This window comes from Ailuropoda melanoleuca, chromosome 4 (genome assembly GCF_002007445.2).
Source record: "Ailuropoda melanoleuca isolate Jingjing chromosome 4, ASM200744v2, whole genome shotgun sequence".
NCBI classification, from domain to species: Eukaryota; Metazoa; Chordata; class Mammalia; order Carnivora; family Ursidae; genus Ailuropoda; species Ailuropoda melanoleuca.
In genome coordinates this window covers 91,846,223-91,918,311 of record NC_048221.1, presented here as the reverse complement: position 1 = coordinate 91,918,311, position 72,089 = coordinate 91,846,223, and the positions used below count along the sequence as shown (strand labels likewise).

Here is a 72,089-nt window from a genome sequence, read left to right as displayed (position 1 = left end):
CCAGGTGGGGCAGACTCACTCGGCCACCCTGCAGGTTCAGAGCCCAGGGACCTCACCACAGACGGAGAGTCCCATAAAGGACAGAAGGTGGACTACAGAACAGGAAGCAGGGTTAATTGCCAGTGTGGTACCTTTTTTTTTCTTAAAAGATTTTATTTATTTATTTGAGAGAGAGAGACAGAGATAGTCACAGAGAGCATGAGTGGGGAGGAGAAGGAGAAGCAGGCACCCCACTGAGCAGGGAGCCAGACTCAGGGCTCGATCCCAGGACCCTGGGGTCCTGGGCAGCATGAGAAAGAAGAGGACCTAAAACCCCAAAACAATGGGCTTCTAATGGTGGGATGGTGATGAAGCTTTCGGTCAGGTGAGAGTATCTACCGACCATCAATCCCACAGAGGAGAGGGCTGTCCTTGACCTTCCAGGAAAGCTAAGTTAATTCTGCCTCTTGGTCTCAGTGAGCCCTGGTGTCAGGAAGTCATCTCTACCACCAGAGAGATATATATCCCAAGCTACATAATTTTTATACCCCATAGCAAAGATGTGGAACAGACCAGAAAATGTTCATTAGAATTTGCCAATGACCTAAAAATCACACTGCATTTTTTGTCTCACCCATAGCCTTGGCTTTCTAGTCAAGTTATTAACACACCTTCGTTCTGCTACTGGGGAAAGTAGGTGGACACCTCTTGGCACATGTCCTTGATGGACATTCCACACTGGCTAAGTTCGTGGCTGAACAGTGCATACAGTGTAGGTCAGGCCACAAGTGGAGGGATAATGCTTTAAAACCTGGAAGAAGTGGCATTTCAAAATGGCAAGACAGTATATAGAAGTGGTACAGAAAGGAGGAAAATAGAGAAACATATTCCAGGGCACCGGGAGGATGCCCTTTACAAAAATTGCTGTGAACTCAAACTTGGCCCTCCTTTCGCCTCTAGCCGCAATATCCAATCTGGCCATAAGGTGACGACCTTACTCTAGAAAAAAAATCTGTGCCTGCGCTTCAGTGTCCTTGTGACTCAGGCTATGTTCCTTTTACCCTTAATTTCTCAACTTTTCTAGCCTCCAACGCTTTTCTCATCTCTAATGATAACATAGAATGGGTTTGAATTGTTTTTGCACTTATATTATGTTTTTATTTGCTATAAATCAGAAGAGTGGAATAGTTTTGTTTTGTTTTTTTTTTAGGTAACCTTAAACGCTTCACTACAAAACCACCATTTTAGAAATGACAAAACAATTCTACAAAAGATTTTTTAAATGTGACCTGAAGTGCATTTTTTTTCTCGAGAATCAGTAACTCTCCTGCTACGGACGTTAGCAAATGTGCTGACCCAGTTACTTTAACAAATGACAGCAGATTTCAGTGATTTGCCAAGGACTTCCTATTGATGTTTAATTCATTTGACCATCCTTGTCATTCAAGAGATGGAGAGGGAAAGAGCTTCAGCAGTCCTGGGCTTATTTTCAACCAACGATAATATGTGTGTGTATGTTTGGAGAGTGTGCAGGGGGGGAGAGATGACACGGGGATGCGAATACTCTATTAGTTCACTCCAGTATTTAGATTTAACATCTTATGCTCACTAACATGGAGTTCACACCCTTTTGGGGTACATCAAAACGATGTCTTCCCATGGAATTCTCATCGATCCAATTACAGTTTGACTTAAATGAATCAAGGGCCTTCGCACAACGGTGGGATTTCGTGGGCATTAGGAACCAAGCATACGCTGACGTCCCCCCATGTGTCCAGCACCCTGCTAGCAGGTCGGGAGGCAGCGTTGCAGAGCACCAAACAAGGAGGGGGCCACAGTGAGCCGATGGTTCAGAGCCTCGTCGGCCAAAGTTGGGAAGGCAGCCTCGTCCCTCTTGGCCAGGACACAGGCTGTCCTGCCAAAGATCTTAGCCGCCAACAGGGCCTCAAAGCAAAACAGCAGATCCATGTCACTGCCTCAGTCACAGTACTAGTGGGCTCCCACTCGCCATCAGTGCTGGCACATGGCTGTTCTGTAGACTGTTTCCCGGAGCCCCGGGCAGAGCGTGGCCCCGCGCCCCCAGCAGAGGGCCAGCGGCAGGAGTAGAACACACAGCTCCCTGCTGCTCCTGGGGCCCAGGGCCTTGTCCACCTGCTGCAGGACTGGAGGGTGTGTGGGGGGTGGTCTGCACCTGTTCTGCCGCTGAGCAGCCTTTGTGCTTGTCAGCCGTCTCCATGAGCTTCTGTTTCTCCAGCTGTAAAGCGGGAATTTGGGGCCCTCTCCTACGGGCTGGTCGTGAGAATGAGGGCATCCCTCTGTTCATCCCGGAACCTGGGATCTGTCCTTCTAGGACACTGACTGCTCAGGCCCCACTCTGCTCCTGTTACCGCTTCCCTGGCTGCCTCCGTTTCCCTGGAGGTTGTCTTTGTCCTTTCTTTTGTTTTCCCTGGACCCCAGACCCAGGTATTTTCTCCAAAGCAGGCACTTCTGGGCCTACATTACCTGTGCAGATACGACCTTCTAGCAAATATTATCTTGCTACCTCTTGTATCCACCCTGAGCTTACCTTTACCCAAGTCTGCTCAACATGTGGTGGCTTAATTGCTCCCACTTCTTCCTAAAATTCATTCCAGGGCAATTGGCAGCTAGGATCCCCGTGCTCCCTCTCTTGATAGGCATCTTTTACAAAGTTAATTTTTACAACTGATCTTTTCTTAAAGCAAGAGTTTTTGTCTAGGCCTACTATTTGTGGATTATTCTAAAATGGTTTCCTGAAATTTCATGTAAAACTTTATTTGTGGGTAAAGTTTGTTTCTCCCCAGGGAGAAACCTATCATCAAAATTTTTCAAGGGTCTTATCTTAAAAACTTTAAGAACCACTGCCTCAAAGATCCTCTTTTCCCCGCAGAAAATAGATATTTATCTTTTCTTCTTTAATTTATTTTCTCATTTCCTACTTACCTTCACTTGGGAAAACTTCAGAAGGGGAGAATAATAAGGAAGAATGATTTTAGCTGGCAAAACCATTTTGGGGAAGTAGAGATACTATGGTTTCACCCATTTCATAGATTTGGAAATGAAACTCAGAGATGTAAAGCGAATGCCTGATCTAGGGTCATACAGCAAATTAGTGACAGCACTGGGACCTGTCCAATTTGCTGCTGGCCCCAGGTCCTTTCCAGAGGCCTCCCATCCTCCTTCCAGACTCTGTATTATCCCAGGTGGGAATTTCCCTTCTTTTTAACCCAGGGCCTATGCCAGACCAACAATGGTGCATCTTCTTGCAGATTCCTGGGCCAAAGTCACTCATTCCTGCAAGATATTCTTTTCAAGGATCTCAAATCTGGGGCCTTGAGCTTTAGAAAAACAAACTAAAGAATGCAGAAGGCTTGCTCTCCCTGGAGGAGCAGCCTGGAGCCAATCACCTATGACTTCTCTGGGCCTCACTGTGGTCCCTCTTAGTCTTCCTTCCTTCCTTCCTTCCTTCCTTCCTTCCTTCCTTCCTCCTTCCCTCCTTCTCCTTCCTTCCTTCCTTCTTTCCTTCCTTTCTTCCGTCTTCCTTCCTTCCTTCCTTCCTTCCTTCCTTCCTTCCTTCCTTCCTTCCTAGATTTTATTTATTTATTTGAGAAAGAGAGGAGAAGGAGAAGGAGGAGGCAGGGAGAGGAAACAGGAAGGGAAGAGAGGAGAGTGAGTTTTGGGGAAAGCATGAAATCCGGACCTGTACATCCTCGTGATACCCAGATGATAACCGTAACCTCGCACTATTGTCATGCGCATTTGCTTGAAAAGGAACTGTTAGAGGAAGAGAAAATTAAATCTATTCAAAGCAACCCCAACCGCCTTATTCTCTAGAATATTCTCTTGTATTGTTATTGTGCACCTAACTTTGCACTTTTATCTTGAACTTTTCAGAAGACCCTACGGAGTATTGGAAAAAGCACCAAATCAAAAGTCCAGGGTTTTAGTCTTCCACAGTCCACATTTGTAGGCTGTCCTCTGTTCACCAAAAGATGAGGGGTTGGACATTTGGCTGACACCTTGGGTGGCTACTGAAATCTAGCTCAGGTGTCAGGAAGCAGTAGGAACCAATTTTATCAGTATCTACTAACTTTTCGTCAACCAACTGACGGTGGGGGATCACTTTTGGAAATATATATATATATTTTTAAAGATTTTATTTATTTATTTGACAGAGAGAGAGACAGCCAGGGAGAGAGGGAACACAAGCAGGGGGAGTGGGAAAGGAAGAAGCAGGTTCTCAGCAGAGGAGCTTGACGTGGGGCTCGATCCCAGAGCTCTGGGACCACGCCCTGAGCCAAAGGCAGACGCTTAACGACTGCGCCACCCAGGCGCCCCTGGAAATATATTTATTCTGTCTCGGGGTAGAGCGGGTAAGAGGAGTGAATTTGCTGACGTTCTGTGCGAGCGCACGCACTTATATATGTCATGCTTGCTTTTTGTGATCTCTCGCAAGCAGCGGCTTGAGCAAGAGACTAGCAGAGGTCAAAATGCTGGGCAAGACTGAATTAGTTGGCTGCTCTTATTACCAAATTCTTTAGTCAAGTAAAAGCCTCAAACAGCCTGACCATTTTTTCTTCCCAGATGACGAGTGACCAGCATTTGCCTCACTTGCCTTCACGAATATGTTCAAAGAGTATTACACCTAAGATTTTGATACAATTGTATCGCTCTGTCTAACTTTCAGGAACGCATGGATCAGCAGATCTGATTTATGAGATGACACAACCAAGCCTGCTGATCTGCTGGAGTGTCTTTTGGATTCAAAGAGCTGTAACTTTGGCAAAGTTGTCATTTTTGAGAAAACAAGGGAGCGGCCTTGGTCTTGGGCAGCAGGGCAGGCCTAGGAGGGACTGGGGAGTCGGTGTGCTCACGTGTAATGAAAGGAAACTGGGAAACAAGGGAGGGGGCAAGACATTCATCTCTGGTTCCCTTACAACACGCTCACTATGCTGTAACGAGTCAGTCAGTGTCTCCTTATCAGAGATCAAGAGTCCAATTACTTAGGAGAGACTTCCCTCAAAAAATTTTGGGTTCCCAGAAAAATGTTGCAAGGTGCAATTTTTCATCATAACACATGTACGTGATGTAATTTGTGCACATACTCAGGCATGATCTATACAGTTTGCCACATAAATGTTATTCACATGCAGTGTTTCCCATGTTTTCCCAAAGCTGCCTTCTGTTGTCCACTTTTGGTGGTCAAGTTCAGGCTGAGTGGGTGATGCATTAATTCATTACTACCCTTTATGTATGATAGAAGGAGTGTGGCAACCAGCCTTCCACATGGCCCCCAACAATCTTTACTTCTTGGTATTCAAGCCTTTGTATAGATCCCTCCCACACCAAATAAGGCTGACCTGTGCCCGACCAATGCCATGTTGTGGAAATAATGGCGTGGGACTGTGGAGGCTAGGTCATAAAAGACATTGTAACTTCTGGGGCACCTGGGTGGCTCAGCCTTTAAGCATCTGCCTTTGGCTCAGGTCATGATCCCAGGGTCCTGGGATCGAGCCCCACATTGGGCTCCCTGCTCTGCGGGAAGCCTGCTTCCTCCTCACACACTCCCTTTCTTTGTGTTCCCTCTCTCACTGTCTCTCTCTGTCAAATAAATAAATAAAATCTTGAAAAAAAAAGACATTGTAACTTCTGCTTTATGATTTCATGGATCACTGACTCTGGGGGCAGCCAGCTGCTATGTTGTGAGGACATTCAAGCAGTGTTATGGAGAGGTCTATGTGGCAAGAAACTGAGGCTTCCTGTCAACAGCCATCTTGTGAGGACACCATCTTGGAAGCAGATCCATCAGCCCCAGTCAAGCCCTCGGAGGAGGACTGCAGCCCCTTCCAACATCTTGACTGAAACCTGATAAGAGATCCTGAGCCAGAAGCACATAGCTAAGCCCTCCTGGATTCCTGACCCTCAGAAACTGTGTAATGTAATGAATGTTTATTGTGTTCACATTTGGGATAATCTATTACGCAGTTAGTGAGAGCTAATATTTTTTTTATTGAGTGAAAGTCATATAACATAAAATTATCCAATTTGAAGTGAAGAATTCACTGCAGTTAATACATTGTAGAGTTGCACAACTCCTTCTATCTAGTTCCAAAACATTTTCATCACTCCAAAAGGAAACCCACACCCATTAGGCAGTTACTCTCCACTGCCCCTCCCCTCAGCTCCTGGCAACTACCAAGCTGCTTTCTGTCTCTACAGATTTACTTATTCTGCATATTTCAAATGTATGAAATCACACAACATGTATCCTTTTGTGTCTGGACTCTTCCACGAAGCGTAATGTTTTCAAGGTTCATCCATGTTGTAACGTCTATGGATACTTCATTCCTTTCATGACTGGATAATAGTCCATTGTACGGATATATCACATTTTGTTTCCCTACTCATTTATTGATACTCATTTTGGCCGTTTCTACCTTTTGGCTACGGTCAATATGGCTGCTGTAAATCTGTGTGTCCATGACCTTGTGTGAGTCCTTGTTTTCGGTTCTTTTGGGTGCATACCTGGGAATGGAATTGCAGGGTCATACTGTCATTTTCGGTCCAACTTTTCGAGGAGCCATCAGACTGTTTTCCACAGCAGCGGAACAATTTTACATTCCCACCAACAATGCATGAGGGTTCCACTTTCTCCTTATCCTTGCAGACACTTGTTATTTTTTTATTTTTTGATTATAGCCAGCCTAGAGCCCATGAGGTGCTATCTCATTGTGTTTTTTATTTACATTTCCCTAAGAAAGGAATGTTATTTAAAAAGTCAGCTATCAAAGTGTGAATTTGGGCCTTAGGAGGAATGCCACATTGAGGCGGCCTGGTCATGAACTCGTTAATTCACTTGCTCCTTGAACAAACACTCCTTGTGTATCTCCTATGGACTAGGCCCCAGGTGCTGCAGAGATCTCAGAGGTAATGAGACCAGGTCTTTGCCCCCAAAGAGCTTGGAGGCAACTGGGGAAATGAGATGTTCAACTTCGCATGAATTTCAAGTCTCTTCTGACTGTAAGCAGTTTGAAGGAGATGCGAGGAAGTGTTGACCGACTTAACTCACATTAAGGAGAATAGATACTGGACTCGGGGAAGCCAGGAGCCAAGATTTTAAAAGTCCATGAGACATCATTGCCAAATTCACAATTTTGTCCAGGGCCAGACCTTTCCAGGCCGAATGAATGAGCACGTGCTTGTGGCACCCCACAGCAGATGTCCCCCACTCTTGGCATGTTCAGGCTCACCAGGGTTGGATTTGGCTTTCTCTGTGCTAGAAGACAGCTCAGCTGACAATACTCCTGCTTGGCTTGGAAGTGGTTTAGAATTGGGGCAGTCAGAGCGGGAGAAAGTTGGCCTTTTTGCTCAACAGCTCCCAGTTCCAAACCCTGAGCTTAGGGTTTGGATCAGGCTTCACGCATCTCACCCCTGCCATCAACACAGTCTCGCACAAAGAATGGCACCCACCTATTCTGATGCTGCCATATTCCTGTTCATTCCTTTTGCTTAGACAGATTGAGAATTGGAAGGTGTGCTTGCACTGAACTGAAACTTGGCATTTGACTGGCTTATATTGATCACTACCAGGCCTCCGTTCGTCCCCTCTCCCCCTGGCTGGAGTCCCTAGGTCCTATACAGCTTGCCTATATATTTTATGACATAATCTGCTTCCACTTGCTGGGTTTCCTTTTTTCCCTTTCAAAATGATTCATTTCATTTTAACAAATACATTTGAATGCTTACCATGCGCTAGTCACTATGAGCGTACTGAGGAGACAGAAATGAATTAAGTCGGACATGGTCTCTGCTTCAGAGAGTTGACACTCTAGAAGGGGATACAGCATTGAATTCATTCATCCATTTGCTCCATTGCTTATTTAGCCAGCAAATATTTATTCTTACTGGGTGGTAGGCAGCATTCTAGGTATTAGGAACACAGTGGTGAGCTAAATAGAATGGTTTTTGATGACAAGGACCTTGGTTATGGAAGCGATAGGAACTTAGTGCATAAACATGTCCATCGTCTGCCTCTCCCTGTGTCTTCACTCACTCAGCTTACATTCTGCTGCCAGGTATTGTGATCCCTACCTTAAATACAGCTTCAATTCCCTCACCCTACTCTTGGTTCAATGAACCTCTTGATTAACCACATCTTTGCCTATTCCAAGGAACAGGACAAAGCTGGAGAACACATGGCCATGCTGAGGGTTCTCACTTTAAAAGCTTGTTCACTGACCCATAGTCTGCCCTTAAAACTGACAAGCAATTGTACTATATTTCTTAAGTCCAGTCACACCCTCTCTTTACTAGACAACTATAGCATGTCTTGTCTCTCTCCTTAAACGTCCACTATCTCTCTCCCATCGTCACTCTCAGATGATGATCTTGTGTGGTTTGTGGTCCTTATCTCCATTCCTGGTCTCCCAAGATCTTTCCTGGATTGCAGGGAGCAGGAAGTTTCAAAACTACATTTCCCAGACCCTCTTGCTAGCTGCTTTATCACCAGGTTCTGCCGAAAGGATGTGTTGACCCTAGATTAGAAGGCAGGATATGGGGAGAGCTCATTCTGGTTTGGGTTCCTGTAAAGCAGCTGCTTACAGGTGCAGACTCCAGGCGATCAGCATTTCTGACGCCAGTGGAGGGGGTGGCTCCCCTCAGCCTTAGCAGTGGCTTTACTAGCAAATCAACAGTCTCCTTACAGGTACCACCTCTCCCATTGACATCTTCAGCTCTTCCAATTCCTCACATTAAATTTCTCTCTGCTTGAGAATGTTTCCTGTTTTTCAGATTGGCCACTGACTAATAAACCTTGTTCCTTATTCATTAAGAACATGGTAGCGGATAGACTGGTGATGGGTATTAAGGAGGGCACGTATTGCATGGTACACTGGGCATTATATGCGGTGATGAATCATGGAACTTTACATCAAAAGCTAGGGATGTACTGTATGGTGACTAACATAATATAATTTTTAAAAAAAAGCAAAAAAATAAATAAAAATTAAAAATTAAAAAATTAAAAATAAAATAAAAAAAAGAACATGGTAGCGATCTGGAAAGAACTTCCGTATGTTCCCAGCACCCTGTCTGCTCATCCACCACCGTGTGCGTGTGTGTGTGTGTGCGTGTGCGCGTGCGTGTGCATGTGTGTGCTTGTGTGTGTGTGTGTGTGTGGACTCTGACGTCTCTCCTATTTCTAAGGATTGACTGTGCATGGTCCCACCTAAGGCCCATCTCTGCTTCTGATCCAGGTCCCTTTTCTTCCCTCTCATCAATTTCTCTTCAATGCATCACCCATTTTTGCTTCTTTTCTGTGTTATTCTCATAAGCAGAAACACATGCTGCTGTGTCTTCCACATTCAAAGGAAATAAAACAATGATAGAAATAAAACAAAAAGGGAATTCCTCTCCTGACAGCACTTCTCCCTCCAGATACCATTCCTTTTCTCTCCTTCCATTTAGAGCAAAATTCCTTGAAAGAGAGGTCTACACTGTCTCCTCCCTAACCCCTTGAGTCCACTCCCATCAGGCTTAACCCCAAATACTCCGCTGAAAATGCCTTTAACAAAGCTAATGACTTCTACAAGCACTAAATGCAAGAGCTAATTCTTAGCTCTTCTCTACTTTGACAAAGCAGCATCATTGGACACCTGGGGACCCCTTTCTTCCCTCAGTGGGCCTCCAGGACACTGCTCTTCCCACCATTCTGGCCATTCCTTCTCCCTTTCATTTCCCCAACCTCAAAATGTGAACGTGTCCTGGACCTTAGTCTTTGGACTTTTCCTTTTTTTCTGTCTACACTTAACTCATTTAGTGATTTCATCCATTGGGTTATGGCTTAATATAGAGTCTATATGCTGACAACCCCCAAGTGGCTACATCCAGCCGGTCTTTCTTTTGACCTGCAGCCTCATTTATCTAATTCTCCCCCTGATATCTAGTCACTGAAAGATCAACACGCTCCAGGTGTTCCATCGCTGACCATCCTGGAGCCCACAGCCTTTCCTGTTCATCTCAGTAAATGGAAGCACCCTCTACTCATTAAATTCAATGCCCCTGGAGTCTTCTTGACTCTTCTTTCCCACCCATATCCAATCTATCAGGAAATCTTTTCACCTGTACCTTACAAATATGCACAGGGTTACATAAATTCAACTCTGTTGTTGAATACTACTCTTGGGTAATCCATCCCCGTCTGTCACCAGAATATTTTGAAAGCCTCCTAACAGGTGTCTGCCGGAGCGCCCCCTGTTAAATCCTAAGGCAGATCATGGTTTTCTGCGATTCAAAACCCAGCTATAGCTTCCTGTCTCACTCAGCGAAGAAGCCACATGAGTTATGGGGACCTACCAGGCCCTACAGGGTCAGACCTCCATTATCTCTCTGCCTTCCCCTCCTGCTGCTCCCCTCACCGCTCTGCTCCAGCCACTGTGGCTTCTTTTTTTGTTCTTTGCTCACGGTCTTTGAATGTTCTGTTCCATCTGTCTGGAACATTTCCCCCAGGGATCCTTGTTTTGCTCCCTTATCTTTTAGGATCAAGATGTAACCTCAGTTAGGCCTTCCTGGGCACCCTATTTCAAACTGCAAACTCCACCTCTGGCACCCTCCACCCCCTTCTCTGCTTCATTTTTCTCTGTCATGCTGATTATACCCTAACATACTATGTAGGCTGCCTATGTCATCAGACCCCGTTCTTCTACGAGCGTGTAAGGTCCGTGAAGTTAGGGACTTTTCTGCATTGTTTACTGCTTTATTCCCAATTCATAACACAGTGCATAGCAGCACCTAGGAGGGCCTCAATAATGAGTGTGAATCATTAGTGTAAGTGCCCTCAAGCAAAAGAAAAGAGTGTCAAGAGAGAATCACCTTGAGGACCCAATTTAGATGCAGGGGGAATGGTAGGGAGGAGTCTGGCCTCTCTGAGAAGTGGCTTTTGGGCTAAGACTTTCCAGAAGCATGAGCATGGCTGGTTAGGAGTGTGGGTTAGTTGGGGGGAAGCAGCCTATTCACCTATTTTGGTTTGCCAGGAACTAAGAAGTTTCCTCAGTGGTAAAAGGAAAGTGTCAGGCAAACCAGGACACCCTGGCCCCTCTAGAGAGGCTGGGACAAGTGGAAATGCCTACTGGAGAGGCCCCAGGGGCCCGGCTGGGCAGGCATCGTAGGCTGGGCCAGGGAGTGGTTTCTATTTTCTATGCAATGGGAAGCTGCCAGAGGGTCTTTTAGTTCTCCTGGGAGAATGAGCTGGAAGGCTTGTTATCTCCGGGTTAATAAGGGTTACAAAAAGGGGTCTGGGTTTTATAAGCTTCAAGACAGAGTCAGTCCAGTCCAGGCTCTTGTGGGGCGTGGGTGGGGGGTTGAGAGGGTGGTTTGGGGAGGTGGCAGGCTTACGTTATTGCTACCTTGTCTCTTGGGGTTGGACAGAGTGGGCAGATTGGAACCTACCTAATTTCAGTTAATATGGGCACTTACTGCGAATTGCTAAGTGGGTGAGATCGGAGTGGTTTCTTGATAAAGAGAGAGCCTGTCAAGGGGGATTTCTGAGCCATTTTCTACATCAAATCAATAGAGGTGTTAATCCTCAATCTAGATAACAGAATAATTCAATTGCAGACTTTGGCTTTAAACCCCACTGCAGATTAACCGACTGTCAAGGACCTCAGCCGCCAACGGACAGGCCTGGATGATGAAGAATGCCAGACTCTCATGGCAAGACTGTGGACGGTCCAAGCCTGACTCCCCGCTGTGGGCACCGAGGCGGTGACTTGAACTCCTGGATGGCCCTGGGGACCTCACGGCCTGCTGTGGTCATCGTACCCCAGGGGGCGGGAAGAAACCTACTCTGTGCCCAACTGTAGGGCAAGATCCACTGGTCAGACATAAGCTGTGATCTAGGACAGAAAAGCATCATCCACATAGTTTTGTCCTTTTAAAAATAAAATTTTAAACAGGATGAGAATATTAATAAGCTTCTTGAAAATAAAGTTGATCCTAACACTCTCATAAAATTTGATTATTCTTGTGTAATCCCTCCTGGTATTTTCCTATGGGAATTTATCTATTAACATAATTTCTATAAAAAAAATGTGTGCCCTGAATTTTTGTAATTATGTATTTCAGTTAATCATTCAAAGAGATTAACAAAGAAGGGGGTAATATATAAACCCCGGACAAGGAGGGCTTTTTTCCTAATTATAGGCATAATATCGCAATGAACGTCTTTGTGTGAAAACATTTTAATTCTTTTGTATTATTTCCATAAGATAAATTCCCAGAAGTAGATCAAAATCAAAATATTTGAATGCGTTATGATTCTTCATACACAGTGCCAAATTATTTCCCAAAGTGCTAATTTGCCCTTCTACCTATAATGTTTATGTATATAAATCTCATAGCAATAAATATTATCTTTTTTTTAGTTTTATGGGTTAATAAGTATGACAACGTATCTTTGTTTTGTTTTTATTTCCATGATTATTGATGAGATAATTCAATATTTTTTCATATGATTTTTTTCCTATTCCTTTTTTATAGTTGCTTGCTCTCTGGGCTCCTGAATGAACTTTAACTTGCTCTTCTGTAAAATGGGGACACCAACAATATTACCTTTTGGGATTTTTGTGAGGCTTAATTACTCAAGCAGGGTTCGATAGAGGTTGCAAGCTTAGCTTGGATGTCACCAGCCTGGCTTGGGATGCTGGCTCTGACATTTGGAAGCTGGTTGGGGGTGGCATGATCACACTGTCAAGAGCAAGGGGACTTGGAGTTAAGGTTGTCGCCATCTTCGGAAAATACCACCTGTCACATTATCACTTTCATCTTTAACTAAATCTCTAAGTACACAAACTAGGCAGCCTATTAAAACACAAAAGTTGAAACTAAAGTCCCTTTTGACCGGCACCTCAATCCCAATCTCCTTTCCAAAGGTGACCATCATCGTTTGTTTGGTGGGCTTCTTTTGTGTGTGCACACATACGCACACATACACGCACGGCTGCCCACATCCGGGGAAAATCTGTAGTGTGTTTCTATGCTTCACGTAAATAGTATCATACTCTATGTATTTCGTTTCAACATGTTTTTCGCTCAGTATGTCTGGAGACTGTATTATGTCATACACCGAGATCTATTCCATCCTTTTGCATCCGTGGGTAATATAGATAGAACAAGGTTCATCGAATTAATTCCTTTATCGCCAGCAGAGAATGAGAATGTCCTTTCTCGGGTTCTCTCTGACAGTTACAAGCAATGGTTTCAATTTTTGCCAGTCAGGTTGGTAAAAAGGACATAATGATTGTTTTACTTCGCATTTCTCTGATTATCCGTGCATGTTTACTTCTTTTCATAAGTTTATGGGTCATTTGCTTTTCTCCTATAAATTGCTTACACTTTTTAAAAAAATATACTTTGCTCTCTTCAATTGGGTCATTTAAAACATTAATTGACAGGAGTTTCTTGATATACTACTATTCCTTTGTTGCAAAATTCTTCTCTCAGATTTCACTTATCTTTTTAACTTTGTTTAGGGTCTTTTATTGCGCAGAATTTTCTTATTTCGTGTAGTCATTTTGTCAATAGTTAAGGCTTAGTTTTGCGTGTTTTCAAAATTTTTGTTTAAAAGCCTTTTGTACCTCTAAAATATTTCCCATTAATACTTTTGTAGGTACTGATCTATAATTCATTTAGGATTTAGTTTTGTGAATGTGTGACTAAGTTTTAATGGACGGTCAGTTGTTCCAATCCCATTTATTGAATTATTTCCCTACTGATTTGAAAGAGTATCCTGACTGCATGCTGAATTTCTATATATGCAGATGTGCTTCTGGACTTTTCATTGCATTACATTGATGTATTTGCTTGCTCTTGCGACGATACCAGTTTTTAGAACTATAGCTTGCTAATTTAGTTTTCTCTTTCTCCTTATTGCTGTTCTTCAAATTTGTCTTGACTGTTCTTTCCTGTTCAGTCTTCCCTATGAATTTGGAATCAACTTCTCAAGAGCTTCTGATTAGCAATGCATTGAATTTATTAACTAATTTGAACTAATTTGGGAAGAATGAATAAATAATTTTCTATTTGCACATTTGTCATTTTCTTCTTTCTCCTGCTTCCCATCCCTTCACTGGTGCATGGCGTTTACAAAGCAGCCACAAGGTGGGTGTAGGGACAAGATGGTGAAGCTCGGTCCCATCCTGAGACGCCTGATAAGAGACTCAGAGAGGAGGATGAGTGCGCTGGGTGGAACGAGGTTGGAATTCTCTGTATGGAGAATATTATCTCTTATGCTTATTCTGTTTAGCTTTCAGAAATTTCACTTCTATTATTTCCCTTGGAACAGCGATGTTTCCCCATTTTATAGATGAAAAATGAAGCCCAGAGAAGTGAAATGGCTTCTCTAGGCTCTGCAGCCAGGCTTCTGTAGCCTGAAGAGCCCACATCCTCCCCCAGCCAAGCCAACTGCTCTTTCCACCGCATCCCACTGCAGATTTCAGATTTCCCTTCTCCACAGTGTCTGAAAGGAATACAAAATAAATGGAAACTAAAATCCAAAGCAGTAGCAGGAGAATGCGTGCAGGACCATCAGCCCTGTGGTCAAAATCTTAGCGTCACTTCGCCAAGTACCGTAGGCAAGTGGAATCAAACAAAGCGATAGAAAAGGCCTTTCCCCCCTCTCCTCTGGGCTCCAGTTTACCCTATGCCTGGCAGCAGTTGGTGCTGGAAAATGTGCTGAGTGAATCAGGGAATGGTCTGGACCCAGGAGAAGGACAAGGAAGTTTGGAACTATTAGGGCAGGAGACCCAAACCCAAGTGTTTCTCCTGGGTCAAGTCACCTCCCTGCATGGCCACTGCTGTCCATTCAAACCCTTGGGTGTGGTCTATAGGCATTTTTGGTGGCTGTGGCCTGTGCACCTCCACCTGTGTCCCTACTCAAGGGTCAAGGAGGCTCTGGACAACAGCTGCATGCCTTGCCCATCTCCAACGTCCTGAGATATCTGTACTTTGTATTATAGAGCCAACGTAGCCACTCAGTATTCAATACTCTCCCATGACTGTCCTTATAAAGAAGGTCCACCTTATCTCCTTGCCCAAATCCCCCATTGCAACTCCTTCTTGTTAGCGTGGTATTCCTCCACCCCTATCTTCTATCCCCAGGATTCCCATGTGACTCGGTATCCAACCTTTATCTCTAGTTTATGTCCTGGTTTTGGAAAGTGCTGTTCAAGGTCCTTCACAATTAGCAATTCATTGCCCATGACCTACAGACTAATTGTTCATATAGTAGTAGATACACTTCCATGGTAGGTCACCAGCTAATTACCTGTCACCGTAGAACTGTTCTACTTTTCTTATCACAGCAGAATTTATTGATGCCATTTTGTTCTTGCCCAGCCAGATCTCCCCTTATCTCAGTGTAAGGAAGTATAGGAGACCGTATTATTGTTCCAAATATCGACTGCCTTTCCCTGGGATGGAAGGAAGCATTTTCTCTCCTTGCCCCGTTGATGTCAGACTTGCCCCATTGATGTCAGACTTGCCCCTGTTGTTTTGGCTGGTGAATGTCAATGGAACGCGGATGTGTCACTCCTAGGCAGTAGTTTTAGGAGACAGCATTTGATCCAGCACATTCCCTTTAGTGACATTCTAAACAGAGGCTACTCTGTCCCTCCTAGTCCCAGAGTGAAGATGACAAGTAGATATGCAGCTGACATACAATGGGCATGTATTATGAGCAAGAAATACACTTTTGTTGTAAGCTTTGGGGGCTGTTTATTCCTGCAGCATGGTGGTAGGCACAAGGACTAACTCCACTCCTCATGTCTGCCGAGAGGGGAGGCCATTTCTTCCATTCTGTGGGAGGGAAGCAATATAGTAAAGACCCTCCAGCCTCCTTCCTAGAGGAGGAGATATGCCTTATCTGATTGGTTACGAGGGAGAGGGGCTTGCGTAGGTAGATTGCTCTTTCCAGGCTCCTGTCAGACTCTGTCTGTCTACAGGGAATCAGCATCTGCACGCAGCTGTGTGATAACTCCCAGGGACAGGCACTATGGAGTTGGCCTATGGTGTCCAGCGGTGCCAGTGAGTTGGCCGGCAAAATATTAAGAAGTCTTGTGAGAAAACACCTAAACCAACCCAGCTTTCATTAATGAAAAGATATTTCAACCTCTCTATCTGTACCTGTGTCTAATTCTCATATCTGAACTAGGAGACCGTGGTATTGTATATTTGCCCCCAAGACTCCAATATACAGCATTTGTGTGGTCCCACTCTATTTCCCCATCTAATCATATAGCTTCAGTAACGTCCCCAAGGCTGTTCCTGGGGGATCTGTGGGCCATCCAGAAACACTAGAGGGGACAGCCTGGCAAGCTAAAGATGATGTGAGGAAGCTGTTATTATCCTGACTGCAAGAGAGAAGGACCTGCCCATGCAGGATAACATAGGGCTACTGTTTGTGATGTGTAAAAACTCAGGAGTCATCATTTGTCTGACTTCCCATGACATCCCTCAGCAAACTACCTTAATACTCAAAATAGGGACTCAATCTCTGGCTAAAGACATACTGGAATGCACCCCTGGTCTACACCTCTTGGCCCAGGTCCATTCAGTTAGAAAATCCATTCATGTCGTCTACCTCCCTCAGCAATAACACTTCCCTCCCTCTGAGGAACTAACACAGGAAGACTGAAGGGTGCTGGAAATAGACCACTCCGTGGCACCCTCCACCCCAAGCCACCAAAACTATCGGTGTAGGCTGTTCCATTGGGAGAGGACAATAGCTTTCACTAGCACTAAATATATATTTCATGTTGAAAAATGAGAACTAGAGAGGTTGTGTGACTCATTGAAGGCCTATTGTTTCTGTGCCTCCTTCTAAACCAAATAATAATAACTGTGACAATTCATTGCATGATTCCTATGGGTCCAACTGCATGCTAACCTCTTGCCATATATTATCTCGTGTAATTCTTACACCAGCTATGTGAAGTGAGCTTATTAGTATTAATTTAAGGATGAGCAAACTGAGACTCAGAGAATTTTTATAGCTTGCTTGAAATCTGATTCCATAATTGATCCTATTACCCTATAATACAGTTGTATTTTAAAAGTTAGTATCATAAAATGATAATACTGTGTTGTAAAACTCAGAAATTGAGTCTGAGAGCTGCTCTGTACTTTGCATGTGGAAATTTAGATCCTACACAACCAAAAAGAGTTTTGAGAATGTCAGAATGTCAGAGCTAGAAGGCAGGATCAAATGCAGGCCATTGCGGGGCCTCCCCACCACCTCACTACCACGACCCTGAGCGTGCACACACACAGAGCACAGATTTTCACTGCCATCTGCCATAGAGAACAAGATTCTCAGGGAGCCAACAGGCTCCACCCTGTTCCCATGCTGATCATTACCTCCCGACCAAGAGGTCTATTCAGATTTATTACCTGTATTGAGACAAAACCTGAGAACCAGAGCTAGTTAGCTTTGATTGAGATGTCTAGTTTTAAAAAGTAAATAGTGGTTAGCCAACTGAAACATCTTCGTTGAAAGGGTAAATGCTGTAATTCTCACCACTTAGGGGCTTTTATTGTTCCAAGTAATAACACAAGATTGATCAACAAATTCACATCCCATTTTGATGGTCTCCGTTGGAGGGAACAATGGTGTTCACGTGACAATGTGACTAAGGAAAATGAGGCAGAGCAGAATGCTTCCTTCATGCTGTTCACAGATGAGTACCAGTTCCATGTTATTTATTTATTTTTATCTTGACACAATTAAAGTTATACAAAAGTTGAAAGTAGAGAAAAACGAACTTTGTTTTCCTGACCGATTTGAGTGTAAATTGCCACTCGATGCCCATTAGCAGTGAAACCTTATTTGTATCTCCTACAAACCGGGAGGTTTTTTTTCTTACATAAACACAGTATAACCATCAAAATCAAGAAATGAACATTGATACATTGGTATCGTCTAACCCCAAGCCCTCAATCACCTTTTGCCAACTGTCTCATTTAGGCTCTTTATAGAAAAAGAACCCCATTTAGAATTACAGATTACATTTAGTTGTCATGAGTCTTCACGTTTTTTTGTCATTTGGAACAATTCCTCAGTCTTTCCTTCACTTTATTGACTTTGACATGTTTGAAGGTTACGGATCAGTCATTGTGTAGAGCATCCCTCATTACATTTACTTGATGTTTCCTTATGCTTAGATCTGGGGTATACGTCACTTCCGTGATGCTGTGTTCTCATCGCATCCCGTCAGGTGGCGCTTGAGTCTGTGCTCACCGTGTTCACCGCGCTCTCTGGTTAAGGTGTCCACTGCCAAGCTCTTCCCCGTAGTTACTCTTTTTCCCTTTATACTTAATGAGGTTGCCATTGAGAGACACTTGGGAACTATGTAAATATTCCACTTCTCATTGACTATTCTATTCATTCATTCATTTGTTTGTTGCTATTGTATGGGCTTTCAGTTTCCTATTTTATTCACTGGGCTGCGCTCCATCACCATCTTGACTTATTGGACGCTCAAATTCTCTCCAGTGTGGCCAGAGGGAGTTCTGCACACTGGTTTCCCTTCCCTTTTGAGCATCCCGTCATTCCTTGAGCACTTATTTATTGTCTTTGGAGTAGGCTTATTCTGGTCATTCCCCTGCTCCAGTCCTGGAGGCATTTCTTCAAGGGACACTGGGTCCTTTCACTGGAGGATGGTACTTGGGAGGCCGGAGCTGAGCCCCAGCTGTGCTCAGCACTATTTCAGTGTCTCTACCCTCAGGGGTTCTCAGTGGTCAGAGTAGGGAGTATATGTATGTCTATACATAGTTAGAAATATTCATATGTGTGTAGAAATAGATGGAGACATAGACAGATGTAAATGTGTCACATTTTGGTTCTAAAGATATGGATAATTTATTAATCGTCCATATCAATCCTATGTCATACATATCCATATCTACATCTATTGAAAAAACCATAGTTCATAACAATACCTCCATCTTAAATTTAATACCACAGAATTCATTTTAATAGCTTTTTGCTTTCCATATTTGTAAACCCCTTCTCTGACAGTGAGGGACCTGGCTCCTGCTATCCTTAATACACTTAACTTATTTGCTCAGTCATCCTGCAGGAACCAGCTTCCCCAAAGCCACCGGCACCCCTTCCCTGGTGGGATGCCCCCACCTCCCCACACCCCGCTCAGACCCAGACTCCCGGCTCTGGGCTACCACGCTTCCCTCCTCTCTCCATCCTCTCTGGCATGGACACCTGCTTTGCTGGACCACACCTAATGGATTTAGGAAGAAATTGTTCAGGAAGGGAAGGAAAGACACCAGAAATAGCACACTTATTTTCTGCAGGATAAAGGAAAGGGAGCTCTTCCACCTTAACACTGTATTATTTGAGTATTTGTGATGATGAGTACTTGAACTGGCTTGGAGTTGAAGGGAGTCAATCTGGAGAATGACACCCTGGTAATTTTAAACCAAAAAAGTGTTCCCGAGGAGATCATCTTTGTCCAAGGACAGCCTCCACAAGCTGTGATGACCTAACCCAGAAACAATAAAAACAATTTGTGAATAAAGACCCTGTGAGACTCTCTCTCTGCGATTTGTCTTTTGGGCTTGGTGGGGAGGGGTGTCTCTGGGAGGGTGGGAAGTGTGCTTAGCGGGATTGGGCTCTGGGTTCTAATCTTGCTTGCACAGCCCATTCAGGGAGGCCAAGAGACAGACTGTGAACTGCTGAGTGTCAGTCTTGCAAGAAAAACCTCATCGTCCCTAGATCCCCTTACAGTGGCCTCACTGTCGTCTCCACTGTGCCCAGCCAGGTCTGGCAAATGCAGGTGTTCGGTCAGCGTTCGTGGGTGAGTGAGTGCATGGGCAAATGGCCCCAGGCTGGCCGGGTCTCCCTCTTTGGAAGCATCCACTGTGAGCACGGCTGAGTGCTCCCTCCCAGATCGCATTGCCGAGAAGTCATGCGTTTTAGCACTGCTGGTGCACAGCAAGGGCATCCGTCCAGCCCATCCCTCATAAAAAGCCCCGATTCCCTGATAAGGAGAGGAAGTGACTGCTGCAGGAATTTGATCTGTGATAACCCGTTCCGCCACTCGTGCTGGACTGTGCCGTGCATCTGCTCTGCGCGGCCGTGTGTCGCTTGGGGCAGCAGCCCGCAGCCTCTGAAGGAATGTGTGTCCAATACTTGGTGCTGAAAGGCTGGAAGGAGAAGCAGAGCCCAGGACGTGTCAGGGCAGATGATTCCCCGTGATGGAAAGGGCGTGATCCTCATGCAGGCAGCAAGTGGCGGCCAGGGTCGTGGGGAAGAATGCAGAGAGGGTTAGGGGGAGCTCTTGCTTCCCTGGGCATTAACTGTTTTCAAGAAATACAAAATCCATCTTTTTTTTTTTAAACATATCTTTCAACCTGGCCTCCACTAAAGCTGAATAGTAAGTAAGCATAGTTAGCAATGCCTCTGGGCTCCTTGGTGAACTTTAGAAAGAGAGCTAACCCTGGGGAGATACAGAATCGGTCTATCATCTAAGTCTGTAATAGCTGTCAAAGGAGCCCAGAGTTCTCCGCTTAGCAGTGGGGTTGGGGGAGCACATTTTCACAAGTAAAGAGCCAGGTGGTTGACTCCTATTATTGTTGGAGGAAGGGAAAGTGTAGACTGCTCAAAAATACCCTGACAAGCATCCCAGCCATTCATTTGGATAATTGGTGAGTGGAAAGAGCTTTGGGTTAAGTGAGGGAAGATTGGTGTCCGCTGAGCCTCGGATCAGTCCATCTGTACGACAGCTCTCCTCCTGTTCTTTGGTTCAATGACAGTGCTTTGTACATGGCCAAGGGCTACAAGCAGGCAAGAAGCATTATCATTGGTGACTTCTCTTTTAAAAAATGCATGTTCCCTGGAAGAGTAAACCTCTTATCATTCACATCTTAGTGTTAATTGCATTAACAGATAGCCTTCTCCCGATTTCTAACTGTAATTAGCGGTGGAAAAAAGAGAATTTTGTTTCAGATCCAGCTTCTATTCTCACACCACCGGTTGACCGGGAGAGGGGTTCTAGAGCCAGGCAGTTGCAGGGGAGCTCTCACAGAGCAGGAATTAGCTGTGGGATGCCCATGGGACATGGTGGGAATGCTCTGCCCTCGCAAAGGGTTGGGTTCAAATCTCAGCTCTGTTAGAGACTGACCAAGTCATCTGGGAAAAGGCATTAAACGTCTTTCTGCCTACGGTTTCATATCTACAGTATAATGATGTGGGGTTTTGATGGGTGATTTGTGGGTACTAACAGTCTTGGATTCTGCGATGTCGGCTATGAGAGCAAAATATGCCGTAGGAAATGAACTACTGTCTGGTGTAAGATAAGCTATTATCCTGAATTATTACCTAGGAGGAATTAGAAATATTGCCTATGAAGTGGTAATTCAAGGCTGAGCTAGAGAGAGAACTAGTGTGATTTGTAACACCTGCAGCACAAAGCCCTGTGCCCGGCGCGCAGTTAAGTGTTTCTGTGTCATAGAGACCATGTTTACACGTGTGCTCTGCATGAAAAGCAAGAAAAAAGTCAACTTTTCTGCTTGTGCCACTGACATGTTATGGGTTCGTCAGTCTGTTTATCAGAGATTCTCCTTGTTAATTTTTGTAGGTACAAAGAAGTATGTGACTAGTAAAGAAAAGAAGAGGAAACAATCTAAATATTGAATCATAAGATATTGGCTAAGCGAATGTAGGTATATGTAAATAAATGGAGTCTTATGCAGCCATTTAAAGAGATGATGTCAATGTACGTTGGCATAAAAATATGCAAATTACATTGTTAAGTTTAAAAAGACAGGTTACTGAACAGGTCTTAGAGCATGGAAAGAAGTCTAGAAGACTTACACACCAAAACGCTTACCAAGGTTTATATCTTCATGTTAGGTAGAGGTTTGTAAAATAAATTTCTCTTTCACTTTTTCCTTTGCTTTTTTAAAGAGTTCCATTGAGATATAATTCACGTACGATATCACTCACCCACTGAAAGTGTATAATCTGGTGCTTTTTAGGAAAGTCACAGAGCTGTGCAACTTTAGAACCTTTCCAACACCACAAAAAGAAACCTCACACCCTTTAGCTGTCCTCACCTCCACCTATCCCCTTGTAACCACTAATCCACTTTCTGTCTCTATAGGTTTGCAAACACCCTCCTAATTTATATTTTAAATTCACATTTATATATTAAGTTTGCCTTTCATTGGAACTCACCTGAGAGTACATCCAGTGATCACACATCAAAGCAACCAGTCATTACTTTACTGTTTCCTCTGGACCAAAACCAGGGACCAAAGTTGCATTTCTTATTATGGGTGGTTTTAGAACTGGCAGTAAAGCTACTTAGCGTGTGGGTTGAGGCGTAGAGAACCTAAGCTTCCTTTGATTTTGTATGGTGCCCTCATCCCTGGCTGGAGACAGAGCTTTGTAACTTCTAGCTTCTTTTATTTCTGATCTGGGATCTCTTTTCTTTCTTTCTTTCTTTTTCTTTTCTTTCTTTCTTTCTTTTCTTTTCTTTTCTTTTTTTTTTGGAGAGGAGCAGAGATATGACTGCAATCCTCACCCTTACCCTAACACCCATTTCCATGCTGTGGTTTGCACAGTCTTATTTTTCATCAGGAATCACTGGATTGCAGTGAAATGGTTTCTGTATGATAGATCTAATTCCCAAACTCAACCAGGTCAACTCAAATCAGAAATATTCACTTTATTCATGTTTTTGAAATGATTGTGTCACCTTGATCTTAGGTATCAGAAATGGAGTTTTATAACCAAAGAAATAGGGTGATTTTTTTTAAGTCAAGAAATGTTTTTTCTTATTTATTTTTTTAGAGAGGCAGAGAGAGAGAGAGCAGGGGAGGGACGAGGAGGGGCACAGGGAGAGAGAATCTTAAGAGTGGCTTGATCTCACAACCTTGAGATCATGACCTGAGCTGAAATTAAGAGTTGGATGCTTAAGCCACTGAGCCACTCAGGCGCTCCAGAAATAAGGTGATTTTTAAAAAAGTAGTTCCCTGTTTCCTAAAGTTCATGTATTTTATATATATAAATTCATTACTCTAATATTTATTAATCATCTCCTATGTAGAGAGCCTTGAGTGCTCAGTTGTACAAAGAAGTATAATCCTGAATGAAATAAACTTACAATTTGAAACGAACTTGTAAAAGACCTCCAGTCTTTGGATAACATAGTCCTGTCCTTATTTACACTGTTTAGGACATTAGTTTCCTCAACTGTAATGACAACCAACGTAAGTCCTTCTAGGAAACACAGCATACATGAAGTTGAACCATATAAAGTTACCAACATTCTACTATTTTTGACAAACAAAAATGGCAGTTTCAAATGGCTCAATCTAATAGAAAATGAAAAACCTGCACTCAACAGTGATAGCGAATACTTACCATTCACCCACATTGGGCTTAAACTATTTTATAGGCATAATCTTATTTAGTCTCACAACAACCCCACAAGGTAGGGAGTATTTTGCTGTCCATTTCATTTGTTTATTTATTTGTTTGTTTGTTTGTTTGTATATTTTGAAGATTTTATTTTTAAGTAATCTCTACACCCAACATGGGTCTTGAACTCACAACACCGAGATCACGAGTTGCATCCTCCACTGACCGAGTCAACCAGGCACCCCTTGACCTCCATTTTATAGATGAGAAAACAGAGTCTCAGAAAGTTTCAGCGATCAGTTCAAGTTCTTATTGCATGATCCACAGAAAACGCTGTGACACAAGAAGACTATGCTCTAAATAATTGTACTAAAGAAAATACTAAAGGAATCAGAGAGAAAGTAATGGCTAAGTAATAAAGAAGTTCTTAGCCAAGTGTCTGGTGTATAGTGTGTGCTTAACAAAATTGGAGGGTGGAGAAAGGAATGATGAATGCTAATGAAATATGCCCAAGTAATGGAAACCCTTCTTTATCTTTCTTTTATATTCCAAACAGTACAGATCATTGTCCCCTCATACTGTAATGTCTCCTATTGGGCACCACCTCCATCTGATTTTGTTTCCAGAGGTTCTGAAAAATGCTCCATTCAATTCCCCTTTAGGGAGTAATCTCTGATCACTACCAAGAATCTTCAACTTGTTGGACAAGACTGTTGTTTCCATGGTAAGCTCTTCTCTTTCCAGCAGGCCTCAGACAGTCCCAGGACCCAACCATAAGCTAGTTAAGAGACGAGATACATGCCCATGGAGATTGAGGAGCGGTATAAAACATCAGTAGAAGAGATAGGTGGACTATGAATGGGTCCCATCTTGACTAATACATTGTAGTCAGAGTTCTACAGCATCTGGGAACCTGGGTGGCTCAGTCCATCAAGCATCCAACTCTTGATCTCGGCTCACGTCTTGATCTCAGGGTTGTGAGTTCAAGCCCCGACATTAAAAAAATTTTTTTTACTGCATCAGTGATTCAGGCAGTTTGGGGTCAGAGGCGATCTGCCTGGTAGGATACGTCTGCGTTTACTAACAACGGTCAACAACTGATAAAACACCAATGTGTGAACCACTTGACTCCATCTTGTGATGAGTACACTTTCCCCAAGTTCTGGCATCGTAATCCATCACTCTATAAGCTCTGCTCGCAAGATGCGTGCTGGCAACTGCTCCTGCGGCTATTTCAGAGTTCTGACATCTATCAATGCTCTTTGGGCAATGGAATGCTACAGGTCGTTCTCGTTAGTCATTGGTACCAAAAGGCAATGATGAGTTCTTTCAAAGCATTCTGGGAAGAGCATCGCGAAGATGCCCATAAATGCTATCAGGCATTGCCTGCTGCATGAGAGAACCATTCACGGAGAGGAGAGATACAGAGGAGTGTGACAGGGGCTTGAGCATACGCAGGATAACTAAAATTAGTTTCCAATCTGAGATCCTCCTTTCTGCCTTCTCTGGAATGACTGTCATTATCCACATTTTTCCCCATACATGGTCCATTCTGAAATAATCCCGATTCAGAGGTCTAAATGTCAGCTGCTCTGAAAAGGCGACTGAAATCCTGAGCCCTCACAAAGCCTTGTGCTGCAGTGACTGTCTCAACAGTCACTTTCTTCTGACCCATGAAATACTGCTTGGACAGTGTACTGGCCTCAGATGGATATTCATTGAGGTCTGTCTGTTTGAATTCAGTTTTTAAAAACAGAGGCAAAGAAATTTAACCCAAATTTTGTCATTATTCCTGGAAGCATGCTTCCCAATTGCAACCATTGAATGTTAGAAGGAAAAAAAGAAACCTTTTAAAGATCTGCTTAAAAACCAATAAAATATAAGAGGTTACTGAGGTAACTCATAAACATACAGCCTAGGAAAAAAATGACTAACAGCCAGTGTTACCCAAATTCATATTTGGGATCAGTTTTCTAGGGGCAGGCTGACATTGCCGGTGTCTCAGGGGGTGGTCGCAAAGCAGTGCTAAATGACCCCCAAAATGGCTCACGTGATGACACTGACATTGAAGATTCCTGCAGAGAGTTTGAATGCAATTTTGAAAAATGTGAAAATGGAAACAATTTTAAACTCGCATTTTATTTTCTGTAACACTTTAAACATATGTGCATTAAAATTATTAAATGAAATAACAAGGAAGCATTTGACAGTTTCATCTATATTCTTAAAAGATATGTCTTCAAGATGCCTTCCCCCCAGTCTACGTTTTTTTCATCTTTCATTAGAAAAACAGGGGAACTACCTTATGTTTGGGCTTACACGAGACATATGAGAACTGTTTGTAGATTGACATAGAGGAAAGTCAGGTGTTGTATATATGAGGGAGATTGGATGTCATTGTGCCTAGTGTTGCCTGATTCCAAGGGTTAAACTACTGTCAGCAAACATTCTACAGAATATTGAAACCTATAGCAAGCGTCTGAAGTTATTAAAACCATTAACCAACCTACTAAATTTATTGTTCTGATGCTGCCCAGCACATTTTTTTACTTACCAAAAAAAAAAAAAAAAACAAATGCCTGCCTAGTTCCTTGTTCTCCTTAGTTTAGACCCAGTGTAACTGTGAGCCCTCACTCTTGACTTTCATGATCACTGTAAGAGGACTTTGACAAGGGTTTTATCTGGGAAGGGTCGTTTCATCTTTTGGCATCTTGGTCTCCCTGTTTATATAAAGAGGATGATTTTGTCTGTCCTACTTATTCCACAGGGTGACTGTGAGGGTCCAATGACATGGAAATGGATGGAAAGTACTGTTTTACAACTAGTTTAACAATCCCAAACACTCAAAGCATATATTTAGGAAGGAAGGGAGGGAAGATAGAAGGAAGGAGGTAAGAGAAGGAAAAAAGAAGGATAAAATGCAGGAAGGAAAGAAGGAAGGAGGGAGAGGGGTCACAGCAAATTAATTACTCCTAAGCCCATACTGTAAAGGTTGTGGATGTCTCATACCCTGACTCCTTCACCTTACCTCTGTTGACTCTGGTCCTATCATTCACACCCACGCAGTCATGAGAGGACAGGCTGGCAGACACAACACATTTCTCCTGGGTGTGCAGACTGCACTTTTCACTGACTTTTTTCGTGTTTACGACACAAAATGGGGACCTGATTGGAGTTCAGGGTTTGAGCTTCTCTTGTGTGAAATATTCTTTTTGTTTTTTTTTTAATGATTTTTTATTATATTATGTTAGTCACCATACAGTACATCCCCGGTTTCCGATGTAAAGTTTGATGCTTCATTAGTTGCGTATAACACCCAGTGCACCATGCAATACGTGCCCTCCTTACTACCCATCACCAGTCTATCCCAATCCCCCACCCCCCCTCCCCTCTGAAGTCTTCAGTTTGTTTCTCATAGTCCATAGTCTCTCATGTTTCATTCCCCCTTCTGATTACCCCCCTTTTCTTTATCCCTTTCTTCCCCTACCGATCATCCTAGTTCTTATGTTCCATAGATGAGAGAAATCATATGATAATTGTCTTTCTCTGCTTGACTTATTTCACTTAGCATTATCTCCTCCAGTGCCGTCCATGTTGCAGCAAATGTTGAGAATTCGTTCTTTCTGATAGCTGAGTAATATTCCATTGTATATATGGACCACAGCTTCTTAATCCAGTCATCTGTTGAAGGGCATCTCGGGTCCTTCCACGATTTAGCTATTATGGACAATGCAGCTATGAACATTGGGGTGCATATGGCCCTTCTCTTTACTACGTCTGTATCTTTGGGGTAAACACCCAGTAGTGCAATGGCTGGGTCATAGGGTAGTTCAATTTTTAACTTTTTAAGGGACCTCCACACTGTTTTCCAGAGTGGCTGTACCAACTTGCATTCCCACCAACAATGTAGGAGGGATCCCCTTTCTCCACATCCTCTCCAACAATTGTTGTTTCTTGCCTTGTCTATCTTTGCCATTCTAACTGGCGTAAGGTGGTATCTCAGTGTGGTTTTGATTTGAATTTCCCTGATGGCTAATGATTTTGAACATTTTTTCATGTGTCTGTTAGCCATTTGTATGTCTTCATTGGAAAAGTGTCTGTTCATATCTTCTGCCCATTTTATGATTTGTTTATTTGTTTCTCGTGTATTGAGTTTGAGAAGTTCTTTGTAGATCTTGGATACCAGTCCTTTATCTGTGGTGTCCTTTGCAAATATATTCTCCCATTCCGTGGGCTGTCTCTTAGTTTTTTTGACTGTTTCCTTGGCTGTGCAGAAGCTTTTTATCCTGATAAAGTCCCATCAGTTCATTTTATCTTTTGTTTCTTTTGCCTTTGGAGATGTGTAGTGAAAAAGGTTGCTCTGGCCGACGTCGTAGAGGTTGTTGCATATGTTCTCCTCTAGGATTTTGATGTATTCCTGTCTCACATCGAGGTCTTTCATCCATTTGGAGTTTATTTTTGTGTATGGTGTGAGAGAGTGGTCAAGTTTCATTCTTTTGCATGTAGCTGTCCAATTTTCCCAGCACCATTTATTGAAGAGACTGTCTTTTTTCCACCGGATGTTTTTTCCTGCTTTATCAAAGATTAGTTGCCCAAAGAGCCGAGGGTCCATTTCTGGGTTCTCTATTCTGTTCCATTGGTCTATGTGTCTGTTTTTGTGCCAGTACCATGCTGTCTTTGTGATCACAGCTTTGTAGTACAGCTCGAAATCCGGCATTGTGATGCCCCCAGCTTTGTTTTTCCTTTTCAACAGTTCCTTGGAGATTCGGGGCCTTTTCTGGTTCCATACAAATTTAAGGACTATTTGTTCCAGTTCTTTGAAAAATGTCCTCGGTATTTTGATCGGGATAGCATTGAAAGTGTAGATTGCTCTGGGTAGCATGGACATTTTAACTATGTTAATTCTTCCAATCCATGAGCATGGAATATTTTTCCATCTGTGTGGAATATTCTAGTAGCTACATTAGCCGGCATAAATGAAATGGGCCATTCCAATGAATGACACCTTCTCATTAAATAAAAGAGTTAACTGTGTATTCATTTAATCATTTAAAATAATTTCCAAGTTTTCAAAAGGATTTGATTCATAACTTAGGACATGATAAAAGATAGAGAAGATATTACATTTCAAAACAAGATTTACCTAAAAGGGGAGAATAGTTTCGAAGCATGGAGCTGAACTGATCTCTACATTCGTAATAACAATGATTAGAACCAAGCCTTATTATTTCCATTTCCCCTTATTGATTGATGACAAAAGTAAGGCTTTGAGGGATTAAGAAAATTGCCTAATCAGAGCAAAGATCAAGGTTTTCTGACCACAGAGTTACACTTGAAACAGCAAGAAGTCCTTAGGCTAAATTGTGTCTGACTCTGGGCAATACATTTTAAATTGTGTTTTCCAGCCACAAAGGTGAAAATAAAAATCTTCAGTTTCAAAGGAATTGCCTAGGAATAAAAAACATAGAAATTTGCAGATTTAATTAACAGCTGACATGGGAGGACCACAACACTGTCAGCATAACCGCTTACACACCTGCCAAAGGAGAAGTCGTGGAAGCCGCGTGCTCCTTGAGCACCCCACAGAGGGCCTGAGGCCCTGCAGAAGTTTCCTTCTGTGGAGCACAGAAAGCAGTGTGCCACGTGTGTGCAGGCCTCGGGTGGGAGCCATGGGACATTGGCTGAAGGAGAAGGGGAGGAACACATGGACACAGAGAAATGGCAGCATTCAATACTGGTTAAAAAAAAGAAGAAGAAAAGTGAAGGTCGTGTTAACAGCGTTTTACCAATTCTTACTTGTGGTGTCCATTAATTTAATTAATACTACACTTGAGTGATCTGCAAGAATCCAGCCCTGAAAGAAGAACATTCTATTGGGAAATTAACCTCTCATTGGCTCCATACCAAGTAAAGAAGAGCAAGTAGTCAAGGAAATAAAGCAGGAGCCCATCTTTATCTCCTCCCCAGAGAAGCCTTCTCCCCAGGCCTCCGGCCCTTGCCATCCTCCCTCCCAGCGGCCCTCCCCCACCCGCTTCTCAGGGCTGAACACTGGCTATTTCCCCTGAGGGCCGCCTGGCCTCGAGCCCTGAGGTGAGGGCACGCACCCTCTCCCAGCAGCCCACAGTCCTTGCTGCCGTCCCTGTGGTTCTCCAGGCCCAGCTCACTCCCGAAGGTTACAGCATTACTGAAATTCAAAGTGCAGCTGGCTTTAGTAAAAATGGAAATGGCTGTGGTCTTACTTGTGTGGACCAGTTAAGAGTCTATAGAGGTTGCTTGAAATTTATGTTCTATTTGACTATGTTTGATGGAGGGAAATGATGTGTTTTAGTGATGGTCATGAAGGTTGGGATTCACACAGGTGTTGAATTGTATTGTTCACTAAGTCAAAATTTTGGAACCTAAAATGCATCACACGTATGTGACGTGGTACCTTGTGGAAACTCAACAAGTCATTTGTCTCTTGAACTTCAGTGTCAGCTATGTCCTTGACAACTGGTGGCCTTGCTGTCCCGTTTTCAGTTCAAGTGTGCTACGGGAAAAATTGCCCCCCACGCCAACTCTCAGACCACTACTGTTCCAATTTTTATCTTTAAAGTGAAAAGTAAGTTAAGAGTTATCTTTCCATGTGTCCCCACAAGGCTTCTCACTTTCCCCTCAGCGACTTGGGCTCTGGAGGCAGACTGTCTGGGTTAAAATCCCGGTGCCACCACTTGGTACGTGTTCCACAGTAGGTCTATTATACCATCTCTTTGAGCCTCGGTGTCCTGGAATGCAAAATGATGCCTGTCTTTTGGAATTGTGAGAATGAAAACAAATCACTCACGTAAAGAAATTAGAGCTTGTTAGACACACGGTGGACTCCGTATTTTCTATTATTGTTATTATTCTCATCATCACCATTGTCACCCCTGTCCTTACACTCATCTCACTCAACAGATGACATTGCCTCTCACTTCTGGGAGGAAATGGAGGCTTTTAAGGATGAAATTCTCTAACTTCTACCACCTCACATGTGGCTATAGATGCCTCCATCTTTTCCTCTCTCCCTCTGTCATAGACAATGTTCCTCTCTCTATGACTTCTCCTCCTTCTCCTGGCCGTGCTGTCTTTGTCACCTGCCTCCCTCTATCCAGTCACTTCCTCTTGGGGGATGCAGTGTTGAAGGGAATGCCTGGGCTTTGTGACCGAACATGGCTGGTGTCGATCTTAGATCTTCCTCTTCTCGGCCCTCCGACCAGACTCTGCACCCGTAAGATGGAGATGATGATAGCACCTTGATCATAGGGTTTGGAGGACAATTGGATGAGAGGATAAACATAAAGCATGGGACTCAATGCCAGGCACAGAGAAGGACCTAGATAAATAGCGGCCTCTTATTGTTATTGTCATGTCTGTCAGTGTGGCCAGTGTGGTGCCTTTCCTTGCCAGCCTCGTGCCACTGTGCGTTACACAGTGTAGGTGCTTAATAAACATTTGTTCTAGTGCTGGTGGTGAATGATGAATTATTAGCCATGATAAGTTGCCTCTGGCTGGGGCTCAAGATTCCTGATTCCTCACAGAGCTGCCTGATGTCACCACCACAAGTTCCAGAGAGCAACATTTATGGAGCAGGGGGATGCTCCAACCAAAATCATTTTATTTCCATGAGGATTTTGCCCCAAACCTAATATAGCCTCCCAGAGAGCTAGACTGGACCAGGCAGAGGAACGCCTTTTCTCTGCAGGTTCAAAGCTTCGGGGGCAAAAACAGTCTCCTTGTCTCCCTTTGGATCACAATCCAATCCATTGGAGAAGAAAAATGACACTATAGAAAACACATTAAGAACAAAAAGGAGTCCAGAGACCTTCATCTTGAAGACCTAGGGAAGGGAGTTGGGGTTGGGAAGGATGTGCCCTCCTAATTAGAGGATGCCAGGACCCTTCGGGTCTCACCCACCTGATACTTGGAGGACCAGAATTCCCCTGAGTCAAACCCCGGCCAGTATGACTAACACACTCAATCCATAAAGAAATGGTCAAGAAGAGAACCTCAATATTTTCCAAAGAGACCCCTTAGGAAGGAAAGTAGGCAGCTATAGGAGAGTAGTAGGTCAGGACGGAAGATGATGGCAAGAGGGAAGAGATATAAGTGCTTTTAGGGGTTAGAATGCATCTACAGAGACCTTCCTCAAAGGTTGTGCCAAGCTTCATACTAGGTTCTAAGGATAAATGAGTGGAATAGAGCCTCTGCCCTCAAGTTGTCCGTGGTATTCAAGAAGACAGGCATTCTAACCTTATCTCAGGGAAGCTGATAGAACTCGCAAGTATGTTAACCATGCAACAGAGAATGACCATTCTTGTGCCTGGAATAACAGCTTGGGTCTGCATATTTTGGAATCTTTTTTATCACAAATTGGTCACTTGGCTTTATTACTCCTGTGTTTCATGTTAGCTAAGTCGATGATTGCTGTGTGGTAAGAGTGTCAGAATCAGGTGACTGGAGAAATCTCCTTTAAAAAGTCCTATAATTTTCTATTATTCATCTAGCCAAACTCCATCTAGCTGTCTGGTTGACTATTTAAAGAATTCTGTTGTTATCCTTCACTAGAATTCCTTTTAGATGCTGTTATCAATCCCAACTGCACAAAATCCCCAGAGGTAATTAACCAACAAGTCCGAAACACAAAGCCTTGATAGATAGCTCACTAATAATAATTTTGGACAGCATGCGAACAACCATATCAATGGCTTTGGTCTCCTAGACTTCCACACCAAGTAAATTGTACCAGAACATGCTTCATTGAAGGTACTTATCTAAAATTCACTTTGTCATTTTTCCAGTCATATATTCACATTGCTTTGTAAAGATTGTTTAAACAGAATTGCTGTCTTATGACATCATATGATTAGATTGGAACTTGACTCTGTAACCTGACCTTTTTCCATTGAAGGGAAATAACGAAAAGACATTTTCTTGGGGGTAATGAAGCCTTTTAAGGCAGAAGTGATCATCCCCTTTCTTTTTGAAACCAGAAGTTTGATTCTGTAAATAGATTTGCTGTTCCAACATTACCTAAGTCCAAAAATTATTCGTGGCTTCAAGTTTCTTTTTTCTTTTGTTGTATGCATGACATTTAATGAAGATGGGTCACATGCAGACTGTGATTTCACGAGGAAATGCATGCTGCCCAGCAACGGTGCTGTCACAACATACTCAGGCTATCACTCTGATACGGAAGACCTTCTCCAAGAAGCCCTCTGGCACGCAACCTTCTGAACTTGTCAAGTGAAAGTATTCAGAAGAGTGGCTGTCCATTGATAAGGGGGTCTCAGTGATTGCTCTCTCCTTCCTTCTCTCTTCCTGCAGAGTGTCTGAGGCCAGCTGGGCTGACCTCTGGTGTTCCTTCCCACTTGGAGAGGCAACGATTCTCAGCTCTAGGATTTGCCTCGGTGGCTCCTGAAACTGGGGAGTAAGGGGTTACTTTTGTAACATTCCATATGGTCATGCATTCTCAGACTAGGACACTGAGATTCACAAAGTGGTTTGGTGGAAATGAATCTTTTTAGATAAAACCATGTTTGTTTTTTTCTTCCAGGTATCCATCATCTTACACTAGTCACTTTCCAAGTTCACTATCATGAGTGTGTTTGCCCTGACCTCACAGCTGTCTAGGGAAGGTCCTGGTGGTGATCTCAAAGAGGTCATGTGTGTGCAAAATGTATGTATGCTGACCACATTTTCTTTTTTNTTTTTTTTTTTTTTTTTTTTTTTTTTGAAGATTTTATTTGACAGAGAGAGACACAGCGAGAGAGGGAACACAAGCAGGGGGAATGGGAGAGGGAGAAGCTGGCTTCCCGCTGAGCAGGGAGCCCGATGCGGGGCTCGATCCCAGGACCCTGGGATCCTGACCTGAGCCGAAGGCAGCCCCGTAATGACTGAGCCACCCAGGTGCCTCACCACATTTTCTTAGTGAAAAAAAAAGAGGGGGAGACTCATATTTTGCTTGTCCTGGGGAAAGAGGACAGAACATTTGAAGTGGGATTAACAGCTAGTACAGAGAAGTCCAGCACTCTATACCTGATTTATGCATATAACCATGCAGTCAAGTTTCATACCATGCCCTGTCCACCTTTTCAGAGCCCAACCATACCATCAGCCCGTTTGGACAACCTGGAGGGAGTAGTGAGTTGAAATCCAAGTTTCTCCAATCTCCAATGTCTATGACCTCAGGGGGATTCATTTAATCGTTTGGACCTCAGTTTCATCTGTAAAATGGGGAAACAAATGCCATCGTAACAAAATGAGGCTCGGCTCATGGGGGCAAATGGCTGACACGCAAAGCGACTTTAATGCAGGACCCTGGGGTTATTCCTCTCCCCTGTTCCACATTACCATGTTTGGAAAGCCCAGCAGACATGCTTTTCATGGTTCCTCATGGAACTGGAGTCCAAACAACCAGAAATCTACTAATTTCCTTCCCCAAAATAATTAGACTTATTCACATCTCTTAGTTTTTCCTCTGAGCTGCTTTCCAGATCTGAGTGTCTTGTGAGGCGTGAATGGCAGCTTATCTCACTGAGAGTGTGGAATAAACCCTTAGCAGCCTCTGGTGTTAAAGGGCTTGACTTATCTCAGTGTGGTGGCAGAGCGCCCTGGCTGGGTTTACGTCTTTGTCTTTGCACCCTGGATGGTTGCTTAGCGCAGCTGTCAAACACCTCGAGCGATCCCAAGAGCACGCTGTTGGACAGTCTATGCCACTCGCAGGATCTCCTAGGTCAGCGGGCGTTTTCATTTTTAGCATTTACTACTTAAGAAGCACATGCCGAAAAAGATTTTGTTAGCTTCAGAGAACTATGAAAACGTTACTTAAGATACAGTTAATGTAATCTTCTGAAACATTCAAAAGCTTGCCTTGCTCCATGAATAAATGTGTTTCTGAAAGGAGAAAAAAACTCAATGTAAAATATAATTGGGGAACTCACTATTCTAAGAAATTCTTGGTGAAGCCTTTTTTTGAGTTGATAATCATAATAACATTTTGTCTCTTTGGAATTTGATGGGTAATATCAATTTATATACTTCTTCTAAATGTGGGGCTGTCTTTTCTTCTTTTTTGAGCAAAGGAGGATAAGATAACCATTTATCTTCTTGTTTTTTCCAAGAGTTGGAGCTCACCAGTGAGGTGCTAGTTCCTAGGAGGAAAGGCACCCTTCTCCCAGAACTTCCCCCCAAGGCCTCTAGAGCACCAAGACAAGGTTCAAATTGTTCTTTCATAGCAAGGCCTTAATCCAACTGGATTTTATTTTCGCATAAAGAGTGAAGTAGGCAATCAATATTTCCAATATATGATCCCAGCACCATTTATCAAATCACTGATATTTTCCCACTTACCTGCAAAATGCCAGCCATTATGTATATCATTTTTTCCTATTTGTGAGTCTTTTGCCAGACTCTTTTCTGTTTTGATCTATTTCTATACCAAGGCAACACCATCTTCATTATTGCTGATTTTTTTTAAAGATTTTATTTATTTATTTGGCAGAGAGAGACAGCCAGTGAGAGAGGGAACACAAGCAGGGGGAGTGGGAGAGGAAGAAGCAGGCTCCTAGCGGAGGAGCCTGATGTGGGGCTCGATCCCAGAACGCCGGGATCACACCCTGAGCCAAAGGCAGAGGCTTAACGACAGAGCCACCCAGGTGCCCCCATTAGTGCTGATTTTTAATGGATTTTAATATTTGGTGAGAAAAGTCTCTCCTCGAATTCTCTGAGAGTATGTTAGCTATTCTTAACCTTTTGATCCTACATTTAAAAATTAGGGCTATCTTTTCAAGTTCTATTTAAAGTCCTGTTAGGATTGTGATTGAAATTTTATCGACACTATGTAGTGATTTAGGGAATACTGACAACTTTATTACATTGTCTTCTTATTCATGAACTTGGAATGTTGTTACATTTATGTAAGTCTCCTTTCCTGTCCCTCAATAACATTTTTTGCTCCTGGGTATCATGATTTACACGGGTTGAATCATTCATCATTGAACTGTGGGAGCCCACACAATATTTTAAGTAAGTGCTTGCTTCTCAACTCAAACTCTGCCTTTCGTCCAGAAGACGATCTCACGCTCTGTTGCAGACGCCAGGAATGAATGGGGAGAGCAACAGAAGAGAGAGCCCCTAAGCCTCAACCGGAGTCCTTGAAGTCAACCAACACAAGTGTTTGCAAGGATGGGGAACAACAGAACTCCTCCCGTGAGAAACAGAACTGGGAAAACCATTTGGGAAAACACTTTGGCAATGAGATTTTTCACAGTAGCACAGTATGGAATGGGGAAAAAAGAAACAATCCAAGTGTCTATCAACAGTGTGATGGACAAACAAAATCTTTATATATTTATAAAACCCATAACTATGCAATGGTGAAAATCAATGAACCACAGCTACATACATCAACCTATGTGCATCAGAAAACATCCTGTTGAATGCAAACATCAAGTCATACAAGAGAACTTCGAGTTGATTCAATTTCTATGTAAGCTAAAATAGGCAAACTAAAACTTTGTATTTTTAGGGATTTGTTCGTATGTAGTAAATCATAAAAATATAACACATTGATTAGCAGAAAATTCGGTCTAGTAATCACATCTGCTGAGGAGACAAATTGGGAAGGGTTTCACTGTAGGGTTGTTGTTATTTTTTTAAGATTTTACCTACTTATTTGAGAGAGAGAAACAGAGAGAGCACAAGTAGGGGGAGCGTTAGAGGGAGAAGGAGAAGCAGACTCCCCACTGAGCAGGGAGCCTGACACAGGGCTCCATCCCAGGACCCTGGGATCATGACCTGAGTCAAAGGTGGGCACTTAACTGACTGAGCCACCCAGGCACCCCTCACTGTAGGTTTTAAAGGTAACTGGCTTTTTCCACTTTTAAACTGGGCGGTGGCTACATGGTTATATCAGGTTTATTATTTTCTTCACACTTTTTTTTAATACTTTATACAAACCCTTTGCGTATATGATAATAGGATTTTAGAATGGATTAGTTAATTTTTTGTAATGTTTTAGATGAGAGGTGTACCATGGTATAAAAACTCATCTAGATACAGAGAGTGGGTCTCAAGAAAATGCGTACCTACTTTAATAATGGTTATTTATTTTAAGTGGCATTTGTGCTTTTATGACATCACTGTAAGTAATCTAAGGAAGAGAATATTTGAATGTTTGCTGTGATTTATTCCTTCAATGACTATGTATTAACTACTACACTCCAGGTAAAGCTCTAGGCACTTATAATAAATCGGTGAACAAAACCGGGATCCTTGACCATGTGGAGCACATGGTCTTGCCAAGGAATAAGGAGTGGGTGGCAGAGAAAGTCAGACAGAAAACCATGTACAAGCTATATTAATAAATTGTATCTTATGTTGGGAGGTGATAAGAAGCGCTAGAGCAGGTAAGTAGGTTTAAGATTGCTTGGCAAGCTGCCATTTTGAATCGGGTGTTCAGGGCAGGCTTCATGGAGGAGTTTCCTTCTGAGCAAGGACTTGAAGGGGGTGAGAGTGACTATGTGGGGGGAGGGGGAAGGTTGTTTCAGGCAGAGGAGCCATTAAAGCAAAGGCCCTAAAGCAAGAACACGCATGGGGTGTTTAAACAATACCAGGGAGGCCACTGGGGCTGGCGTGGAGTTAGCAAGAGGCAAGGACCCAGAGAGGTAATGGAGGGCCATGAGGGCTTTTGTAAGACCGTTGCCATTTTCTCTGAGTGAGGAAGGGAGTGATGAGGCGATGTCATATCAGGATCTAGGTGCCATTCTGAGACTAAACTGCTGGGAGGTGAGGACAGAAGCAGTTAGTAGCCTATTACCGCAATCCAGGCAAGAGGTGACGTGGCACAGATTATTACTTTCCACGGGCCTCTGAGCGCAGCGGTGTTCTACGGAGAATAAACAGTATTTGACCACACGGTTTCTCTTTTTCAGACTCACATTTGAAGTTAGCAAATGTATTAATAGATTAATGGTTGTGAAGACTACATGGCAACGTGAAAAACCCTTAAGATGGAACAGTCAGCGACAGAAAGGAAAATGCCAAGTTGTGTATCTGTATTGTATGACTATTAAAAAAAAAAAAAATCCATGACCTCGCAATTGGTCCAGCCCCTTCTTACTCTTAGACCTCATCTTCTATAACTCGCCCCTCACTTGACTTTAATAACCGTCCTGACCTTCTCACTGATGCTTACGCCTCGCAAACATGCTGTCCCTTTGGAATCTTTGCGCAGCTGTTCCCTCTGCCTGCAATGCTCTTCCTTCGTGGGCCCGCATGGCTGGTGCCCTCACCTCCATCTGGGGGGCCTCCCCTAGCCTTGACAGTGAAATAGCAACCCCTTCCCCTTGGCATTTCTTATCCTCTTACTTTGGTTTGTTTTTTCCGCTGTCTTTATCACCACCCAACAGCCACTTTATTTGTATATTTGTTTGTTGTCTCTCTTCTCCCAGCTGGAAAGTAACCTCTACACGGTCACAGGTTTGGTCCATTTTCTTTGGGTTTTGTTTTTGAACAGTTCCTGGCACATAGTAGGTGCACACAAGAAATCTTGAAGGAAAGACAAAGGCCTGAATTTTTTTATTGCTAGCCTAATTGTTGATGAGAATTCACACGAGAGGCCTCATTGGCGAATGAAGAGTCCATGTGGAAGGTTATAGAAGGAAAGAGGTAAATCACAGACGTTGGGGGAGCTGAGTTAAGAAGATGGCCCCTGTGTGTTGCTGTGTGAGAACCACTTGGCCGACTGATAATCCTCAGGTAAGTAGCAACCTAAATGTTGGGGGGTCAGAAGAGGTAAGGGAATGCTTCCCGGACTGAAATGCAGGCTCTGAAATCTGGATTGATGAGAAATGTCACTATGGAGGCACCTTGGAGGAGGTGCTGGGGCAGATGATATCAGAGGAGAAGGGCAGGAGGTCTCCGAGCCATCTGAGGGGCAGAGGCAGCCCACATGGTTGCCTAGGTCTGGGTACGGTGGGCGAGATCTGGGCTGGAGAGCAAGAGGGCAGCTAGAGAGCAGATTCTAGTAACAGGCAAGGGAGTAAAAAGTGCAGGCTCTCGTCCTCATGCTGAGTTAGCAGCTGCTGACAGCATGCAGCTTGCAGAGCTCTGGCTTAGGAATTTGAGGCGATACTTGCATTCACCTGTTATACATCGTACGGCAGTAATGCGTAGGCTAAAATATCGAAACATTCCCATACAGACTGGTAAATCGCTGCTGCCCAAGACCCGTCCCCAGCATCCCACCCCACCCTCCCCAAGACCTAGAGCTCGATAAGTGCTACTTGAGGTCTTTGTGATCTCACTCGGGCACTCTAGCTCGTAATCTGTTTTGATTGGCTGGGACCTGCTATATAGCTTACTAAATATTATTATTATCATACCTGGTTTGAGAAGGGATACCTCAAAGTCCTGAAAATTCCTGAGTCGTTAGCAAAAGTAGTGTGGTTCTTCTGAAGTGGGGTCCAAGGTGCAAGTGGTTCCAAAGCCCTGGAGTCACGTTCAGAGCCTCCTAACTTCACTGACCTTTGGTCAGCCCGGAGAATTTTGTTGATCACATTTATTCAGGAGCTGTTTGGTCCTAACAGGCAAAGCAGAATTCACACGGGTGTTGTCCAAAGGATTGAGCCTTCCCGGGATCGCAGATCTCCTTGAGAATCCAATGCGGTTCAGTCAGATCCTTTAGGTATGTACAGCTATTAGAACTAGTCTCAAAAGTTGGCCCCAAACTTCGTAAAGCAGAGACTTTGGAGCATTTTGCAGTAGGATTGAAAAGTGTGATACGTAGTTACTATTTCACTTTCCACCTGTGGGGGTTCACTTAAAATATCTAGACATGTCTTTCATCTTTGGCTCAGCCAAATAGTCATCTTCCATCCACTCTAAATGAATTATAGCACAACCCAAATGAGTGGAATCCAAAATAATGAGATCAGTGCAGAGTAATAGAATCGATTGTGTCCAGAAAATCAAGATTGGGAAAAGAATGTGGAGATATTTGGATCTTTTAAAGTCAGATGAGAGCCATCTGGAAAAGCTAGGCCTAGAAGAAGGTAAAAGCTTCTTCCCCTTTCCTCCGTGCACGGAGCCCAATCTCCTTCCTCCTCCACGCCAGCACACGTGTGGGGCTTAAGGACCTTGCATTTCAAGAAGTCATAGGCATTGAATATGATTATAGACATTTTCCTATTTTATCTTTAATTCAGCCAAAATACACACATTTATGATGCAGAGACCAGTCCAAATATTCAACCCCAAACAGTTCCTCTAACACCAAGTCCAGGGTGTAAATCTCAATCGCCCATCTCTCGCCCTAGAATGGGAAGAGCTGGAACTCAGCAAGGCGGGACGTCCGTGCCTCTTCCTGACCCGTGAAGCCCGTGCGCCCGGGCTGTAAGTGCCGCCACTTACTCGGCTGTCCTGTGGCAGTTACACGCACATGCCTGCCATTCAGAGTTTTGGAGTGTGCGTTGACATCTGTGTGTGTGTGTGAAGAGAAACGGGTGCTTGTTTTGATGCAGGACACTATACAAGCCTGCTGGTATGCTGTCAGGAACCTCACGGTAAAGCCCACCCGCAGGACGGGTGGGACTCACTCACTTGTGGACCTGTTAGGGTACAATCTATTTTCAGTCTACAACTGTCTTTTTAATGTAGGAGCAGGAGCTCTCACCAAGACAGCATTGAATCAAAATCAACAGCTACTAAATAAAGGGACAATTGTGAGGAGAGGCTTTTCCTCAAAATCCAAGTCTTTCTACAGTTCAAAAAATCATTGTAAACTTACATTTTAGGGGAGGAAAGAATCAGAAGACAGTTCTGTAGGGGGCTTACAGGAAAAAGGCTAGTGAAGATACTGTAGCTAACCTAATTGGGGCAAACGTTGGAAAATAGAACTCAGAAACTGAGAGAGTATTCCAGTGTGCCAAATACCAAGACACAGCCTTCCAAACACAGTGCTGGGCACCTGAATTGCACAGGCAGTGCACTGAACAAGTCAGGAGACACTAGTCTCACTGTCTCTCGGGAGGAAGCCCTCCCTGCAGTCATCCACAGGACCATCACAACCACGCCAAGCCACTACCAACACTAACTGGGGCTGGAAAGTGAGATGAACTTGGTTCTTCTTCTTCTTTTTTTTTTTTTTTGAAGATTTTTTTTATTTATTTGACAGAGACAGCCAGCGAGAGAGGGAACACAAGCAGGAGGAGTGGGAGAGGAAGAGGCAGGCTCCCAGCGGAGAAGCCCGATGTGGGACTCGATCCAGGGACACCGGGATCACGCCCTGAGCTGAAGGCAGATGCCTAACGACTGCGCTACCCAGGCACCCCTGGTTCTTCTTTCTTAAACCAGACACACAATCAATTTCACCACGGTTTCTCAGACAAAGGCATTTGGCATTTTTTATCGGCCCAATAATGTGGTTTGCCACGGCCCCGCCCGCATTGCCACGCCCCGTTGGTTCGGGAGAAGGAGGAGGCATAGACAGGTTAGCTTGCGAAAGAGAGGGTGGGTGCAGGGGACGACCACCACGAGTGATAGCCCCGAATAGCCGCAACCTCCTGTATTTATTGGCAGCAATCAAAACAATCACAATCAAAAACAATCAAGGGAGTGATCCGCATTACATCCTAGTGAATAGTAGTACCTCACGGGGAAGGTCACGGGATAGTGGTACATCACGGGGAAGGTCAGGGGATCAGATAACGTAACATTTAGCAAGTGGGGCCTATTCTTAAACATGTTTCTATGGACCCTGCGGGCTATTGTCAAGAGCAATCAGCGGTGTTCTGCCCTGAACGAGTTGGGCGTCCCCAACTTTTGGACAAGCCTCCAGTTCCCCGCCCCGTGGGCAGGCCGAGCGTTCCTGGCTGCTGGGTGAGCTGATGTTCCCGGCCGGTACGCCAGCCGAGCGTTCCCGGCCGCTTGGCTCTGACATTTACGCTGAAGCCCGCAATGTCGCAAACATGTTTTCCTATTATATCCTTAACGTAAGTTCTCGGCCAGGGGCTGCTGCAGTGGTTTGGCAAATTTTTACCTGGAGGTACCTGATCCATTTGATGTAGCCATAAAGACAGAATGGGCAGAGATTTTGTCATCCTCGTAACTCAACACCTGGGGGAAGGACCTGAGCTCCACACGCAGCTGTAAATCATTGCCTCCTGACCGTGGACTCTGGAGAAGGGCGAGGCTGGGACTTAGCCTTGCAGCATCTCTGCCCTTGCTCCTGTCTCCAGGAACACTGGTTTCAAAGTCTGATTGTTTTTTCCTCTTCATAAGCGTCAGAATGCCTAGGTTCAAACCCCGACTCTACCACGTTGTGGCTCTGTGACCCCTGGCAAGTTAGGGACCCTTCGTGACCCATATGTGCAATGGGCATAATAATGGGGTTATTGTAGGGAGCACATTTGGTGATAGATGTAAAGCATACAGCACAACGCCTGTTTATAGGAAAGCACCTAATAAATTTGAGTTGCTATTATAATTACATACTCACCCTATTTTTCAAAAGCCACTTAGCCAGATCAGATCTGTATGAAAAAGGCCCTTGACCACGAAGTTTATACTTCCCTGTTTCTAAAAATGTAAGATTCTAGAAATTTATGGAAACGCATTTATATCTATTAACTTCACTTGGAGGTGTTGGATATTTGGTCTTTTCTCAGCACTGCTGATGTGAAGATGGAAACCCCAGCGCTTGAGTTAATGCGTGGTCCCGCTGGTGTGTATGGCATGGATTCTTCATATCTATTCTATGCATGTGTGAAAGCGAACCACATAAAAGCAGAATTCAGGCATTCCTGCCAAAAGGAAGTGAATTGAAAGGAAGAGTAACAGAGCTTCTGCAAGGAGAAAATTGTCCTATCTCTTAGGCAGTGTCAGAATGTGGAAATGTTTATAAAATGCTCATTAAAAGAAAAAAGGATCGCGAGATAGAAACAAAATCTGTTGCACAAGTTTACACTAGGGAGATAAGAAAGGCTAGGCCCCTAGAGGGGATTTTGTTATCCAATTACTGCAACCTGACTTTTGGGGGCAGAGGAAGAGTGGTGGGGGGGGAGGGGGAGAGAGGCGAAGAGTTTCCAAACTTGTCTCCAGTGACACGAGACATTAACTCTCCACAAGATAAAACTGCCACTTAGAGCCCAGGAGAGCTAAACCTTCCTGGGTTGGCGTGGGGGCTTGAGCAGAGTCATGGGTTCTCTGGCCCTGCAGCTGTGCGCTCTCTTCTGCTTGGTGGCTCATTCGGTTTCTGGCAGCCCCATCATGAGCCTGGAGCAGTCGCCTCTGGAAGAAGATATGCCCCTCTTCGACGATGTCTTCTCAGAGCAAGATGGGGTCGACTTTAACACATTGCTGCAGAGCATGAAAAATGAATTTCTTAAGACACTGAACCTATCTGACATCCCCTCGCAGGATTCAGCCAAGGTGGACCCCCCGGAGTACATGCTGGAACTCTACAACAAATTTGCCACAGATCGGACCGCCATGCCATCTGCCAACATCATTAGGAGTTTTAAGAACGAAGGTAAGTTTATATTTTATTGATGAAATTTGGCTTGGATTTTTTCAAGAAGCGATAAGTTAATTTACAGTGCACAGAAATAATATAGATAAGGGTGGATACATCTATGTAAGGGTGTATCTACACAGATACTCAAAAACAATGCACATTTTGGTCTATACCATTTTCATGGTCATTTCCCAAATGTTATTAAAAGGTACTAAAGAATATCTTTTAATCCAAAGTCAGGAAGTGTCTACCGTTTTGACATCATAATTTAGTCTTTAAAATTCTTAAATTTGAACCGCAAGTAGTAACAAGAAATTACTGTTGGGTTACTACTATACCTTTGTCGTTTTCCAAATAGGTCTCAGTTTCCGTTTGTCTTTTAATTGACTAAAAAAAATTGTCAGCTTCTACTCAGAACAAAAATAGACAAAAACCAAAAGTCATGACTTGTGCTTCACTCAAACTTTGAATGTGTTTCCATTTTCTGACCTTATTTAAGAAATTTTCAGACAGGATGAAAATTTGAATTTTAGAGGTTCTTCCTAAAGTATCGTTGTGTTTGTGTGATGTGTACATCCTTGAATCACTGTTTGTAATGTCCAGGAAGTATGCACGGCCCAGTTAAGGATCCAGCTTATTTCAGGGTCTTCATGAATAGCAATGCACAAGCTTTAAATATCAGCAGGAAAACAATGTCAGCTCCCCCAGCTTTATTCAGGGACTAAATGTATGACCTAGCAAGTCAGTCTTCTATTGACTATGGTGCTAGGAGGCAAAAAATGCATAAACACACACACACACACATATATATTAATATATATATTAACATTATGTATATTATTTATATATTAATATATATTAATTAATATGCATGGTAAAAGATCTGGGTCCAAAGAAATGAATTCTTTAATATTTACCATTGTCATTAACCAGGTACAAAGAGGGTTTTGATTGATGTTGGCCAGCTGTTCTTAAAAGCAGAAAGGCGGTAGCAAAGAAATAGCTTAGGATTTGGAATTTTGAGGCAGGGTTGACTGAGTAGTTGTGGGCAATTAGCTTAATTTCTCTGAACCTCAATTTTCTCATCTGTAAATTGGGGTAATATATCTATGTAACACAACTGAGCGATTTCAAAAAGGTAAGAAAGCACTGCATTTACGATGAATTGCTGAGCAAACATTAGTTATTACTAAGGAATTCCTTAAATTCTGGGCATTAGAGGAAACATGGAGTAGATATTGATCAGTCCTGAAGACACCATTTGCCTTTAAAATGTAGATCGCTGCCAAAATTTTAGGTATTTAGTAACACATTGGAAATGTTACTCAGTAACATTTAGTAACACAGTGGAAACGGCAAACTGAAATTACAGATTCCTTTTGGGGGTGAGTCTGAATGGAAAATAAATAGCCTTGTTCCATGGGAACCCTTCCTAGCACTTCTGAGCACTGAGCCCTGGGTGCCTGGTTCGGAGCACGGGTGGGAAAGTGTTCACATCCCCAGAGAAAACAGAAGGTTTTTTTAGTTTTCACTTCTCCTGTGGAGGATTTGCATGCTGCAGGTCAGGAAGTGCAGTTTACAGAGGCTCTTATTACTGGAGACCAGCGAAAGCAGGAGGGGATCCGTCTGTGGACACCCCTGCTGCCCGCACCTCTACCGGTCTGCGGTGGAACGCACAGCTCTGAGGGCGTCAGTCCTGCTCTAGGCTGGCTCTAGTGGCTGTTCCTCTCTCTTTGGACTCTTTGGGTCTGCACAGTGCAGCTGCCTAGGAGACAAAGACCAAACCCGCCCTGCCCCCCAAAACCAAAACCAAAAAAACCCTCCTCCAAATCTAACTGATTAAGGGAAAACAAATGCACCTCTAAAGTAGAAAAAAAATTACTTCAATTCCCACCACTTCTGACCTCGCTTTGTCATCTTGGGGAAGTCCGTCCTCTGCCTGGAAGCTTGATTTCTTCTGATGTCAAATGAACACAATGGCAATAAATAGTCATTGTAAGAACTAAACGAAACAGTGTTTGCAAAACACTGGCACGTTTAAATATACTCAGCTAACATCAGGTCCCTTGCCTAGAATACAACACTTCCATCTACAACTTTGTATGCTCGCCCACGCACAGTGAGCTTATTTTTTTAACAGCTTTATTCAAGTATAATTGACATACATTAAACTGCACATATTTGAAGTGTATAATTTGACAGGTCTTGGCACATATAAACATCCACTGAAACCATTACCACAATCAAGATAGTGAACACATTCACCACCACCAAAAGTCTCCTTGGTCTCCTTTGTAATTAATCCCTTCCTCCCACTACCATGAGCTTTTATTCTGCACTTTTCTCGTGGATGGAGCAAACTAGTCTACTCCCCTATTTTTGGTCTTCTCATGCTCCCTATCCAAGGAGAGTCAAGTCTCTCTATTCTTATACGAGGGGACAACTCCCAAGTTAATTGATGTGCTAAGGACCTATGCCATGCCCATAAATCAATTTCATTTGATGTCCAGAATCATCAACTAGTCAATATTTTGAAAACATTGCCTCTGTTTAAGACATAGTGGTAGCTTGGAGGCATAGAAGGAGTTTAAGTTGGGCTACCTGCCAGCATGATGGCAATGTGGTTGGGAAGACCCATTCATAAAAAGAAAACTGAAACGTAAGGATGTAAATGGCAAAGCTCAAAGGAGAGATGTGGAGCGTAAATATTGGAATCACTAAATCCTACTCCTGAAACCAATATTACACTATATGTTAACTAACTAGAATTTAAATAAAAACTTAAAAAAAAAAAGAGTAAATATTCAAGTGACCCAGAAGGCAGTGAACTTCACAGGGAGGTGAAGAAGGGAACATCTCACAAGGAGGGCTCACAGCTAGAGAGGTGGGGAGGGGAGAAGGCTTACCAAGTCAGAAACACATCTCCAGAGGTGCGGTATATAGCAAGGCAAAGGAGTGTTTGGGCAAATGGTGACAACATCGGTCCACTCTAAATAGGAGGGTTTACAATTTCTTGAGCCTTCCAACAAATATCAATTGTTCAGTTACAATGTTCCATGCATTATAGGGGATGCATGGGAACTGTGATTAGATTAAGAGGGTAAGGCCTGGTTATTGTTTTCAGAGTCATGCTAGAGAGTTTGAATTCATCTCATTGACCAGTAGTTCCCACTGGCAGTGTATGAGATGATTTTAAGTGTTACCCTTCACAGAGAAAGCTGTGAGTCATGTGAAATTATTATATATTTTCATTAATGTGGATCAGAAAAAAATCCACATGACAATCCCCTCAATCCCCTCATTTCATGAGTGTTGTTGCTTAAGACAGGCCTAAAAGAGATATTAAGCATAAAAATAATCATATAAAGTTAAAGAAAAATATTAAAGAGTACAACCTGGAGCAGGGACCCTACTAAAATAATGAATTGGGTATACAGTTGGGAAAACACTGCCAAAGGTGATAGAGACCCCCTCCATTGGTGGTCCTTAGCACTCTGGTGTTGTGGAACCCTTTGATGGATGACAGATGCCTTCAGGGATATTTTGCAGTCATGTATTACCTGGGGCAAGTGTACAGGAGTTTGGGGCTCCTATAAAATTCTCAGGAATTCAACATGATAATATCTGGAGGTGTGCTTCTGAGACTAAAGAACCTTTAACAATTTATTTCATGAACATTCCGAGTGATTCTTAGTGCCAAATTCCATGCCAGTTGTTAAGGGTACGAGACTATAGCAACCAATCTATTCCAGGGTTCATTTTCTCCCATTCCACCTTGTTGAAGTCCACACACCCAAAATTCAACCTCTGTGACCCCCTTGGTTTATGCTTAGCTTGTTGACCTTGTCAGACTTTGGTGTCTAGAGGAGGAGTCAGGAAACTCTTTCTGTAAAGGGTCAGACAGATAGTAAGCATTTTAGGTTTTGTGGGCCGTGAGTGGACCAAATCTGACATTGTAGTGCAATGGGCCAGGCTGTGATCCCCTGATCCTTTATTTCCAGAAATAGGTGGCAGGCCCAATATGGCCCATGGGCTATAGTTTACAAACCCCGGATCTTCATGGAGGCCTTTGAGGAAGACCAGTGCTCAGCCAATGTGTGGGGAATCTTCACCCATTATGAATGCAAATATGAGAAGCCATAAAGCGCTCATCCCTGAAAAGCTTCCAAAAACGACAACCACCCCATGTTCCATTGACGGCTTTTTACTGGTTAGGATAATTGGGGGCTTGCTTGCACAATCTCCAGGGTCCCTCCCAGCTCTGTAATTCTGTGGCTGATAAGCTATGCAACCAAGGCTGGGAGAGTGCTCTCCCATTCATTAGGCAACCACTTTCCATCTTAGTCTTGGCAGCTTAAGTCAGTTTAGCATTCTACCGTTGACCTTTAAGTATTTTCTATTGGAGAAGGCTAACATTGCGTCTGTTTTCTTCGGTCATCACCCTCATTTCTCTGTCTCAAGCTTCCCGCACAGACAGGCCCTCTTATTGCATAAATAAGCATCTGTTTTTCTTTGTGACACACTACGAATCTGATTTTTGTCTTTTCTCCCCACCCAGACCTGTTTTCGCAGCCAGCCAGTTTCAATGGGCTCCGAAAATACCCTCTCCTCTTCAATGTGTCCATTCCTCACCATGAAGAGGTTCTCATGGCCGAACTCAGGTTGTACACACTGGTACAAAGAGATCGCATGATGTATGAAGGAGTAGACAGGAAAATTACCATTTTTGAGGTCCTAGAGAGCAGAGGGGACACTGAGGGTGGAAGAAGCATGCTGGTCTTGGTGTCGGGGGAGATCTATGGAACCAACAGTGAGTGGGAGACTTTTGATGTCACGGATGCCATTAGACGTTGGCAAAAGTCGGGCTCATCCACCCACCAGCTGGAGGTCCACATCGAGAGCAGACACGACGGCACCGAGGATGCAAGTAGGGGACAACTGGAAATAGACACCAGTGCCCGGAATAAGCATGTCCCCTTGCTTGTTGTGTTTTCTGATGACCAAAGCAGCGAGAAGGAGCAGAAGGAGGAACTGAATGAAATGATCGCCCAGGAGCAGCTTCTCGACTTTGACACCTTGGGCCTGGACGGTTACTCCCGTGGGCCGGGAGAAGAAGCTTTGCTGCAGATGAGGTCAAACATCATCTATGACTCCACTGCCCGCATCAGAAGGAACGCTAAAGGAAACCACTGCAAGAGGACCCCACTCTACATCGACTTCAAGGAGATTGGCTGGGACTCTTGGATCATCGCCCCACCTGGATACGAAGCCTACGAATGCCGTGGGGTTTGCAACTACCCCCTGGCAGAGCATCTCACACCCACAAAACATGCGATTATCCAGGCCTTGGTCCACCTCAAGAATTCCCAAAAGGCTTCCAAAACCTGCTGTGTGCCCACCAAGCTAGACCCCATCTCCATCCTCTATCTAGACAAGGGCGTCGTCACCTACAAGTTCAAATACGAAGGCATGGCCGTCTCCGAATGCGGCTGTAGATAGAAGAGGAGTCCTGTGCTTATTTAATAACTGTAAATGTGTATATTTTGTGTTCCTATTTAATGAGATTATTTAATACGCGTGTACAGATCATAGAGGCTTGCTGCCTTAGGGAAATGGGCAGGTCAGTTTGTTGTACGAAATGCATATTTTGTGAATACGGTCTCTTCCCTTCCAATCTGTTTTTCTTTGGACTTGCCATTTCCTGGCAATGACATTTCCAATAGCAAGTGGCAAGCCCCCCTGGTGGTCATCTGTGTCAATTTGAGAACAACAAGCCTTAAGCAGAAACAGCACGTCAGATGATAGATATTTGTGTATGTGTATGTGTACATAGATAAGCTTATAAAACTTCTGGTTCTGTAGAGGTAGGTTATATTCACATGTGTGCATGACTCAGTCAAACGTGTATATGTTAAAAAACCAGTGGTACGTTCTCAGTCAACTCTTCTCTGAGTAGGATTTATGTCAAGATAATTAGCACCGAGAATTTCACCCTCCTAGGAAGTATTATATTTCCTAAATGCCATTGCATATGTAGGTGTAGCATTTATCAGTTGGGTTTGTGCCACTGCTCAGAGCAGCGGGACCAGGTAAAGGGCGCTGCATGTTTGAGGGGAGAGGTTATCTGATGCAGAAACCAAATGGTTTCAAGAGGCAGTGGCCTAAATCTACCATAGCAGAGGATGAGCCCATGGGGCATCGCTGTGCTCTAGACGGCAGCACCCGGTCAAAAAATGAAAATGGGATTCGGGATGTTCCTGAGATAATAGGATCACAAGCAAGGCAGAGTGTGTTGGCCTTTACTGCTGCAGAGGGTAGAGGAGGTGGGAGAGTGCTCACAGGAGAGGAGGGAAAGGATTCAGATGCTATCCTAGGATACGTGTATAAAATTATAAGCAGTTTTAACTGGATAGTTAAATCTTTTGGACAAACTGTTTTGACTTCTCCAGGCATCCGACACTGACGGTTCGCGCTTCTAGGAATGCAGTTTCCAGTACATTGTCCCCCACTCACCCCGTTGAATGCTTCCTTAAGAAGTCTTGCATTTTTTTTACCCTGGGAAACCATCAGCCTCCCTTTCACAAACCTCTTGGGGTTATAAACTCATATTGCACTAGAAAATAGAGGTAAGGGAAGCTATTTGAAGGACATTTTGCCTAATTTGGACATCTGCTCTGTACATCTACTGTCCACTGGTGTCCAGAGGGCAGATCCTGGGAATTCACTGCCCCAGAAAAGTGCAGTTGGGGCCATCCATGAGTATGCAGGGATGCACAATTTGAGGTGGCCATGCAACTCAGAGTCATTCACTAATGGAAGAGCCTCCATATAAAGTGGTGTGCACGTGTGCACGAGAGAGAGAGTATGTGTGTGTGCATAACTGGCTTTGGAAAGCCGCACTTAGAGCCCTCAGTGGGGTGTGCTGTGTCCTTTATATCCATAGTACACACTGTACACCGTTACTCTGTGCTACCGCTTCTCCTTTCTAAAGGACACTGTCTGTAATAGACATGAAGTAAGACCTCAGCTGAGCAGGATAGTTCTGGTTAGATAAATATCAAGCGAAATCTTCTTTCTGGATAAAATGTGTATGACAGTGATGTGCTAGTAACTGCTTTACCGCCAGCCATCTTGATTTGTAGATTTCAATGGTGTAAATACTCTCACCAGAGCCTCTTTCAAACTACCCATGTGATATTGAGCCGCTTGCAGAATTCCTGAAAACGGAGCAGGCTGCCCTCAGGAGACAGGTGTGCAGGCCCTGGCAGCCTGCTGCTATTAGCACGCTGACGTTAGAACACTAGGATGTGCCAGGCCCTGCTTTCTGCGTGCTGTCTGCCGACGCAGCCAGGTTTTGGTGAAAAACTTGTGGCAAGCACTTACAATCGCTCTTCTGTTAATAGCATGTGAAGATCTAGGCTGTCAGTGATTAGGGTGTGTCTCCCACATGTTTGTCCTTAGACTACAGGACAGACATAAGCATCATTTCTATGATTTGCTTCTTCGCTATGGAAAAGGAGGATGGAAAGCCACATATTGGTTCTTCAAGTGTTGCTCATTGCATTTTTTTTCATCGAGAAAGGCAAAGGCAGAAACCATTAATAGGAGACCCCTGCTCCCATCAGGCCCCTTGCAGCGTGTCTGCACCTCTCCTCCATCACCGTGTTGACACAAAGCTAGAAAACTGTCACATCCTTAGGAAGTAGGAGTCACTAAATGTCCTCTCTGGTTGTAGACCCCAGCTGCACCCCACACCAGTATTTTTTCCTCTTTTATGGAAGAATTATCACTGAAGTTGATACACCTAAATGACTCTCGAGGAGGATTGTAGCAGAGGGACTTTGACAGCCAACAACCAAAATATTCATGTGTAAGTTTCTAGGCTTCTTATTATTTATTGGTGGATATATTTATTTTTGTAATATATTGTAGAATATCAAATATTTTATTTTTAATGTTTGTGATTCCCTCTTGGATAAAATAGTGCTTTTCAAATAATGCCTTCCTCAGAGTATGGCTCCTTTACAATTTATGGCCTGTATTTTCTTCTGTCTTTTTGCCAAAATATTTCCTGTTACTTGGAGAGGACTTTGCAATAAGCTTGCCATCACTTTGTGTATTTGTGTCCTGTAAGCATGTTGTGAGCCCCTTGGCATAGTTACTCATTTGTAAATAGTATAGTTTTAACTGGATAGTGTAGCTTTAACCGAAGTGTAGGCGTTCCAGAAAATATTTAACCAATATGTTGTCATTTTTCTGTGAGAGGCGAATACTGTCAGGCCCTGAGGGGCTGTGATTGCGGGTCAGTGAGTGGAGGCAGAGTTTAATTGGAGCTTTTCATTCCCCAAACTAGGTGCTCCCTCCTGACTATTTCGGTTGCCTTCACTGACCACCAATTCAGAGACGCAGGTGGACAAATCCATTTGTAATTAGACCAATTACTCTGTAAATATTTTTAAAATGTTAATTAAATGACTCCCAAGGGAGTCAGCCTCAAAATGCCTAATTCTTTCCTTGTGTGTAATTTTTAGGCCCAAGACATTAATGCTAAATACTTTACCCAGAACTGTTGGTAAATGTTTTGGTTTTGTTTAGAATCTATAGTCTTCAAGTAAAACAGATTTCCGCAGACAGGATTTTACATATTGCTTCTCACTGGACCCATCCACAGCCTATAACGCCCTGCAGCTTTGTGGCAAAGCCATTTAGAGTTGTCTGTAACGCAGAAGGGATGCTGCCTTTTCAAAGGCTGGTGGACGTTTTCGCAGAGTCACTGTGGGCGGTACCTCGCCCTGTGCAGTTCTAGTGAAAAAGGAACACGGACAAGGACATTTGACTCCACACATTAGGTGGAAAGAAAATCTATAATGCCGTACACCAGTGGCATAAAAACAGAAGGCGTTTCTGGGTGTGGCAATGTATCCGTCCGTCCACAACCTCATGTAGGAATGACGGTTGTCGTGCTGGGCATGCTTGTCTCACACGCGAGCACTCGTTTTGTGTGTGTCTGGCTTGGTGGCACTGGGCAGGGGCACGCGCTCCCGCCCCCCTGACAAAGCTCCACAGGCGGGGGAACCGCTGAAACCACAGTCACGCACAACCACCGCACCGCGTGCGCATCTCTGCTCGTGTGTAAAACGCGTTCATCATCATGTCCACATTTCTGTAGTGATGACTAGACTAGACGGGAGATGGGGTATTTCACACTGTTCATCAACCGGATGTGCACGTTCAGAGTCATCGTGTTAAATAAAATGTTATTTTGACGATAGTTACTTGCAACTTATTTTTCCTTAGGGTGAAATGTCTTCTGCACTCCCCCCGACTCCTATCGCCCCTGCCTCCTTTTTTTTTTTTTACATTTTCATCTCACAGTAAATCCAAGGGGACTAAACCTTCCTGCTGTATCAGTAGAATGTGGCCTGAAGAAACAGCTTCTGGGCTTTAGCTTCTAAACCAGAGAGTGAGCTTCTGTTATCCGGCTCTCCCACTTCCCACAACTTTCTGTAAATCCCATGAATGCCGGAGATGTTGCAAGAAAATGAAATGAGCTCTTCTTGGTCCGTAACCGAGACATATCTCTTCTTCAAATTTAGAATGATGCAGATGAAAGATCACTTTGGGAAGCATGTTCAGGCTAAGTGTCACTGAAATTTGATTATTGAACCTCGTAGAATCTCAGGCTAGAAAGGACTTGTAAACATGAGTAACTGCCCCCAGCAGCCCACCAAAGTACTTTTAATCTTTTCTGCAAATATTAGTAAAGATAAGGGAGTGCCCCCCCCTTCTTAAGGCACCTGTTACAGTTGTAGGGGGCTCTGCCTGGATTGTACTCCACTTAACCAGTAGGGTAGGTCACTATGCGCAGAAGTCACTGCAGGAGAGACAAAGGTAAGCAGAAAGTTAGGAGGAGCTCTTCCTTTCATGAAATTGAAGTGTCTCCTCCTGTCCCTCATAACTTCCCGGTTCTCAGGTCTCGGGGCAGCACATACACATGAAATCCATCTTTATGAAAGCCCCTCAGCACGTGAGTAGCTCTCTTGTCCTTCTGGACCCACTCTTCCCATTTCCTGCAATGGTGTGCCTCTGAGCACACAGCCAGGCGCAGCGAGCTCCCTCAGCCAGATGGAAACACATAGAAGGTCTGCTCCTGGACCAGACCTGCCCCCTGAGTGGGTAGTGGGCCTGGTGGACAGACCCTGCTGCCTGTTCTGGCAGCAAGTTCACTTCTATGGCAGAGTGTGGGATTTGAAGGGCATAGAGACAGAGCCAGGTGAACTAAAATTCCTTCTATTGGACAATCATTGTGTACTCTTTTGGGGAAAATCCTCTGACGTCCCGGCTGGCAGGCTTTATCTGGCAATAGCGTCAGCAAAGAACGCAGCCCTTGGCCCTCAGGATCAGGAGAACTAACAAGGCCAAGACAAAGAGTTCTAGTCGTGAAGGAAAGGGAGCTGAGGCGCCAAGATGGGGCATGGGACAGGGCTGGACTAAAAAGGCCTGGAGAGGCATTCTTCTGACTTGATTTTGAATTCTTCAGCAACCTATTCATTCTGTTCTGTAAATAATTCTACTTGTGGTTGTCTCTCACAGTGTGATGCGTGGACCCATTCTCCACTTGTGGTCTGACCCAAGCATGGTGGCACAGGACCAGACACCATTATTCTAGGAGTTTCTTACCTACTGAGACAGCCTGGGATCGAACTGGGGGAGACATGGCTAAAGTTATTTTAGGGGGTAGTGGGTTTACAGAGTGAGAGAAAACATTATTTTCAGAGCTTGGATTATGCATTGAATACAGTTTCTGATAGTGTTCCTAATGTGAATTGGTCTTGGGGGTGTTGCAGGAAAGTAATGCCAGGAGATGGGCTGCATGTGACTCCGGTTACATGGACGGGAGCCCACTTTTGCACCAGAAGTGACTATTTGTAAATAAGGGGCCTATTTGGAGAAGGTGAGAGCTTGTTAACTTGGGTGGTTATAAATGGATTATGCCATTATCTCCAACTCACTGTCCCCAACTGTCAGTTTACAAGAACCAGTTCCCACCCTCTCTTAACCTTCCTCAGACCGTTAGCACAGACCCAACGTGCCCATCTCGTTCTGAGAAGGAAGCCCCAAAACCTATGGAAACCTCAATCCATTCTTACTCTTAAATGTGATTCTGAGAATCTTACAAAAAGTTTAGGTCATTCAGTTCAAATTAAGATTCTTTGGTGGGAGGCAGGAAGCACCATGTTCATGTCAGGATTTGGTAGAAAATTTTCACTCACAGGACACAGGGCCAACTCTCTCGCACCGCAAGGGAACAGTGCTAGCAAATCGGGGCTGACACCTTATGAGTATTCCTGCCTAAAATGCGTAACCTAACCTGACCCAGAATGCAAGACCATCACGCAAACCCATTAGAAGGACATGCTACAAAATAACTAGACTGTACACTCTTCAAAAACATCCATGAAAGGCAGAGACAGATTGAGAAACCGTTCTAGATGAAAAGAGACGAAAAAGATGTGACACCTAAATGGAACATGTGATCCTGGACAGGATCCTAGATCGCTAAAAAATGGCCAAAAAAGAAATTATCTTTTTGTTAAGCTCACTGAAGCTCAGTTGGGAGAGCATCCAACTTGATCAATTGTAGGCTCTGAAATGACATTTATTTTCAAAAACCTTCTGCATGGTTATTGCTCTTTTTCAGAAGTTATTGCTCTTTTTCAATTTTGTACAGGAGGAGTAAGTGGGCTTTTGCCCAAGGCAATGTTGAAGAAGCAAGCAGACCACACTAAAAATGAGACCTTTGTCCAGTAGGCAAACTCAATGGAAGGAACAGAGCGAGGGTGGGGGGGGGGGCGTGCTTCATCAGTTCGGCTAACCTGACGTCAGTACGTGCACTATAACAAAACATTTTCCTGAAATAACCAAGCTCAACACTCCACTCCCCGAAAAGAGGCATGCTTTCCAGGCAATAAACCATCTGTTTCAAGTGTTTAGAAAACGGACCTCCAATCACTGGTAATTTAAACTTCCTTATACCCCAGTTCAATGCTTGATAAGGAAAGAGTGCTAACAAGATGGGAACTGAGTTACTATATTAAGGAGCCCAGACAGAACAAAAACCAGCCCCCTGCGGTTGTTTTGTTTATGCTATAAGACCCATCTGTTTTAATTAACATAATATTTACATGAGGCCAGCTCCTGGTACAGCTTTTGCTGCGGCTGTCACATGGTTTGTTGTTTGCTTTTATAAAGGTCCTGCAAAAGTGTAACTGAGACCATGCCGGAATAAGGGACAGATAGTGGAATCGTGTCACAGCATCCTAGCTCCCCCAGGTCAGGCACACCTGCTTTGTGGGGTTTGGAGCCAGGTATCAGATTGCTGGAGAAAATACAGATGTCCAGTTAAATTTGAATCTAAGATAAGCAATGAATAACTTGTTTGGTATAAGCATGTCTCAAATACTGCATGGGACATATTTATACTAAAAACATGTTCATTGCTTATCTGAAATTCAAATTGAGTTGGGTGTCCTGTGCATTTATTTGCTAAATGTGGCAACCTGAGTCAGCTAGTGCTTGGCTGGTTACAGGAGTGGAAAGAGCAAGAAGAAAATAAAGTAGCCATCCTTCCGTTCCCACATGGTCTATCCAGAGGATCACAGATCAAGCCCAGCAGGGTTTGTTGTTGAAGAACAGCTTTGAGATTGGAGGTTGACAACTACTTGCCCATGATACCAGCTATACTGAAAACAGTAACATTACCTAACACATCATCCTCCCCCTTCCCCTGAAAATCTTACCTGTATATTTTTTAAAGATTTATTTATTATTTATTTATTTATTTATTTATTTCCTTATTTGAGAGAGAGAAACAGGGCAGGGGTAGAGGGAGAGGGAGGGAGACTCTCAAACAGACTCCCCGCTGAGCATGGAGCCCAACCTCACAACCCTGAGATCATGACCTGAGCCAAAATGAAGAGTCCGATGCTTAACCGACTCAGCCACCCAGGCACCCCAAAAGTCTAACCTCTTTTTAAAGGTTCTCTTTTTCATATTGACTTTGCCTGTTTTGGATTTTGTTCTATTCATAAAAGTGAAATTGCTGGAGAAAAGGACATGCACATTCAGAATATATCTTTCTGAGAGATACTAGCAAGTTCCTCTCCAAAATGTTATACCAATTCTATTCTATCAGCTGTATGCAAGAGTACTGTTTCTCCACACTTCCCAATATTCAACACTATCGCTTTTCTTAATGGATGCTGCTTTTGTTGAATTGTGTCCCCCACGTTCACAAGTCGAAGCCCTAAACCCCAGTACCTCAGAGTGTGACCTTATCTAGAAACAGGATCTTCAAAGAGGTAGTCAGTTAAGATGAGGTCAGTAGGGCAGGCCCTAACCCAGCATGATTGATGTCCTTATAAAAAACGTAGATTTGAACGGAGAGACAGACATCACCATGGGGTGAAGACCATGTGAAGATAAAGGCGGAGGTCCGCACAGTGTGTCTTCAAGCCAAGGAACTCCAGTGACTGTCAGCGACCACCGGCAACTAGCAGAGAGGTGTGGACAAGATCTCGTATCACAGCCCGCAGAAGGAACCAAGCTTGCCAACACCTTGATCTCAGACATCTAGTTTCCACAACCACGAGACAATCAATTTCTGTTTTTCAAGCCACCCAGTGTGTGGTACTCTGTTCCAGTGGTCCTAGGAAACCAGTACGCATACTAAGCACGATAAATATGAACACATTTAAATTAATTAATCCTTTGTTACACGCTGTCAAGTTTTCCTGTTTGTTGTTCCTCTTTTAACATCTCAAAAATACTGTGTTTTGTTGTTCAAACATTTTACATTTTTATTTACATTTATTTACATTTTTATTTATATTTATGTTTTATTTACATATTTATTTATTTTATTCTTTTCCTTTATGACTTCGTGGTTTTGTGCATCATGCTTAGAAATGGTTTCTCCATCTCAAAATTATGAAAATGTTTTTTCAGCAGGGGAATGTTGGCTGAGCTTAATGAAACAGCCAAACAAAGAAGAAGAGGTTGATGGAATAGGAATGTTTTTTCCTGACTCAGACCGTAATAAGCCAATTTCACACTGGGTCTGGAAGAATTTGAAAGCCTCACTTTCTCTTGTAAGTTCTTCAGAAACCTCCAATTTTGTAATCGCCTCTCAGTCTGTAGTTCCTGTGACCTGAGAGCTGGTTTGCTTCCTCCTCCTTCAACGCCCAGGAAACCAGGAGTTGACCCCGGTTCTTCTGTGCTAATAGTCCATCATGCCTTAAGGCATTCTTACTGGATGCTCCCATTACCAGTCCCCGTGGAACAAACCATACCCGAACAGCACTCGGAGCAATAGCTCACAAGTGTGGAACCTGGCCAGGCATTCCTTGAGTGTCTCTCTCTTCTCTGCTCTTTACATGGCTGGCTCAGGGTAACTGGACCTCTTAATACGGTGGCAGAAGGCTTCCAGAGTACCTGTCCTAAGAGTGATAGTGAGGAAGAAGTTGTTTTGTCTTTTATTAACTAGGCACCCTTCCTCCATGTTCTATTTGGTAGGAGTGAGCCACTAAGGCCAGCTCATGATCGACAGGATGGGAATTAGACCCATCTTCTGAAGGGAGGTATGTTGATGATTTTCAGACATCCTTGAAAAAACTCTCATCAATCGCATCTAAGGAACCTAAGAAATCTCTGAGCTGATTCCCTCTCTTCTGTGCACTGTCTTTGGTGGGTCCATGGGATATGGCTGCATTCCTTGCCCCACTAACCCCAAGACAGCCAGCTTGTCCCTGCTCAACAGTAACTTCTGTTCTTCACTCCTCCAGCAGAGCAGGTCAGCAGCTTGGCTCCTGAGCTTGGATTTCCTGCGTGGGGCTCAAACTTGAGTCTTTGATCTTCCTCCCCCCAAACATAGGAAATGCATGTCAAGCTCTCTATGGGGCAGAGTTTGAAGCAACTCTTAGTCCACTTCAAGGGTAGTGTGGGCATTCTTCCCTTCCCCTTAATTCCAAAATGCAGATACAGTCCAAATGGATTCATTGTCACAAAATCACACTGTGAATACATGTAGGCATGGAAAATATTCCCGTAATAGGAAAACTTTTTTCCTAAATTGGGTCCACTTGTGATAGGTTTTAAAAACTTGATGACTCAACATGGCTAAGCACCGTGTTTAAGCTACAGCTGTAGACCTCTCTTGTTCTGTTTGTTTATTAGATTTTAAAATTCTGATTTGTAAATCTTGCTGTTTGGACAAAGGAATAACAGAAAAAATTAAGTAACCCAACTGAAGTCAACTAATTAGTCAGTGGAAGAATTAATCATTAAGACCTAGATACTCCAACTTCTTATGTCGGGATTCAACCTGACATGCAACCAAGATGTTTTTAGTGAACTTTTATCCTAAGATTTGCCTCAATACTTGTGTTGTTGTTCTTGCTGTTTTTCATGAGCCGAAAACAAATAAAGCATTCCAGATCCTAATAGACTATCTTCTATATTTTCCAAAGTTTTATGAGCGTATTTGAACAAAAGCCAGATTTTAACAAATAAATACTGCCAAGCAATATTATTCAGCAAGTACAGATCTATGTAGTGAGGTTGGATGCCACCGGCTCGAGGAGCTGCAAAGTGAGAAGCAAAGTGCTTTTGAAACAACCCAGGAGCGCGGTGTTGAAAAGCTGCATGTGGAGTTAAGTGAAGGTTGGAGGCGGTGTGGATTCCCAGGGCAAGTACAGTAAGCATGTCCCGTGATCCATCACCTTTAGGTTTGTTGTTTTTTGCCATGACAACGGCTTATCTTTGGTAGATGTTTTTGGATCCACAGCTGACACTTGAGGAGGTGGCCTTTCTTAACTGGATTGATGAATGAAGACCAAATATGAAAATGAAGCAACAGAGCAAGAGATTTCTCTATGGAGGATATGAAGGGAGTCAGTATAACTGCTCTTTCCGTGATTGCACGAGTGATGTCAAAAAAGCACCAAATGGAGAATACTGGTTTCTCTGAGCTCTTATATTCACAAAGAAGATGCTGTGAATCAATCACATACAGCTGACTTGAGCCCTTTAGAGGTATGACTAGGGCTATTACTAGCACAGTCACTTAAAATCGGCAATAGAAAGATCAAACTGCTGGCCTCTAACCCTTGCACCCGGGCAAATTAGATCAACTTCAAGTCCCAGGGCCAGATTTCAGACTCTGCTAGGCTACCCTGAGTTTGCATGGCCATCCTGTCATTCTGGACAAGTACAGGACAGGCACTGGGAGAGCCCTGCACCTTGTCTTCTCCATAGGTCACCGAATGATCCCACCCTTCTCTCTGAGCTATCTAGAACAGGGGTGGCGACCCCCGGGGCCGGGCAAGTAATGCAAACAGTGAGGTGGCCTGCAGACTGCGGAGGGCTTAGGTTCCCCCTGTTGGCAGCAGCCCCGGTGCAGGTCCAGACAATTGTCGCCACGGTAGAGTTTAGGCCCATGTGTGCCAGATCTTCCAATTCTTAAAATGAGCTAGAAGTCTGGAATTTCAAATTTTTTGAATGCTTCCATCTGCTTCCAGAAAGTGTCTACATTCTGCGAAGTACACATAATGTGTCTCCTTGAGCCAGATGTGGCCCACAACCTACCTCTCTGGTCTCGAGATTAGTTGGAACACAGGGAGTCACAATTCCCCTGACCGGGTCTCTGACTTTTCCTACCAAGCCCAGAGCTTAGCGCTTGTGTCCAGAACTGGAACTCTCCCTCTTGAGGCTCATTCTCTCTGCTGCTTCTCTTAGTTAAGAAGAATCAGGAATTGGGTTGGGAGCTTCCTCGCCACACAGCAACCCCCCCCAGAGCTGGAGAGTTTATGTCTACTCCTTGGTGATGCAACGTCCACGGCATCTTTAGAGTCCCCAGGAGCCTGTTAAGGCCTCCCCTTGATCCTGGCATCGTTCGTTCCTACAGCTCAACATTGGAATGGGACTTTCTCCACCAAAGAGGCATTCTAGTCCAATAGTTCTCAGGCTACATCAGAATCATTGGAGGAATAATTTTTGAAAAACGGTCTGGTCTTACCCAGGAGAATCAGATTCAGTCAAAAGGATATGATGTGGGGCAGCAGTTCTCAAATGTTTTGTCCTCAAGACCCCTTTTGCCTCCTTAAAATTTCTGGAGATCCCAAAGAACTTTATGTGGGTTATATCTATTTATATTTACTGTATTTACTACTTATAGTTATTATATTTTAACTGAGACTATTTAAATATATATTTATTAATCCATTTTAAAATTAATAAACTCATTGCACGTTAATATAAACTAACATAGTTTGTGAATAACAAATATATTTTCCAAAACAAAAGTGAAGAGAAGATTGGCATTGCTTTACAATTTCACAGAACTCTTCAATGTCTGGCTTACTAAAAGACAACGGATTGTCCTACATGCTTCTGCATTCAATCCATTGCAATATGTTGTTTGGGTTGAAGAGATGAAGAAAATTTGACCCCCTACAAATTTGCAGTTAAAAAAGAAAAACATATTTTAATAGCCTGTTGAGATAACCGTGGATATTCTTTGATACTATACTAAAACTCAGTGAATGATAGTTTCTTAAATGTTAGTGGCAAAGTGAAATCTTAAATCGTATTAATGAACTCTGTACTTAGTTACATTAAAATCCGTTGACTTTTTGCACTTTGTTTTGGTCTCACAGTTCTGGATGCCAGAAGCCAAGAATCAAGGTGTCGGCAGGGATTATCTCTTCTATTTAAAAAAACGTTTTTTGAGTATAATTGATACACAATGTTACATTAGTTTCAGGTGTATGAGAGAGTGATTCAACATCTCTCTATGTTATGCTGTGCTCACCACAGCGTAGCAACCATCTGTTACCACCAACACCATTACCGTATCACTGACCATATTCCCTATGTTGTACCTTTCATTTCTGTGACTTATTTATTCCATAACTAGAGGTCTTCTTGCACTTTTAATGGATATTTTACCTAAGAATGATTCTATAACATCATGCATTCGTCATTTGGAAAATATTTGTTCCCAGATCTTCTAAATGCTGACACACTTCATTATACATACACATCATCACACATCAAGAAACTTCTGGAAAACTGCATTGTACCTTCCCTGAGAGAATGAAATGACAAAAGCAAGTATCTTGGATTGTTGTGAAAATGGTTTTTACCTCTATGGACCCTCTGGTGTATCAGAAAGAGCCCTTTTCTAGAACTATATCGATCTACCATATATAGTGCTACAAGTTAGCTGAGTGAGCTTAAGAAAGTTTCCTCACCTTTCTACAGCTGTTTCTCTGTTTTAAAATGGAAGTTTGGAACTCGAGTCGGGGTTTATTAGTGAGGCATCATTGGCATTCAAGGGCAGAAAAATGTGTTATTGTGAAGGACTGTCCTTGTGCATAGGATAGTTAACATCTCTGTCTCCCCCACTAAACATAAGTTGTACCCCATCTTCAGTCCTTGTAACACACCCAGAACCCTGGAGAGAACCCTCTAGGGGGCGATATTGCCTCCAGTTGCCATCTATTGGACTAAACGAACTTTTAAGTTTCCTTTTAATCCTGAAACCAACTCTATTAAAAAGTGAGAAAACGACCTAAAATAAGTGAACATATTTTGAATTTCTCCTTTGCTTTGTGTATATATGTGTGCATGAGTGGGTGCATGTGTGTGAATGTGTGTGTGTATATACACATCTATTTTAAATAGGTCTCACTTGAACAAATGTTCATGACCCTTTTGGTCTAGTGACATAGAAGGTAGCACGATTAGAAGAGCGAGAGCAGAGGCAGGAAGGGGAAGTAGGGGAAGGAAAAAAAAATCCACATTCTCCTGCCACATTTTTACAAACGAAGAGTTCGTAACATCTTTAATAGTGGACAGTGCTCTGTATATCCACTTGTGCAGCTGACCTGAGGTGTGGGAAGAGAGAGCTAAGGGGAGAGTTCCCTAGACTACCAAAGTCTGGAGAACCTGCCTCCAGCCAGGAAAACATCCCCAGCCAGCTGTGCCTCCTTTCTGCTCCTGAAGGGGCAGTGTGTCCTAGGAGCTAAAATCCTGAGTGCTAGAGCCAGCCTGCCTGCCTCTTACTTCACCCCTCCATGTCTCTGTTCCCTCATTTGCTGAGAGAGAAAAATAAAAGCATCTACCATATAGACTTACCGTGAGAATTAACCGTGTGAACACATACGAAGTACTTGGAACAGTATGTGCCAGTGGATAAAGAAGCAATAAATGTCAGCCAATAGCGTTACTAAGTAAAGGCAGGAAGCCCAACTCCCCTTTGCTGAAAATTTTGGGCCCCTTTGACGTTTTGTTCACCTTTCCCTGTTACATTTTTCCATTCTTCTCCCATAAGGCTGAATATAAAACTGACTTCATCATACTTTTATGTGAGCATATGTGCAGTTGGTTTTAAGAGGGGGAGACATCATGTTTATAACCCTGGATGGTTTCAGGGAAGAGCTCTCAGGCTGCTTTCCTGATGTTCATTCTAAGTAAAAGCAAAGAGATTTCCCAAAGCCCAACAAAGCCTGCACACCAGAATTTTGAGGGATTGGAACACACGCTTTTAAACGGGGCTGATTTGAAATTGTCTCTGTTTGCAACGAAAATGTCACAGAAACAGGCCAAAATGGAACTCCCGAGATTTTTAGATTTGCAAATGACCAGTGAGAAGAACATTCCAGATTTAAAAGGGAGACCACCTCGCCAGGACTTTTCCACAGTGAGCATTTGGAAAAGTTGGGAGGGGAATCCTGGAGGTCGGAACGCCTTCCTCTTCCTCCTCCAGAAACACAGAGATTGAGTTACTTTTGGACTCTGCTCTTTACAGAACCTTCCCCTGGGCTCCTGAGAATTTACACTTTCACGTCACCAGAGAAATGAGGGCAGCAGGGGACAAGAAAGCAAAGACACCTACCTCTTGGGTTAACTGCGACCCCATTTGTGACCTGACTTCCGGCTGACTCATGGAGTTCTGAGAGTTCTGACGGATGTGTGTACTCCGTCAGCATTGCGGAGATAAGGGGAAGGTGATCTCACAGCAAAGCTTCTGTATGTTTGTGTCTGTTTGTCTCTGAACAAACACTCTCTAGCTGAGCGTCTCGGTCTGTTTCTCATATCTGTTCCTAAGTGCCCAGACACTTAGCTACTCTTTCCTCAAGATTCTACTAATGACCAATTTAAGTACTTGATGGGCAAGATCCATCCAATTTAGAGTCTCTTCCAACTCTGCAGATGTATAAATTTATATATTTGTCGAGCTAGAAATGGCTTCAGAATTCATCTAGTTGAACTCTATTATGTTTGACATGGAAACTTCCTGGATCAGAAATCACTTTCATAGCAGGACTGAGCCAAGAGCTCCCCAACCACAACCCTTTCTAACAATTACTCCAGGGTTCTTGACATTGGGGTCCAGGTGCTCCCCTGGAGCTGAGCTCTGTGCGCAACGTACACAAAAGTAACAGGATACAACTTGGGGTATCCTCCTGGAGATTCAGTTTTACCCTCTGGCCAATACATAAACAATCTTCATACCACACGTGCCACTATTCACATCCCAGGTATCGCCTGCTCCTCAGCCCCCAGTCCAGCACCTAACCTAGGCGTCATCGATCGACGTTTGTTGAATGAATGAGTGTTAGAAATAAAATATGATACTTTATCAAAAAATGTAGCTTACAATGGCCTTAGAGATATGTCAGTGGAAATATCTGAAAACACCATAGTGATGCTAAAACCAGGTGTCTCAAACCAGTTAGATGGTGGCCATGTGCCATATCTGAAAATCTTTTTGTATGTTATTGAAATCTAATGTATTTTGAAATTAGATGCATAAAAAAATTGCTTCCTTTGTTTGTCTCTCTTGGACACAATTCCTCCTCTTTCCACCTAACTGTATAATCTTTGACTTTTCTTACCACATTCCCAGAGAAGGCTTCCCTGAACCCCTAGACTGGGTGAAATCCTCCAGTTTTATGCTTCATTGAAACCTGCCCTCCTTCTTTGTAGCATTCAACACCCTTGATTCGTGTCTGTCTTCCCAGCTACACTGTCGGTTTCCTACATGAGGCGTGGTCCATGTTGATCTTACTCAATGCCTGATATCTCTGATGCCTTGACCAGAACCTAGAACATGGTAGGTACTCAATAAATAGTGTTTAAGAGAAACACAATTGAATTTCCTAAGCTAAGCATATAGTGAATGAAGAAGTCTGGCTTCTCCTCCTCCGATCCAGAAGCAGTAGTGCTTGGCTTGCCAGAATATCAGCAGCTCACTTGATACCAGATCCTAGACAGTGTCTCCTGCTGCCCCAGTTGCAGAAGCTAAAACAGATGGAAGTCACCGACTTTTAAGACCCAGTGGCCACTCCCTGTGACTCAGGCTATTACGTCATCTCTTTCACCAACGTCACTGATGCCCAAGATTGTCCTATTTCCTAGTTGAGAACTATTGGAGGTAGAGAGGGAGTCCAGCAAGGACTTGAGGAGAGGAGAGGATGAATTCAAGAGATATTTTGAGAAAGAATCACCTAAACTTGGTGAGGAAATGGATGTGATGGGAACAGAGATCAGGGTGTGGTGAACCCCCAAAATTCAGTGTTTTGTAGCTGGGATGACTGGTTGGAGACATATTAACTAAGAATGACGAAGGAGAGAAGGATGTCTGAAGGGGAACACTAAGAGCTCTGGTCTGAAAATCTTGAGTGTGAGACCCCCACTGCTGCAGTGGGTGTGTCCAGCAGTTAGAAACATGAATGTGGAGATGGGAGAAAGGTCAGGGCTACAGACCTCTACTGGAAAACTACCAGTTACCACTGGAAGGCTTTTCTGTTCATAGTCAACTAACTGGTCCTCTACCCAAAATCCCGGGGTAGGGACCTTTACATCCTCTCTCTTGATAAATGACCGTTATGCCTGGGGCCTTTGGATCAAGTAGGGCAGTGACTGTGGCAGCCTCAGTGGGAGAGTCAGGTCAAGCCATGGAACTTGACCCAGCCCCAGTTAAATATTCCTCCTGGAATATGACACAGAGGCAGGGGTTTCAGCACTATCAGGCTCAACTCTGCTGGTGATGTGTTAGGAGGCGGAATACAGCCATGAAAATGTAACAGAAATACGTGGGCATTTGCCAATCTTGATGGAAAAATGGGCTCTTGAGAACTATTTTTTAGAAACAGATGTCACACAAGGTAGATCTGTAATGTGTGACATGGGCAGACAGAAATAGATGTATTTGGTTCTTATTTTATAAGGGATTCTGCTTGGTCTGCCCCTCTGGCCACTCAGCCAGTTGTCCACTCTTCCAGCTCTTTCTCCTCCTCATTTTCACTGATTGTGAAAGTTCTTGGACTTACTTAAGGTAATAATATATTCCCCCAAATTCCTCATCTGACTATGTGGCTTTTCCAACTGCCTCATCACAGACAGAATAAATAGAGATGACAATGGAGTCAAAGAAAGAAAGAGATGAGAAACTGGCTGGCACCAGGTCATTAGCAAAAAGGGAAAATAAAGTCCTGAAATTGCAGATTTGTACCAATCTGCACAGTGCCCAATTTTTAAAAGTCTGAACTGGGTACTAAGGGCATACAATAATTAATGGGTCTCTTCAGAGCTGTGAACTTTGAATAACTAGCATAAAATACTCTCACCTTTATTTCAATCCAATCCTGTCTAACCCCTTCTGGGACCTAGAACCATCCAGCTGGATTGATGGCAGGTTTCTGAATTAACTGATGGCTCTGCTTTGCATGTGACATCTTCTCTAACCGGAACCACCCTTAACTTACCCACCATAAGACTACCACTCAAGTGTCATCTTCCCCAAGTGGCTCCCCCACATTTGGTGTTGGGTTCTTCTTTTTTATGTGTCCTATCAGCAGCCAGTACGCATTACCACTACAGCACTTGTCCTGTTGATCTGGAAGAGTCTATTTACAGGACTGTGTTTTTATTTGTATTTTTTTATTTGTATTTTATTTTATTTTTTATTTTTTTAAAAATTTTGTATTATGTTATGCTAGTCACCATACAGTACATCCTTAGTTTTTGATGTAATGTTCCATGATTCATTATTTGCGTATAACACCCAGTTGCACCATGCAATACGTGCCCTCCTTACTACCCATCACCAGCCTATCCCACTCCCCCACCCCCCTCCCCTCTGAAGCCCTCAGTTTGTCTCCCAGAGTCCACAGTCTTTCGTGGTTCATTCCCCCTTCTGTTTATCCTGCCTTCATTCTTCCCTTCCTTCTCCTACTGATCTCCCTGCTATTTCTTATGTTCCATAAATGAGTGAAACCATATGATAACTTTCTTTCTCTGCTTGACTTATTTCACTTAGCATAATCTCCTCCAAGGCTGCAAATGTTGGGTAATCGTTCTTTCTGATGGCTGAGTAATATTCCATTGTATATATGCACCACATCTTCTTAGTCCAGCCGTCTGTTGAAAGGCATCTCGGCTCGTTCCACAGTTTAGCTATTGTGGACAATGCTGCTGTGAACATTTGGGTGCATATGGCCCTTCTCTTCACTACACCCATATCTTTGGGGTAAATACCCGGTAGTGCAATTGCTGGGTCATAGGGTAGCTCTATTTTTAACTTTTTGAGGAAACTCCACACTGTTTTCTGAAGTGGCTGTACCAACTTGCACTCCCACGAACAGGGTAAGAGGACTGTGTTTTTAATAATTGCATCCCATACCTACCAGGAACATTGTCTTTGCTGCTTCCTTTGCCAGAACGCCCTTCTTAGGGTTCACTCTGAAAACCAGGCTCTTCCTATTTGCTTCTTTTATCGTGTTAATCATCAGCTGCAGTTTTTTCTATTTGTTAGCTTTCTAGTATCTGTCTCTCCCTCTAGAAGGACTCTCGTATAAAGGCAAGGACCTTGCTTTCTCGTCTCCATCACAGACACTGGCTTCCACTAGGTGTTCCAAAAATATTACCTAGAATGAATACTAACATGCCTGGCATATACACGATAGTCAAAAAATACCTAAAATTCAATCCAGAGCTGCATTACTGCTTATCTTTCCAAAAGCGAATTCTCTGTATTTTTTGTTGTTGTGGAAAACTCTTATTTCATGCTGATTAATATCATGAACATCACACACACACACACACACACACACACACACACACACACACATGTTTAGGTGGAAATGATGCAAAAGGCTTTTTCGGTGGGTTGGTGTCTGCCAGTGACAAGGACTACATGCTTCTTGGAGACCACTGGTTCTTCAGGACTTTGAGACAAAGCACATTTTCTCTAAAAACCCTTCCTTTTGAAATTGTTGGAAGCACCCTTGGGCATTCCATTCTAGGTTTTAGAGCAGGGCCGTGTTGGGACGTGTGTGAGGCTTGCTCCGGGCCAGTGCTCCAGACCCATCGATTAACGTTCCCACCTCCACTTACCTATCCAGGTAGGGATGAAAAATTGGAAAATATTGTTTCCTCAATATTCTTTCCAGTAAAGAGAAATATTGTTTGTCACCATGGAGTAGACAAGACACGATCTTTTCTTTCTCTATGCATTTTTTTCTTGGTGTAGCTGTCATTCAGGTCCTGCAGGTGGTGGAAGAAGGCAGGATGAGGATCCCCCGGATACCCAGGCCACAGCTCTCACCTGGTCGCGTCCATACAAATCACCCTACAGTGAATTCAAGCAATGAAGTCTCTACGTAGGTGAAGTGCCCTGGCGCTGAGGGGCCCATGTACTCCCAGATGGCTTTACAGCTCCTCTGAAAAGAGCCACTGACTCTTAAGAAGAGAACTTTGGCTTCCTTTGCCTACACATTTCTTGAAACTTCCAGGTCATTCGGGACTGCCACACAGAGAATGACATCAAAACACCAGAATTTAATGAGCCTTACTTGCCTACTCCCTGCATTTGACATTGGTGGCTATTACTTGCCTCTAAGTAATTTCCCTGTCTGGTAACCAAGTTTTCTCCAGGAGCTCCCCCTATTTGGCCAGTAGTGTTAGCACAGAGCACACTCAGTGTGAATTCAAAACTTGGTCGCACCTGCAACAGCAGCGAGACGCTAGGCTAAGCGTGTTGCTTGGCCCACCCTCCTTCACTGATTGTTTGCTTATGTGTTATTATATAGCGAAATGTAACAAGCATGTAGTCCTTGTCACTGTCCTAATAACGTCTCCTTCTCAAGGTTTTCTGATTAAATGGAATAATCCGTGTAAATTATTCATACAACATCCAATGTACCGTTAAAGCTTGCATTTTAGCAACAGTAATAAAAATATAACGAGTTAAAATGATGGCTAATCATGATAAATGATCAAAATTCATCAGCGTCATTACGGTCATGACGATGATTAAGAGAATGGGTGTCAGTAGAAAGCACACCAGCTTTTGAGCCTTGCTATCAAAGTGCTTGCTATCACGTGCTATCTTTGTGCTTCTTTCCTCCTGTGCAAATACAAGCAATAATCACCCTCCAAAGACTGCAGAGGGGATTCATTTCATGAAGAAATGAAAGCTTAGGGCCTGCTTAAGAGGTAAGTGTTCAATAAACCGTGAGTTGCTCAAGAAGAGAGCTCCGTGGCAGAACTCTCTTCTCTGTGAGGACAAAGCTCAGTGACTCCTTACCCCCCAGCGCCTTTTTATTCGTTTTGAATTATCTTGTAGGTAGAGTGACCAGGCACAGATCTGCGATCCTGAGGCCATCAGTCAGTCCAGCAATGCGGACGAAGCCAGAGGCTCCCACACCTCCATCATGCTGCTCTCGCTTCCTCAGTAAGCAGTTCTCCATGTCCCTGGGCCAGAAGAATTATCTAATGACACCATTTACTGAGTGGCTAAGTCCGAACAATCCAGGGAGCATTTATTTATTTATTTATTTATTTATTTATTTAATAATTCAGCTGCTGTTCAGGAAAAAAAAATGGCACATACATCGAAACAAAAACAACACTATTTTTCATTTTACTTTTACTTTGCCACAGTTACTCAGCAGGCTGGGCTCTCACTGGGCACTGCATGCTTTCCCAAACCTTGGCATAACCTTGGACCCGCCACTCTTGTTTCCCGTTCCACGTGGATTCTGTGCAACGTGTGCATTTTGTCACAGCAACAACCAAAAGCCAAATTTCAAAAGGTCTGACGTCATTGAAAGGAAAGCAGATGATCTAACGTGGAAGCTGTGCTCTATCTCCAGCTGGTAGTCTGCTCTGGGTCTCGTAGATGTTGAGGATCGCCGTGTTTCCCTCAGAAAGGTAAAATACTGTGGTGCCCTCTGGCTTTGCGGCAGCTCCTGGGGCAGGGTGCCTCGGCACACAGTTTGGGATCTACCGGTGGATCGACCGGTGGCTGAGCGCCAAGAAGTCTGCCCATCCCTGGATCTGATGCATGAATCAGACGGACACAGCCTGTGCCCCATGATTCTTAGAGGTTAGTGGATGAGACCAACATTAATCAAAGAATCTTACCAAAAAATGCATTATTACAAACTAAGTGCGGGGAAGTGAAACCAGCGTGTTCTTGGCTGGGCCTCGTTCTTAGGCCCGAGAGAAGAATCTCTCCTCATTCGGTTCTCAGCAGGTGTTTCCTTTGGCAGCTGCAAACCTATAGTTGTACTCAGCACTGTCCTTCCTAAACAATGACTTGGACAGAGAAGAAAATCGGTATGGCTAGAACTGGGGAATTAAAAATAACAACGTCAGCCTTAATGAGACGCATCTGGTGGGGTCAAGGATGCCCATAGTTACCTCAGCATCATCTCCTTATCCCTGGTTCTCAGGAAAGATATTCAGAGGGGACTCTCCAAGAAAAATCACTTTATTTCCACAAGGCTTTTGCTATAAGTCCCGCTGGTCGGGCCAGGGTGCATGTGTGGGCCTCTTCGGAGGGACGTCTTTCGTCTCAGTCCCGGACAGGTTAAGCTTACAACCCGGAAGCAGGCTATCTGGCATCTTGGGCCTCTGTACACTGAACCCTGGCCCTCATCCCTAGAACTGTAGTTTTTATTTTATTTTTTTTAAAGAATTTATTTATTTATTTGAGAGAGAGAAAGAGCACAGCGGGGGGAGTGGCAGGCAGAGGGAGAGGGAGATTCAGGCTCCCCGCTGAGCAGGGAGCCCATTGTGGGGCTCAATCCCAGGACCCTGGTCTCATGACCTGAGCTGAAGGCAGACGCTTAACTGACTGAGCCACCCAGGCACCCCTGAACTATAGTTTTTAAACTCACTGTGTCAGTGGGGCAAGGCCTCAAGTCTCTCTTACCAAACTAGTTGTGTGAAGTACTGACTCCCAGAAGATAACACCGCAGGGGTAGTTTTGACCTCAGCCTCTCAGCCCCTAGTGCCAGTCCCACCAAAATATCCTCACCCTGAGTTCCAGCCCATCCTTGGGGCGATGGAGTGGCATGAATCTAGAGCTCCCACTAGTGGCACCAACATTGTTCCACTTGCCCTTCCTTTCCTGCCTTGCTCACTCTGAGCTTAACAGGTAAGCTGATGGTCACAAGAAACATTCAGAAATGCCCTCTTCACTTGTATGGGGACATTTTCCCAAACATTGGCAGTTTTCTATGGGCCTTCAGGGAACAATGGATGCCTCCAGGCTTTTATGAATGCTTCTTCATTGTTGACCCCCAAAGCCTGGGCTACTAGGAGGAAAGTGTAATGAATTGCCTCCTCCCTACCAATACCTCCCGCCTCCCCTCTTCCCTTCTTTTTCTGAGGACTGTTCAGAATCAAGATGTGAGGTTTACGCACACACGCAACTAGGCTACTCCTGTCTTCCACCAGCAGGGAGATAGGTGGGGCTGCTGGGGAGTCTGCAATAAGGGGCTTAGAAAAGCTCCTCTCAGGGATTAAGAGGAGTGCTTCCCTCCGCTCCTTCCCTTGTTGATGCTTCCTCCTAAGTCTGCTTTTCCTCAGTGTCAGAGTGGTGAGATTGGCAGGGGTAGCGAGCAGGCAGCAGGAAGGGGCCGAGGTGGCCGCTCAGCTTTGCCGGGGTACAGGCTGCAAACCCGCCGCTCGCCCGCGCGCAAAGGGCCTGGAGCTGCCATGAGGGCCAGCCCAGGTCACTGGGGGACTAAACTGTAGTTTGGATGAAACCATTGTAACAATAAAGAACGTGCTATTGTCTGGCATATCCCCACAAACCCACCAGAGTAAAAAACGGAGTGAGAATAAGTTCGGCACTCAGGGTTCCTGGGTCACGTTAGAGACCGCCTCATTACAGCTAACTACTAAAAGTATTAATAATAATTACAGCTTAATAAACAATCTGATAAAAATGCTCTTTGTCCTCATGTAAAGCCAGGTCTCCTGGCCCCCGTCCGGTGTCCTTCTCACAGTACCCAGGGTCAGCAAGATTTTAGAGTTCCGATTCTACTGATCTTCAGTGATTGAAAATTTAAGACAAAATGCAGCAATAACCCATAGTTTCTAGTTACGAAGGTATTATAGTTCGTCCTGATTTGCAGAAGAGATTCTGAAAGATAAGGATCCCTCCTCATTGGAGAGCTAAGTGATGATACTTCAGAAATGTTACCAAGTATTATGAGCTCAACTGTGCCTTCCTCCCCATTCAGATGACTCTTCTTGTGCGGTGGGTAGCACAGGTCTGTCACCATTATCCCAGGTCACAGCTGAGGAAGGTGGTGTCTCACAGGGTGATCACGGAGGACACCGACGCTGCCAGTCAAATGAATGGCATCCAAATGTGAATAGAAGAGACGCCCTTAAAGCAGCTGACTGCCGGTTTCAGTGGCAACTTTGTCTTGGCAGTTGTCCTGGGCTCTGAAGAAAGGCAGCCAAGCTGGCGGAAGAAGGTGGTGAGCTGACATGGCGGCTCCCGGGGGAACACGAGGACCAAGGGTGCATGCATGCATAAGGGTGGCATGTGGGCAGGTCCCACATTGTCTGAACGCCCCCCACACCGAGTGAAGGTACTTGAGCTTGTGATGTGGGCCGGCAAAGGCTCATAAGGCAGAGTGGTGTGGTAGTGCTGGAAGGAGTTTAGCACACCTTGCAGTAAATAATTACAACCTTGGAACAATTCCCCTGAGATCATACTCCTGTCTAAATTTGACCAGTGCCAGCCACCACCTAGAC

At 43.8% G+C, this 72,089-nt stretch overlaps 1 protein-coding gene across 1 annotated transcript; it reads left to right on the top strand.

Annotated features, from left to right (window-relative positions):
* The first annotated feature begins 42,608 nt into the window (after positions 1 to 42,608).
* On the top strand, positions 42,609 to 52,223 carry BMP10 (bone morphogenetic protein 10). Its single transcript, XM_002928802.4, has 2 exons — positions 42,609 to 42,977; positions 47,521 to 52,223. Exons 1-2 carry the CDS (start codon positions 42,644 to 42,646, stop codon positions 48,459 to 48,461), a joined length of 1,275 nt encoding a protein of 424 aa, XP_002928848.1. The 5' UTR covers positions 42,609 to 42,643; the 3' UTR covers positions 48,462 to 52,223.
* The last annotated feature ends 19,866 nt before the right edge of the window (positions 52,224 to 72,089 follow it).

Bases quoted from the DNA above. Each gene is read 5' to 3' on its own strand.
- BMP10 (XM_002928802.4), top strand. From the start codon at position 42,644: ATGGGTTCTCTGGCCCTGCAGCTGTGCGCTCTCTTCTGCTTGGTGGCT. The intron at 42,978-47,520 runs GTAAGTTTATAT...CTCCCCACCCAG, and splicing joins TAGGAGTTTTAAGAACGAAG to ACCTGTTTTCGCAGCCAGCC.